Here is a 72089-nt window from a genome sequence, read left to right as displayed (position 1 = left end):
TGGAAACTGTTGTCTGCCTGTCACTCCTGCATCGCATCACCGTTATACCTGTTCCCCTCCACTAGCCACTTTGCCACACGTGGTGTCAGAACACGGGACTATGGACCGCAACGCGCTGGCGGAGTTGCTGCAGGCACTGGAGACCAGACGGGATGCAGAGGAGAGACGGAGGGAGGAGCGCTATACGGCGCTCATTGAACGGGTAGGGCTGATCGTTGCTGCAGGAGCGACCCCTACCGGAACATCATTGATGTCGGCCCCGAAGGCACGGGCCATGAAAATGACGGCGGAGGATGATCCGGAGGCATTTTTGGTGGCGTTCGAGCGGCTGGCAACCGCGGCGGGATGGCCTCGGGAGTTCTGGGCAAGCCAGCTAGGACCTTGCCTGATCGGGGAAGCGCAGGCAGCTTACCAAGCCCTGAGCGACCAGTACGCCACTGACTATGACCTAGTCAAGCAGGCTATCCTCCGTCGTCTCAACATCACCGCGGAGACCCACCGGACGCGGTTCCGCGAGTACCGGAGAGCCCCGGAGACACGCCCCAGGGTGGTGGCACAGCGGTTGTGCGACCACATGGTCCATTGGCTGACCCCAGAGAAGAAGACCGCTCAACAAATGGGGGAAGCCATTGTGGTGGAACAATTCTGCCATGTGGTCGGCGCCGAAACTCAGGCGTGGGTACGGCGCCACAACCCTGACACCCTGGAGGAGGCGGTCAAATTGGCCGAAGATTTTGAGGACTCTTTGACGTCAGCCCGGGTCGGGATCCTGTCAGCCCCTGCCCTGCTCAGGAACCAACCTCTCCCTCCCTCTCCTCCAACACCACCACCATCACCCTCGGTCCCGGCACCCAGACCTCCCAGACCGCCGACCCCGTTGGGCCCCCTTGCCTCCCCCCCATGGAGACCGAGGATGGCCCCCAGCTGGGGTAGAGGTGTTGCCCCTGCCCCGTTGCCCTACCAGCAGCGGGACAGATATTTAACCTATGCCCCCTCTGTCCCTCCACTCTGTTTTAGGTGTAACCAGCCAGGACATAGGGCCAGGTCATGCCCCGCTGCTATGGAGTGTGACGTGGCTGCATGCAACTGGACACCTGGAACGGGTAAGCAGGGGGAAAACGGTTGGGAGGGGCCCTGTCTGATTGACGTGGTTTTAGGGAATGTGAAAACCCACGCGTTAGTGGACACAGGGTGTGAGCAAACCTTGATCAGGACAGCTCTCTTGGGCGGTATGTCGTGGCGGCCACAAGGTCAGGTGGCCATCTCCTGTATCCATGGAGACACGGCGGCATACCCCACCCTAAAAGTATATTTATCGGTAGGACCGATAAAACGTCACCTTGTAGTCGGGGTGGCGGAAAGGTTGCCGCACCCAGTTATTCTGGGCCGAGACTGGCCAAAATTCAAAGAATTGGTGCAAATAATGGCAGTCTCAGCCACACACGTAAACGTGGCAGAAAAAAGGGAAAAAGGAACGGATTGGTGATGTGTTTCCTTTTCATCCTGAAATGTTTTCCCCTCTGTTCCGTCCTAGAAAAACAAATAAGGAGAGACGGACCGCGAAATGGGAGGGAGCGTCTTTGAGACAAGGCTGGGGTCTGGTGGGAGAGTGCTGTAATGGTAACAAACGCCAGTCGAAGGGAGTGGGAACGCAGTGCGACCGAGAGAGCGAGGTTACTGGGCCGACTAGGGCAGAGGTTATTCCAGCCCCTCTCAATATACCGGACCCGTGGTACTCAAGCGCGGACCTAGTGTGGGGCCAAAAGAACGACCCGTCACTGGTGCACGCTTGGGGGCAGGTCCGGTCCATTGAAGGTAAGGATGTTGATGGCGCTGGGCCGCTAGTATATCCACATTTCAGTATAAAGGGGCAATTACTATATAGGGTAAACCTAGCCGCGGGCACAGGACAGCCTGTAACACAATTATTGGTTCCCCCGTCTTGTCGGACCGAGGTCATGAGGCTGGCGCATGATATCCCTTTTGCGGGGCACCTCGGAGCCGAGAAGACGAGGGAGCGAATATTGGCTCGATTCTATTGGCTCGGTCTTCATACTGATGTGTCGAAATATGTAGCCACATGCCCAGACTGCCAGCGAGTAGCGCCAGGTCGAGTGCGCCCCGCTCCTTTGGTCCCACTGCCGATTATTTCCACTCCGTTCGAGCGCATTGCAATGGACATAATGGGCCCGTTGCTACCTTCTGACTCTGGGTATACGCATATATTAGTAGTGGTGGATTATGCAACGCGATACCCAGAGGCAGTTCCATTGAGGTCCACTAGTGCAGCTGCAATAGCCACCGAGTTAGCGCAGATTATGGCTAGAGTAGGGATCCCCAAGGAGATTTTGACTGATCACGGAACCAATTTTTTGTCCAATACGTTACAGCAGGTGTACAAAATATTAAAAATACGTCCCATCAGGACGTCCGTTTATCATCCACAATCGGACGGTTTGGTTGAACGTTTTAATCAGACCTTAAAGTCGATGCTGAGGCGATTTGTAACACAGGAGCAGAAACATTGGGCATCGCTTCTTCCCTACCTCCTTTTTGCGGTGAGAGAAGTGCCGCAGAGTTCAACGGGGTTCTCCCCCTTTGAGCTCCTGTACGGCCGGCAGCCTCGCGGCATTCTCGACCTGCTGAGGGAGGGGTGGGAGGAGCACAAAGGCTCGTCTAAAAATGTAGTGAAGTATGTGCTCCTACTACGAGATCGCCTGGATTTGGTCGGTCGTTTGGCCCAAGACAACCTCAGATCGGCTCAGCACCGACAACAGCAGCATTACAACAAAAATGCACGGATTCGAACCTTTCGACCAGGGGACAAGGTAATGCTGCTACTTCCCTCATCAGAATCGAAACTGTGTGCTAAATGGCAGGGGCCGTATGAGGTGATTCGGGCTATAGGGAAAGTAAATTATGAAATTAGACAGCCCGATCGCCGAAATGAACGTGAAATTTATCATGTCAATTTATTAAAGCCCTGGCAGGCAAGGGAGGTCTTATTTATAGCCCCAGGCAATATGGAGGATGATTTAGGTCCCTGTCCAGAGACCCCGAGCACAAGAGCGATTTCTATGGGGGAACAATTGGTTCCGGATCAGCAAAGAGAGCTGCGTAAGCTTATTGAGGAGTTCAGCGATGTTTTTTCTGACGTGCCCGGCAGGACAAACTTAGTTGAATATGACATTATCTCTCCACCAGGTGTCACAGTGCGAGAGAGACCGTACCGGATCCCGGAAAGTCGACGAAGTGGCGTTCGCAAAGAGGTATGGGATATGCTCGAGCTTGGGGTGATTGAGCCTTCCAGGAGCGAGTGGTGCAGTCCGATCGTCATAGTGGCTAAGAAAGACGGCACCAACCGCTTCTGTGTGGATTTCAGAAAGGTGAACGCTATTGCTAAGTTCGATGCATATCCCATGCCTCGGGTCGACGAACTTTTAGACAGACTGGGAAAAGCGAGGTTTATTTCCACTCTGGACCTGACGAAGGGATACTGGCAAATCCCTTTAACCCGCAGCTCCAGAGAGAAAACCGCATTTTCAACACCAGAAGGGCTGTTCCACTTTAAAACCATGCCGTTTGGGCTACATGGTGCGCCCGCTGCCTTTCAGAGACTGATGGACCAGGTTTTACGCCCACATCATGAATATGCAGCAGCGTATATTGATGATGTGGTGATTTACAGCTCCACCTGGCGAGAGCATTTGGCTAGGGTTGCAGCCGTTCTTCAGTCTCTAAGGGCAGCCCGGCTGACAGCTAACTTGAGGAAATGTGCGTTTGCCAAAACAGAGACTCAATATTTGGGATTTTTAATGGGGAATGGAAGGGTGAGACCTGTAGTCACCAAAATCCAGGCTTTGGTTGATGCAGCGATCCCCAAAACCAAGACTCAGGTGAGGTCACTACTGGGCTTAGCCGGTTATTACCGCCGCTTCATCCCCGAGTACGCCACAGTGGTTAACCCGTTAGTCGACCTCACCAAAAAGAGTGCTCCAAATTTAATTAAATGGTCAGCTGAGTGTCAGGGAGCGTTTGATACTATTAAGCGTACACTTTGCCAGGCCCCCACTCTTATTACTCCAGATTTCACCAAGAGATTCATCCTCCACACCGACGCATCGAATGTAGGTTTGGGTGCAGTCTTGTCCCAAAAAGTAGCTGGAGTAGAGCACCCGATATTATACCTCAGTAAAAAAATGTTACCTCGGGAACGCAACTACTCCGTAGTCGAAAAAGAGTGTTTGGCCATTAAATGGGCTACTCACTCTTTACGATACTACCTGCTGGGACACTCATTCGATCTGGTCACAGACCACGCCCCACTCAAGTGGTTAAGCACAATGAAGGACAGCAATGCCCGGATAACTCGGTGGTATCTGGCATTGCAGCCCTTCATGTACCACATGGTACACCGTGCGGGGAAAGACCACCAAAATGCGGATTATTTTTCCCGGGAGGGGGGAGTAATGGGGAAGGTAGATTTAGCCGAGTGTTCCTTCGGCTCCACTCTGAGCGGTGGGATATGTGACGGAAAGATGAGTTCTGGTGATGAATCTTCCTCCCAACCTGTGAGGGCGCTAAAGAACGGGAGGAGAAGCATCTGGAAGGGCTGGCCTGACAGTTCGTTTCCGGGTCAGGGAAGTGGGTCAGCCTGGAGGGAAGCGCGACTCTGTTGTAAGACCGTATTGATTTGAGAGATAAACGAGAGGCAGCTGCAAGTAATAAGGCAGCTGCAACCGTTTATCTTGATATCATGCGGGATTACATATAGGGGCCAGGGTAACGCTGGTCTTTTCCTTCGTTTGGGTTAACGCTTGGAGAGAGAAGGAGCGAGAGAGGAGCTCTCGTTGTAAAGAGAACTGCGTGTTGTGTTTTGTTGTGTTTGTTTGTAATTGTCTGCGTTTTGCACCACCAGACAGTTAACTCACCGGTCCGAAGCTGTCGACCAGGGTCAGCACAATCCGGATCACCACTGCACGGAACCGTCACGAAATACAGTGTCTTCACCCACCACAAGCACGTCTGCACTCACCCAGGACTGGTGACCGTGTGTTCGTTTTGTTCGGGACTGTGTCTGTATTATTGCTATCCCCGTGCTTTACACATTGTTGTGTATAGCCGGGGATTTATTATTTAACGGTCACCAGACCTGGATTATAAATAAAAGCACCTTGTCACTGGAAACTGTTGTCTGCCTGTCACTCCTGCATCGCATCACCGTTATACCTGTTCCCCTCCACTAGCCACTTTGCCACACACGATTACCTCGAAAGTTAGCAGCGACACAAGGATATTCTGCAATTACTCCCTGAGCAATAGCATTGACAGTGAGAATCTGTTCTGGTACAAGCAGACTCCAGGGCAGCTCTCCTCGATATCTGCGTCATCGCCTGAAAGGTTCCACTGAAGAACTCCGATCAGATGAAACTGAGGCCAGGTTTTCCAGTCAGTTGGACACATCGCAGAAGATGACTAGTTTAACAATCGTGAACACGCAGCTGTGTGATTCTGCAGTGTACCTGTGTGCACTGAGTACCACGGTGCTGTATTTACATTATTGCCTTCTACAATAACACAGCCTATTCAGAGCGCACTAATTAACCCCTTCACTGGAAAAACACACAAACAACATCACAAGTCTGCTTTATTTGTGCTGCTGCGGGTTAAACATCTCAGTTACAATGTGTATGTGCAGTATGTTATTATTATGGTATATAAGAGAGCAAGAAGCTTTAAAAAAAAAAAAAAAAAAAACATCCGATTACTGTGAATATTTGATTAAAAAAAAAAAAAAAAACTACATTTGAATAAAAATATCTTATTTCGTAAGTTAAATGTAACGTTTTATTATTATTATATTATTATTATTATTATTATTATTATTATTATTATTATTATTATTATTATTATTATTATGTTATTTGTATGTATTTATTTAGCTTATTGCTATAGCATTGTTGATGTTGTTGTTGTTGTTGCAGTGTAGAAGTTCACTGTGTGTTTTGTCAAACAGCACTGCTTGGAATCTTGTGCCAGATTGAGAGCTTTGATCAACATTACAAGCCACATTACAATGTGCTGCTGGTCCTGTCATAAGAACATAAGAAAGTTTACAATCGAGAGGAGGCCATTCGGCCCATCTTGCTCGTTTGGTTGTTAGTAGCTTATTGATCCCAGAATCTCATCCCAGGATCCCAGGGTGTCAGCTTCAACCACATTACTGGGGAGTTGATTCCAGACCCTCACAATTCTCTGTGTAAAAAAGTGCCTCCTATTTTCTGTTCTGAATGCCCCTTTGTCTAATCTCCTTTTGTGTCCCCTGGTCCTTGTTTCTTTTTTCAGGATGAAAAAGTCCCTTGGGTCGACACTGTCAATACCTTTTAGAATTCTGAATGCTTGAATTAGGTCACCACGTAGGCTTCTTTTTCAAGACTGAACAGATTCAATTCTTTTAACCTGTCTGCATATGACATGCCTTTTAAGCCCAGAATAATTCTGGTCGCTCTTCTTTGCACTCTTTCTAGAGCAGCAACATCTTTTTTATAGCGAGGTGACCAGAACTGCACACAATATTCAAGATGAGGTCTTACTAGTGCATTGTACAGTTTTAACATTACTTCCCTTGATTTAAATTCAACACTTTTCACAATGTATCCGAGCATCTTGTTAGCCTTTTTTATAGCATCCCCACATTGTCTAGATGAAGACATTTCTGAATCAACAAAAACTCCTAGGTCTTTTTCCATAGATTCCTTCTCCAATTTCAGTATCTCCCATATGATATTTATAATGTGCATTTTTATTTCCTGCGTGCAGTACACTTTTCTCTATTAAAAGTCATTTGCCATGTGTCTGCCCAGTTCTGAATCTTGTCTAGATCATTTTGAATGACCTTTGCTGCTACAACAGTGTTTGCCACTCCTCCTACTTTTGTGTTGTCTGCAAATTTAACAAGTTTGCTTACTATACCAGAATCTAAATCATTAATGTAGATTAGGAATAGCAGAGAACCTAATACTGATCCCTGTGGTACACCACTGGTTACCACACTCCATTCTGAGGTTTTTCCTCTAATCAGTACTTTCTGTTTTCTACATGTTAACCACTCCCTAATCCATGTACATGTGTTTCCTTGAATCCCAACTGCGTTCAGTTTGAGAATTAATCTTTTGTGCGGGACTTTGTCAAAAGCTTTCTGGAAATCTAAATAAACCATGTCATATGCTTTGCAATTATCCATTATCGATGTTGCATCCTCAAAAAAATCAAGCAAGTTAGTTAGACACGATCTCCCTTTCCTAAAACCATGTTGACTGTCTCCCAGGACCCTGTTACCATATAGGTAATTTTCCATTTTGGATCTTATTATAGTTTCCATAAGTTTGCATATAATAGAAGTCAGGCTTACTGGTCTGTAGTTACCTGGTTCAGTTTTGTTTCCCTTTTTGTGGATCGGTATTACGTTTGCAATTTTCCAGTCTGTCGGTACCACCCCTGTGTCAAGAGACTGCTGCATGATCTTGGTTAGTGGTTTGTAAATTACTTCTTTCATTTCTTTGAGTACTACTGGGAGGATCTCATCCGGCCCAGGGGATTTGTTTATTTTAAGAGCTCCTAGTCCCTTTAACACTTCTGCCTCAGTTATGCTAAAGTTATTTAAAACTGGATAGGAACTGGATGACATGTGGGGCATGTTGTCAGTATCTTCCTTTGTAAAAACTTGTGAAAAGTAATCATTTAATATATTTGCTATTTTTTTTTCTTCATCTACGATTTTGCCATTTGTATCTCTTAAACATTTAATCTCCTCTTTGAATGTTCTCTTGCTGTTGTAATATTGGAAAAACATTTTGGAATTGGTTTTAGCTCCCTTAGCAATGTTCATTTCTATTTCTCTCTTGGCCTTTCTAACTTCCTTTTTGACTTGCGTTTGCAGTTCTGTGTACTCTTTCTGCGTACTTTCTTTTTGGTCCTTTTTTAATGCTCTGTAAAGTGCCTTTTTTCGCTGAATATTTTTTTTAATTGATCTATTAAACCATTTTGGCAATTTAGTTTTACATTTAGATTTTTCTACTTTAGGGATGTAATTATTTTGCGCCTCTAGTACTACATTTTTGAAGAATAACCATCCTTCTTATGTGGGTGTTTTCTCTATTTTACTCCAATCTACTTATGTTAGTCTCTGTTTCATACCTTCATAGTTTGCTTTTCTAAAATTGTAAACCTTAGCTTTAGTCATTACTTTTGGGGTTTTAAAAAACACTTCAAACGAGACCATGTTGTGGTCTGAGTTTGCCAGTGGTTCTCTGACCTCTGTTTTAGTTATTCTGTCTTCGTTATTTGAAAAGACTAAATCAAGGCATGCCTCCCCTCTAGTCGGTGCCTTGACAAATTGTGTTAGGAAGCAGTCATTTGTCATTTCCACCATTTCTATTTCATCCTTCGTGCTACCCACCGGGTTTTCCCATTTTATATGGGGGAAGTTGAAATCCCCCATTAGTATGGTTTCTCCTTTGCTACATGCATTTCTAATGTCATTGTATAACAGATTATTTTGCTCACCGTCTGAATCTGGCGGTGTAATAAAAAAAAAGTGTGTTCTAGAAAGTTCTAGAAATGCGTTCGAGTTCATCTGTGCCCTTGCCATATAATAACCCCATATCTTATATAACTTGCTTTTGTCACGTTTATATAACTTGTTTTTGTTAGAATGTTCTAGGGAAAGGAATGGTTTATTCAGAGGGCCGAGCCTCAAGGGAGTGATCTTGCCAATTACTCTCTCGCATGCAAAAGCCAAACTTGGTAAGTTATAAAGGAAGGGGTTCTCCCCTGCTCTGATGAGAGTCAGCCGTGAGGATTAGCGCGCAGTCCTGCTCGGTAATTTCTTGGAGACAGCTGCTTTCTCTTACCAGGGTCGAAGGGCTCTCCCGATCCGCTTGGAAGGGTAAGAATTAGTTCAGTTGCGTCTCATGGATTGTATTGATCTGTGATTAATATAATCTTTGTATGTAACCTTGTTGGGTTGTGTCCCGTTAGGGATATCGTTATTCACAGTATATCATCTGTGTATGTAACTGCGTGTGTGTGTGTGTGTGTGTGAAATAATAAAGGACCTTTTAAAATTACTCTGTGAAGTAACTGTCTTATTTACTTCCACATCAACTTCCTTTTAAATTTAAAGTAATTAAATTTCACACAACAGGCGGTCTATAGCATGCTCCTATTATTATGCCCTTTGAATTTTTGTCCATTATCCTGACCCATGTTGATTCGGCTTTATTTTCTTTGTCCAGGTTTAACACCTGGGCTTCAAGACTGTTTCTTATGTATAGCGCTACCCCTCCTCCTCTTCTGTCCTGCCTGTCTTTCCTATACAGTGTATACCCACAAATATTATATTTGTCCCCATCACTCTCAGACAACCAAGTTTCTGTAACACCTATCACATCATAGTTACTTGTTAGTGCAGTAGCTTCAAGTTCTAGAATTTTGTTTCTGATACTTCTAGCATTTAGATAAATACATTTAATGGTTGTCTTACCTGAGTTGTTGTTCTTGTTTTGATGCGGTCTCCCTTCTGTTTTTTTGTTAATTTCTCCCCCCTTCCTTTCTAGTTTAAATGCTTCTGAACCTGCTCAAGGATCTTTTCTCCAAGTAGACTGGTTCCCTTGTTATTTAAGTGCAGTCTGTCCCCTCTATACAGATAGTCCTCGTTGTAGAATGTGGTCCAGTGATCAAGATAGGTGAAGCCTTCCCGTGTGCACCACGTCTTCAGCCATGCGTTTTGATTAATTATTTCCAGCTGTCCATATGGTCCTTTGCAAGGTGCCCGTAGTATACCAGAAAATACCACAGTTTTGATTTTCTCTTTTAAGTTCCTTCCTAGCTCTCTGAATTTGTTTTGCAGGGATTTTGGTCTGTCTCTTCCAATGTTGTTTGTACCGATGTGGACGACTACTACCGGGTCGTCTCCTGTTCGTTCTAGGAGCCTGTCCACGTTCTCAGTGATGTGCTTGACCTAGGCTCCCGGAAGGCAGCACACTGTTGTAGTAAGGGGGTCCAAACTGCGAATTGAACTTGCTGTGCTTCTCAATATGGAGTCCCCAACAATCATGACCTCCCTTCTTTTTGCTGTCTGGTCACCACTGTCAATAGGGTCCTGGATGTTGTTCCTTTCATTCTCTTGTTGTTGGTTCTGCTCATCAAAATTCTGAAGTGACTCAGATTTGTTGGTTGTTTTGATTTCTGGTGGTTGTGTTTGACGAAGTTTCTTTTTTTCCCTGCTTCTGCCTACCTGAACCCAGCTGTTCTGACCTATCTCCCTGGTGGCTTTCAGTCTGTTAGGGGTGATGCAGACTTCCATGAATTGTGGGTGTGCCAGTTCCTCAAGATCCTGTTGCTGTCGCACTTCTTCCAGCTCCATTTCTAGCATACTTACTAGTTTATGCAAGTCCTGGATCGCGCGGCACTTTAGGCACACTTGGTTTAGCTCATCTGGGTTTTCTCGGATTTCCCACATCAAGCAGGTGTCACAGATAGTGATAGAAGTTTAGTTTCTTCTGCAGCTGTCAGCCTGCTTTCAGCTATCAACTGCTTCTAAACTGCTCTGTACTTTTCCACGCCTGTACTTCTCCCACTCGCTGTCGCTGGGAAGCGAGCACTGCTATGTTATAAGCAACACACAAATAAACAAATACATCTTTACTGAATAAACATTGTTTGGGCATTTTATTTTTAAATATAGCATATATGTATTTACTGTGCTCTCTAATAAAGGCCTTGTCACAAACACACATCTAAACTACAATGATAAATATTAGATTATACTGGAAACTGAACATGTACAACATCTAGTGAACAACCAAACAATGCGCACATACCTGCGCTTCAATATGAAGTCGGACAAGGACGTGCTTGTATCAATATAAAGGGAATCGATTCACGTTTAATCACAGGTACGGATATCCCGGATTCAAAGAGGTTTGCCTTGTGTTCATTTTATACACGCTGGCGTGCGTTTGCATGTGTTTTATACTAGGCTCATTAAAATATTTTAAATATCTGTTCAGGATGATTACTTAAAGTGCAGGATATTTTCATAAACTATTTACCTCCGTGTTTATTTCCAATTCTAAAGTGCAAGTGGTTTGACATTGTCCTTCTTTACGATCTTTTTTTAAAATAAATGTACAAATCATTCAATAATCACTGTCATGCTTAACCCTCAGCCCTCGATAAGAGACGCAGCGCTGAACTACACTGGTAAAGTTATAATACAGTCCGGTACTCTCTGCAATACACCTCAGCCCTCGATAAGACACACAGCGCTGAACTACACTGGTAAAGTTACAATACAGTCCGGTACTCCCTGTCCTGCCCCTCAGCCCTCGATAAGAGACGCAGCGCTGAACTACACTGGTAAAGTTAAAATACAGTGCGGTACTTCCTGTCCTGCGCCTCAGCCCTAGATAATAGATGCAGCGCTGAACTACACTGGTAAAGTTACACTGCAGTCGGGTACATACATGTCTTGCGAGAGCCATCACAGGTAATAGAAAACTGGGATGCTGTGCGAGCTGCAGGTTTGTGTAAGGGACTGGTCGACTCTTTCTCTTCTACAGATGCATTCTTCACATTGTTTTCAGATGCAAATGTAACCAAAGGGTGGAGCGAGGTTTGAGGTTAAAATCGACGAATACAATAAAGAAAAGCGGAGTGAATATTGTTTTGTGGGTATAATTACTACAAAGATCTCCTATAACAGCCAGGAGATTGTGTTCCTCTGAATCTGCTGTTTATTTCTTGTTTTTCAATACAAATGTTCCAAGCAGATATAATAACTCGGTATTAAAAAAAAAAAAAAAAAAAAAAAAAAAAGCTTAATAAATCTCTATACACTGTCGTGTATTGGGCTTAGAAACTACCCGCATTAAACAACAAACATTGTTTTGTAAACTGGTTGATAAACTCAGTCAATACTGCTTGACAACAAATAAGCAATGGATACATTCAACTGAGAGACACTTTTCATTTGCGTTTCGTATCTGACACATTCAGAACCGCGGACAAGGTCAACTTTATCCGCATTGAATTTGATCAAGTATCGACAATACAAACCTTTATTTTCCCATATCGTAGAGATTACATGGATAAAATGGCTGAATGGAAAATATTGCATGTAGCAGGTACCTTGATTGAGCAGGACCCTGCTCACTGCACCTCTCACACAGGTCAGTACCGTGAGCTCTATTCATCAATCTGTCACTCCCAGCATCCCTTATTAAGGAGGTCATACAGATTTTCCTCAAAGGGCTTACATCTAAGCTTTCTTTTCTTTTTTTGACTGCAGTATTGAGTGTTTTGAGAAGAAATACCGAAGGTTTTCAAAACTCCAAACAATTGCAAAAAAAAAAAAAAAGCATTTTCCAAGTTTACATATCATTAACTCTGTCAATTAGTATAGCTGTGATTCATCATTGTTGAGTACATTTTAATTGAAACTTTTCCATTACATATTTGTATAGGAGTTTTCATAAACCCTTCCCAGAGACAATTGATTGACGAGAAAATGACTTTCTGCATCTCAATTTTTGAAAAGTACAGATTATGAATCGCTTGCACTGTTCGAAAAAGAAACCTACACATTGATGAATGCAGCCCATTGTCACGTGAACACGTCCTGAGCAGAATATACGAGGTACTTCTGAACACTGATGCGCTCAGCAATTCATTCAGGGCTCTATTCTCACTTGGTTTAAGAGATTCTTCCAGCGCGTAAATAACATAAGAATAGGTCCCTTAAAGATCAGCCTGCACAAGATCTGAACTGCAAGGTGCAGCTCAACACCACCCGAATGCAGATGAACTGAAGAACCACCAGGTGGCAATGGAGGACGGCAACTACACTGTGTAGGGGAGGGGCACTGGTTTCCATGACATCACCTCTATAGAAACACAGGGCTCACAGTTCCAGCTTCAGATTGCGCCAGACAGTAGAGGGAGGTTTGTCGTGTTGAGAATGGAACAGGAACGTACTTGGGTTACTGTGCTGCTGTTCTGTTTAAGCATAAGTAGGTCCATGTATACATACTGGTTATGCAATTTGTCAAACACGTGTGTCAGTCTATTCTATCATATAGTGCAATATAAAAATTTAATGGATTTTAAAGTCGTACAGTTTAGTAATAAATTGCAAACAGAAATAGTGGTTTATCTTATACAGTAAACAGTGCAATTGGTATAAATTAATGACTGGAAAATGCGAAGTGAGTTCAAACCATTGACACACATATAGAAGGGAGTTCACATTATCTATAGGTGGATGCTATAATGTCGTGTGTTACATGTTTGTAAGTATGTTTTAGTATAATCTTATTCATTCTGTTTTTTGTCTTTTCTTTTAGAAATGACCCGAGCCGACTCAGTGACTCAACCTTCACATCCAATTGTCCTTAAACAGAGTGAGAGCACCATTATTCGGTGCAAGTATGAAACAGCAGCCACTGCTCCCGGTCTTTCTGGTACATTCAGGACCCAAATCAAGCCCCACGGGTCATATTGAATGTATATTCTCAGTCAGAGGACATTCCTCCAAGGTTTCAAAATCGTGCCTCTGCATCTCCTGACAAGACAGAGAAGACCTTTCATCTGAATATCACTGCAGCTGTGCTGTCTGACTCTGCCACGTACTTCTGTGCTCTGAAGCCCACACTGTGAGAGTCTCTATATCACTTCATACAAAAACCTCCTGCTGCCTGCCGAGTGAGTCTCGCTGGTGAAGATGGCAGTGCCTTCTGGTAACTATCCCCCTGCACTGTGCTTGAGAAAACAGCACATATGAATCTGTACCTGCAGGTAACTATCCCCCTGCACTCTACTAGAGAAAACAGCACACATGAATCTGTACCTGCTGGTAACTATCCCCCTGCACTCTACTAGAGAAAACAGCACACATGAATCTGTACCTGCTGGCAACTATCCCCCTGCACTCTACTAGATAAAAGATACTCAACTCCACCGATTTTCATTGCAGACTACTGTCTCACTGTGCGCAAAGCATTGTGGTATATGGAGAGTTAGGCAAAAAAAAAAAAAAAAAAAAAAATGCCGGTAGTTTGTGTACTGTACTATATTGCTGTGTCTTGATAATATTTTATGTTGTAATGTTATGTATTTCTAAAGTAACCGGTGTTACCGGACTGTTAAATGATTTAATCAATATGCTTCTTTAGAGCGTTGTTTCTGCGCATGCGCTAACAAACAGCATAGCGCTCAGAAAATAGCATTTTTCATAATAACTACGTATTGTCATCATTTGCTATTGTTGCCGTTTTCTTCAAAAGGCCTTGGGTAAATGTGAAATCTACTTCAAAAGTTTTATGCATTTTTTTTCCCCCTTTTTTTTTTAACATGGTGAAAACCAACATTTCGTACACCTGCATCGACTCTCTTTAGAATATTTTTGCCTAACTCTATATAGCACAATGCTTTGCACGCAGTGAGGCGGAAGGCTCCATTGAATATCAACGGAGTCGAGTATCTTGTTAAATAGAATATCTTTTGAAACGCCCTTCTAAATATTATTGGCTGAAGCAGTTTTAGGTGAGCCTGAATTTTCATGCAAGATAATATTAGTGTGTGCTCCCATTGGCTAGAAAGGTTACTGTGTTTTCGGCACAGTGCGAGATTGACAGTTGGAAGTTCGTTTGGTTGTTGGGAAATTTGCAGATCCATGCAGTCTTTCGTATTAATGAATTGACAAATTAAAATTAATTATTAGATTAATTAAGAAATACGTTTATGAATTACTGTATGAATTGACAAATTTATCGACGAATTGCTGGACAAATTGACCAATTGACGAATTGACAAACACATTGACAAATTCACAAATTAAGAAACGAATTGACAAACAAATTGACAAACTAACGGCAGGATAGTTTTGGCACAAATGGCGCTCCATAGTTTTCAAATTCTGCGTCAAGTTTGATTGATTGTTTTTTGTATCTTATTTCACACGACTGCTAATTTCTAGGATTCGTTGACTATTATGTCATTACCTACGAATTCAAATGATTTCCCACTAGGGGGCAGTGTAGGACAGTGAATTATCAGTGTTTGACGCTCAATATTCACAATCAGCCAATGCTTCCCTCATTAAACAACAAGGCACATAACAGGCGATAAGGAGATGACAATACATTAATAGCACAGAATGTGAAATACATTCAGAGATACATCCCTCAAGCCCTTTAGCCCATTACAGTTCCATGTCAGACCAGCTGAGTCCCATGAACAGCGACTAGCGCAGCTCCCTGCTGAAAGCACTCAATGTGACTCTATTGAACCCTCCTAGTATGTTCAGAATGAAGGTACAGCTGGTATGTTTCTGGTCCTATTGACCCATTGCAATTTCAAATCAACAAGTGCACATTAGATAGCTTTTACTCTTTAATGTAAAATATTTTAAATGTATGTAAACTCTTATAATAAATTAAAATACGTATTCATTGCATCATAACATTATATAACCATGTTTATTACACAGAAAGCAAAAGTGTATCGAAGCTTAATATCTGGAGAAATGAATGAAAGAAGCTTGAGCTTAATGCAGAATTTCAAGAATTTAACAACAATCAACACCTTTTCAAGATGTACTAATTATAGCTATGGTATATTATTTATCAATAACATTTCTTTATGAATTTCTAAAAACATGTGGGTATACACAAACATAAAGGGTCTGATGTAAGGATACATGCAAAGTGATGTGCGGCTGCAAAACACCCATATTGCAGACAAAATAATATTGAAATGTATTCAAATGAAGAAAAGAGTATGGAACTGGACAGGGATCTGGAATACTAAGTGGGCGCAAACAATATAATGAGATGTAAGCATCTTGCAAACCATGCAGAAGCGAGTAATTAAGAGCTATATAAAAGCATACACCTGCAGAGACCTGTCACTGGCCAGGACGGCTGCTGTTTGCACTTCCTGATGTGGTGACGCTTGGCTCTTGTTGAGGACAGGCAGGAAAATCTTCAGAGAAGAGCAAGACAGAGATGACCCGCATATTCAAACCAAGGTCACTTTGTTTGGTATGCTGGAGAATGCAGTGGCGTTATCATCTCTACAGGTCATCCTAGACCTAATAGCTGAATTTCAACTTTTCATCACCTGGTTGACTGTCCTCCTGGTAACACCGACAGCATTGACTCTCTCTACTATAGAGGACCATATGATCTCTTTGTTAGCATAATTGTTGATGGCTAAGGCTTTTCTAGATAACTCAGTTTCATGCTGTGACCTCAGCCATAAGGACTCTCAGCTGCTCCTCAGAAAACTTGTCTTTCCTTTTCCGTGCGCCATGAGGACTTTGCTGCCTTTCCTTTGACACTTTGATTTTTGTTTGTTTTGATTTTTTTGCTCCAAAAATCTCACAGAGTGCTTACTGCTGTCTGTACTCTGAACTCGCCTCACCTATGGGCTATGAGTGCAGCTGCCAAACAGCCCGATGCACAGGCAACGCTCACTGCGACCCTCATTATTATGATTGCAGATCAGTATTTGTGTGTGGTGAATAATTTGCATTGCTCTTAAGCTTACATAGGCTGCAGTGCAAAATAATTCCATGGCCACTTGTCAATTTGGGTTTTGCAGCCGCAATTGTTTGCACTACGCCTATCCTTACATCAGCCCCAATGTACAGAAAATGAAAAAAAGCTTGCTTGTGCTTGCTTTCTTTCTTTCTTCAATGCCTTATTCTGACGTGACATTGTGCAGGGCTCCATCCACAGCTCAGACTGTCTGTCTGTCAGAAGCCTTTCTACTTGTGGATGGAACAATTCGGGAATGAAGAACACACGTGGAACTTTTCTTCTGCTTTGCTTTTGTCTTGGTGAGTGATATTCACAAACACACTTGAGAATAAACAGGTTTTCAATTTCATTATCATTCATAAACAAAGTAATAATTATATAATCTTGTTTTCAACAGGCCAGGTTTGCCAGTCAGTTAGCTCATTCTGGAATGCTGCTGCACTGCCCAATAATACATTCTCTGCAACTCAATTACAACAAATAAACAACATTACAAAGACAAATATGAGTGTATTATTTATTTATTAGGATTCTCATTAGACAGCTCAGCAGTATTAGCTATTGCAAGCATTACAATTGTAACTTTTCAATTCAAACAATCTCTTTCCAAAATACAGTCATATACTAGTTTACAATGGTCCGTCTCCAAAACGTATATATCAGCAAACTAGTGGAAATGAAACTGCTAAAAGACTGAAAATACGAGGCTCCCAAGTGGCACATCCAGCAAAAACACTCCATATGGAGTGCAGGATGTTCCTTATAGCCTGGGGATTGCAGGTTCAAGTCCAGGCTATGTCACAGCCAACTGTGACCAGGAGTTCCTAGGGGGTTGCACCAAATTGTCCAAGCACTGCCCAGAGAGGGAGGGCTTAGGTCAGCAGGGGAATTCACAACTCCCCATGCATCTGGCCAATAGGGAGCCTGCAGTTCTACAGCAGAGCGACCAGGTGCTATGGGTCTGGTGTCACTGGAGTTCACTTTTTTCCATGAAACCAAGAAGCTTCCATTTGCAAATGTGAAGAACTCAAAAGTTTGGACAGCGACTGGATTGCCATAGTCTGCACTATTAGCTCCTACTCACTTACATTCCAATAGGAGATATTACTCAAGAATGAAAAAGGGATCTTTAATACCACTCAGAATGATTACACGTCATACAATGGAAAAAGAAAGGGTCCATAGAAATACATTTTAATCTACTTATTAATTACTACAATAAAATAATCCATCTCAACCTTACCGCTCTGTCACTTGCTCTCTCTGAGTTTAAAAATCAGCTTCTGTGTTGCTGTGTGTCTGTCTCTGATCACATGACCTTGTGGTAATTGAGGGTGAAAGAACTGTGATGATTGGTGTGAGAGTTACCACATGAAGTATACTGTGCTATACAAACAAGAGCATTTCATGGCAAGCATTTAGAAAGCCCAACACTTCACAAACTATCTAATTATATATTGTTTTCCATGCGTTACAATGTTTCATTGCCTAATTATGTCAGGTACGTACAAGGTTACAGCAATATATTGAATTCATTATTAATGTATTTAATTCACAAGTTTCTCTTTCATTTCAGGTGTGCACAGTGAAGACCAGGTGACTCAAAGCCCTGATTCACAGCAAGTTTCAGAAAGAGAATCAGTTCAGATATACTGTCGATATCATAGAGGCAGCTTTTTTGCAATGCACTGGTATAAACAAGATCTCAACCAGGGTTTAAAATACATCAACCAAGCCTGGGGCTCAGGAACACATGGAGACAATTCAGGGAAATATAAATCAGCAGTAGATACCTCATCTAAAACGGGCTCCCTGACAATACAGCCTTCAGTGTCTGATTCTGCCATCTTCTACTGTGCACTAGAACCAGCACAGTGATACAAAGCAGCGCCCGACCCATAAAAAAACCCTGGAGTGTAGAGAGGCTGGTGATTACAATGCTGATGGCATTTCCAGTGACAGCTCTTCTGTGTAGAAGGGTAACCACAGTGCACATTATAATGTGGTGTGTGCTGGATTTCCTGAGTTCTGGGAAGGTTCATTGGAAAGTGAATAGGGTGACTGCAGTTAGTCAATGAAGAACTGAAACCTCTTTGATACACATCCAGTTAACTGCTAATGAAGGCGTTGATAAAACAAGATGGTAACCACAACTATGAACCGCAGAGTTACATGATTACATCACATTTACATCACATGTTTCTGTTTCTCTTTGCTAATTGGTTACAGACATTTGACATTCCAACCTTCTAAGCAGAGCAGCATTGTGAAGAGAAAAGCACCAGAATCAACACGGAGACAGAACCTTTCTATTCCGTTCCTTAAGAAATCAGCACTGAGCTAAAATGGATACATTAATCATGTGTATGTTTATTATCCTGCCAGGTAATTTCAACACAACAAGAACGATTATTATTATTATTATTATTATTATTATTATTATTATTATTATTATTATTATTATTATATTATTACTGTCTTGTATTTTCATTTTTCTCCTCAATGTTCAGTCACGACAAATGGGAATTCGATCCGTCCTCAGCAGACAGCTGAGTCCTGTACAGAAGGAGAGTCAGTAACGCTCAGCTGCTCTTATACTGCAAGTAGCAACAATGTTCATCTCTACTGGTATCGGCAGCACTCAGACCGAGCTCTGGAATACATACTGTACAGAGGGGCCAAGGGGAACAGAGGGGCCAATCATAATGCTGCATTTGCCATACACCGATTTTCTTCAGAAGCAGACAGTGATAAAACACAGCTCACCATTGCAGAACTAGCTCTGAGTGACACAGCAATCTATCACTGTGCTCTGTGGATAGCACAGTGTGAAAACTCATTGGGACACTGTACAAAAACTCTGTCAGCACTAACTGGCACAGACCCATCACCTGGTAAAAGATGAAAGAAAGTTATGTTGAACTGCTTCCACACACTATCATTGGCATGAGTCCGTTATGAAGGAAGTGGTTTCAGTGCAGGCAAACTGTTTGCATTTTGATTCACTTTTTTCTCACAATGAACAATATAATATAATAAACACATGTTTGATATAGGACCATTAACATATCAAAGTGTTGTGATGGCACCAGATGTGTAGACTCCACTGAACACACCCCTGAGCTGAACACTCTGCAAACGCTCCACCTCAATCGTTCCCTGACTTGTGATCTTAGTTCTGAGAATAACAAGAGCAAGAAACCATGTATCATGGCTTACCACATCACAAGGGATCCACACCAATAGAATGTGCTGTACCAGTAAATAAAGAGAACAAACACTGCAATCTTATTGCAACACTGATGATTGTTTCTTCAGTTATTTTTCTGTCGTAGTGGAGGGGTTGTTTTTGTTGAAGTTATTTTGTCAAGCTATTTTTTCTTCTCTCTTCATTCAACCAATCATCATGCAATAACGTCTCTGACAGTCCACTTTGAAGACAATCCTGACCCCTACAGGCACGACAGTGAAACTACTGCTATTGTTTCTTGTGCACCTTCATTTGAGATAATATATACAGGGAGCCATGGCGTTTTGCAATGCAGTGTTGAAAACATTGACAGAAGAGCAGACAAGCTGTATCATTACAACAATAATGCATTGATCCTTTCATTCAATGTTGTGAGGCTGGACCCTCACTCGGACTGCAGCCCGCTAACTTGTCTGTGTGATGAGCTGTTGTCCGGTCACTTGAATATTTACCTGTCCTTGAAAACAAAGATGTAAAGAACTAAAAATAAATATTATACTTCCCTATATCACAATGTTCTGCAGCCAGGAATTGCTGTTAAATCATCAAGTGATGAGAGAAAAGAAAAAAAGACAATTATTGTTAACTTTTCAAATCTTATTATTTGTGTTGTTTAATATGTTAACTGACATTTGTTTAGTAAATATATATATATATATATATATATATATATATATATATATATATATATATATATATATATATATATATATATATATATATATATATATATATATTAAAGCGTGCCGTCACTCAGAGTGGATGAGATTGCTGTCAAAATTAGTACCTTATGGAGTTGGACTCGCACAATCAACACAATGGCATTCTATTATCATTCTACTAATTATAAATAGTGCTTTTATTTGGTAAAGTAATCCTGCTTCACACTGCAGCTGCTTCAAGTGCACATCACTCGTGTCTTTTCATATCATCATGTTTCCAGTGAACACTCCAGTGTGGAATAGTTCTCACCTGCATCATCGGTCACGTGTGCAGCTTCTGTCTCATCTTCCAGCTCTCCTCATTCTGCACTCACACAGGCACTGAGCATGGGGCAAGGAAATCAGCTGTGCAGTGTTCTCATTACAGCTCTTCTGCTCATTCTGATAGTTGTGTATGCAGGGCTTGGTCTCAATTCAAATACTCGCATTATTCACATAGGAGCACATGGATATTCTATATCTTTAACATGGATTTATTGAACTGTATTTCAGAGAAAAGTCTTGCAGATTCAGTGGCACATTCTCCAGCTGAGATATTGACACCTGAAGGGAATGAGCCAATATTAACCTGTCAATATAATACAACAGACAGCAGCCCTTATCCGTACTGGTATAAACAAAGCCCTGGGGAATCTCTTGAATATATACTGAACACCAACCAGCATCTGAATGATCCCTCAAGTGAGTTTCCAGCCCATTTCTCAGCTGAGCTGAACCCCAGCAGCCAAACAGTGCCTTTGAGAATACAGCAGTGTGAGCTCAGTGACTCTGCAGTGTATTACTGTGCTCTGAGGCCCACAGTCACAGGAACTCTACACCTCGCCCTGCAACAACCATCTGCTGCTCTTTGCACTTCAGCATTGCATTGGAAATGTGAATGCTTTAAACTGTGGCAAGCAGCTGTGATGTTTAATGTGTCATTTTTTTAAATGAACCTTTCTCAGATTGCATGGTAAAACTGACATTGTCTGAACCTCACTGCAGCATTGTTGATTCTGTAGATACCAATAGAAACAAGAACAGTGTTTAAACCAACAAATTGAAGAATAAGATATTTATTACATTCTTCAGACATGATTCTTCAGTTTGTCTCTTGAATTCGATGCATTTTGACCCATGGGAGGATGTTACTCATACCAGTCACTTGCTCACCCACACCAGGTGTTCCACTCTTGAAACTTACATTTCCAAAATCTAGAACACTATAGTACAATGATGGTGGAATGACATCTACATTCTAGAAAATGAATGTTCCATTCTGGGGTCAAACGTCAGCCATTGTAACAAGTATTCCACTGGGGTTATGTTTAAAAAGCCTATTGGCAGCAGGGTTTCATTCTGGAATAATTTTAAAAACATTCTTTGACATACAGAAACATAGCTAATAATAATAATAATAATAATAATAATAATAATAATAATAATAATAATAATAATAATAATAATAATAATAATAATAATACATGTACTCAGTTCTCCTCTACAAACAGAACTACGCTATGCACTATGCATCTCTTAAATTTGACCCTGCAGTTTTATTGAAAATATATTTTATTTTAATGCTAGAAACCCTTTTGTTCTGAATGTACCAAAGTGCAGTCCAGTAACATTAGATAAGACAGTAGACTGTTGTATTGATGAGACAAAGCCACGAATTGCAATGAATGGACAAGCTTTCCAGGTGCACCCAGCACTTCATACCCTCAGTATCTGCAAAGATAGTAGAAGTTCTTTCTTCTACCTTGCACTTGAAATTGATATCTAACATTATTATCAGGATTATTAAAAACATTACAATGTGCTTCTAAACAACCTGGTGTGTTTTACTTCTGCATTTTAGCATTGCAGAGGATGATGTTAAAACTACCCATATCACTGTAGAACGTTCTCTAAACTATAAACTATATATTGTTATAGATGGAGCAACACATAAATCCCCTTCCTCTAAAATCTGTCCTTGAATAAAGGATGAACTGAAGTCTTTTCACGAAGAGACACAACACTAGATCTGTGTCCCTGATAGCTACACTTCTCAAACACCAGGCATTTCATAAAAGGTCATCCCATAAGTGAAGTCCCTCCTCAAAACGTCATGCATTTCCTAGGAATACAGGTTGAATAGAGTTTAGATACTTACAGCTAGGAGTCTACCTAAATCGCGATTTCGCAGAAATCGTGAAATTGTTGGGTCACCGCGAAATTTACCTGTTTTAGGGGACAATGTATTCCGGACAAGTACGGAGAGAAAAAAAAAAAAAAAAAAACTTGTTTAAATGAACTATTGCACAACGCAAGCCACGCAAACTACGTATCTTCCTTCTGTACATGGGCTTTTGTTTCAATCCTTTCGCCGTCCTGTGTGTAGTGCACTTTGGCAAAAAAAAAAAAAAACTCCTTAAAAAAAAAACATTTCCAAAAAAATTCTCCAGTTAACGTTCTTGTTTACTGTTGAAAAGACAACGATGTTTTAATCAGCTTATCAGTGAGTCTGTACTGGCTTTTCTGTAATTAGGGGGTGGGACGTGCTGCATTGTTTTGAATTAGGTTGCTAAAATCTAGTTTTCAGCATTGGAGGTAAAATAGCAGAAATGGACGACAAAGCAAAAAAACGCAAAGTATATTTTGGTGATTGATCGTGTCAAGATATTTCCCAAAGAAACTGTACATGCAGATGGGGGTAGTTGTTTTGCACATCTTGCAATGTGACTTAAAGAAAATACGTGTGATCTCTATTTAGCTTTAGAATCACACATTAAACAAAAGGCTATTACAGAGGTTGCTGAACAGAAAGTAAAATAATCAGCTTTCTGAAAACAAACTGGAAAGTCAGCGCGGACAAAAAGTATTGCTGCCTGTTGTAGCCAAGTTAAATCAGGTCCAGTCACCTCGCTCCAAACAACCTGCTGTTTACTTTTTAAACGCAGTTACAATATTAAACCCGAATAGGCATGTTTTCTTTGCTTTGAATCGGTTCCGATAAAATAAATTATTGGATGGGACAAACAAAACGACAACGAACCCGCTACATATATTGCCTTTATTAAAGTATGCTAGACGTCCTAGGGTAAACGAGTTTTGGGGCTGTTTCTAATTGATTTCCACATCTGTATAACTTCCAACCAATTAAGTGGATGCAGAACGTGCAGTCTCAATGCATGGGCAAGTCAACCACAGGGGGCTGCAGCATGCTTGACTTTAACAAATGACAGCACTCTGTTTTAATAAGAAAGCAAGCACCACTATTTTTAGGCTTTATAGTGTTCTGAAATACTGTCTATTTAGGATTATATACTGTTTAAACAGGTACGTGAAATGTCCGCGAAATCCTAATTTTATTCCGCAACCAACTCGTAAAAAATACGTACATTACCGCGATTTAAGTAGACCTGAACTTATAGCCCATTAACTCCACTCAGACACCTTGTTAATTAAATATCTTGGTTTCCATGAATAGATAACCATGCCCTAGTAACAGCAAGTCATCTCACAAGTGCATTTAATTTGGGGGTCTCCTATTAATCTAGTCTAGTACTTGGCAGTCACAACTGCTGAAACAATTTTTATTTATTTATTTATTTATTTATTTATTTATTTATTTATTCTTACTTAGAGATGCTTAACGAAAGGCAAACACAGTGACACTGAAGAGAATGCAGAGGTGCCTGTGCAGTATGTGATATTGAGAGTAGATATGTGGAGGCACAATACACCAAGTTTAATTTCATGTGTAGTGGTTCTTATACATTGCAACATACACAGTGTTTTCTTACTGGCTCTGTATCTGTGCTGTTTCATTGTTGGTTGACAGGAGTCACAGAATGAAATTATGGTTACTTTAAGAGTGAACTGTTTGACAAATGTCTATACTGCCCTCTTGTGGACACGACTATGTTGGCAGCCTCATAATTCTAAATAATGTACAATATATTATTGGGTAAGAGCAAACATAGCCATTGCAACATGTAATGTTAGGCTTAAGGTATAGCTGAATAATACAATACCAGACCAAAACTTAATGAAACAGGTGAATAAATAAACCTGGTCATTACTAACTGCTCAGAGTTCAGAATTTTGTGGAGCAGAATTACTGAGTTGGCATTGTTATTATTATTATTATTATTATTATTATTATTATTATTATTATTATTATTATTATTATTATTATTATAATAATAATAATAATAATAATAATAATAATAATAATAATAATAATAATAATAATAATAATAATAATAATAATAAATGCCATGTATATTACCTTTTCTGTTTTTCGATGTACTAACATGGATTATCTTATTGTACACAGCACATATTATTAAAATATATGGAACAGGATTTATATAGAAATAACCCACGACAGGAGGGTGTGCAGTAAATGGCGTACTTACCGCACACAACCCTGGGTTTTTGCGGGTGATTTGCAGATCCTAGGAACCTTGGAAGTCTGGAGTTGGCTATTTAAAAAAAAAAATAATTTTAACAAATGTAGCTTTTTTCGAAAAAATTATTTTTTTTAATACTTATCCTTCCACTGAGAAAAAAAAAAATTTCTTTGAGACATCTTCATCTTTAAACATATAAATTTTGAATTTATATATATATATATATATATATATATATATATATATATATATATATATATATATATATATATATATATATATATATATATATTATTTTCCATAAACATTACATTGAACACTGCCATTTATAGTAAAATTTTGTTGTTTTGTTACACAATTTTGTGTTGTGTATGGAATTGGTGAGCACAGCTTTAATTGTGTCCAGTTGTAATATGCAAACAGAATGCTGCAGCTCCCATGTGCAATGTTAGTGAAATCCTGATCTGACAGCATGTAACACACACAGCTCTTATGATTACATGAAAGCAGAACACACAGAAATACTGTAATTAGGACGCGTGCTGTTAAGATAAAAACTAAATCTGCTGATGTTAATACAGTACTTCACTGCGCTTCCAAGCATTTGCATTCGATCAAATTGTTACTGTCCTTTTTGCACTGCAGTTTATATAAAAAAAAAAATAAAATCCTATCACATGTTTTAATATACACACCAACTTCATGTTGCATTCATGAATATTGAAACATGCGTTTAAAGGAAGAGGCAGCATTTGTCGCTTTTGTAACCATGTGGAGTCTGGAGCCCTGCATCATCATCTCTCATTTATCTGTAATTCAGTGGTACAAACACATTGATAAATTACCATAGTGAGACTGAGGGAGTGTTGTGGCTGAGGAATCGCATCGTCATAAAGAGCTGTCGGTGTGTAGCAGCTGCAAGCCTGTTAAAAGGTTTCATTAACACTGGAAAAAGCCTGTCTGGTGGGTATCATTGCTGATAACAAAAACAAACAGAGTTAGAAAATGCGATGTTTGAACCGTTTTAAACAACAAAAATAGCACAGCCTTATAATTCTAGTTGAACTATGCAGTGTCAGAATGCAGTGCTCCTCTTACTCTCCTGCACCGCCCACTCACTGCCATTTGCCGCACACAAAGTAAATAATGATAAGTTTAAACCTGAGTTCCCTTTCAATTAGAAAATAACCATCAAGGATGGGATATCGCCCCCAGGCGGTAGGATTTACCAGAGCTTATGTCAATGCTGCCGATAGGCTGGTGCATGCACTGACGTCTAAGCCCTCCCCCCTGTCGACTTAGAATATCCAATGCAGCATCACGTTCTCCTTTGCTTTCCGCCAGGTAGGTATAAGCAGGTAGGTATTTTTCTCTCTGAGAATCACTTATACCCTTGTATTACACTGTTGTACTCATTTTAGCTTTAAGCTTGGGAAGCTGGCTACTGCCCCTTCCCTCCCCTTCAGTGTTAGCTTGCCCGAGCGATTAAAACTATATTATTTTCACTTTTCAATGCTTGCTCTTTTAATGTTTCTATCCAAAGTGTTCGCCTTCGGCCGGCCGTCTTTTTTACATATTAATATTTTATTAATATTGTATATATTTTGGTTGTTGTCGTGTTTTTTGATCTATTCAAAAAAAAAAAAAAAAAAAATAGATCTTAGCAGGGGCATGCTGTGCGTCCTATCAACTAGGCTAAGCATTGCAGCCTTAATCTTGACAAAGGATCCCGCATACCCTGACTGGCAATGCAGGACTACAGAGGTGCACCTGAAGAAGGGCTATCTGGCAGCAACAGAGGCAGTCAGGCTATCTAATGTGGCCAGCCTGTTAACTGTGTATCAGCCGGCAATTATTAAGGACCTCCCAGAAAGAACCTCAGTGTTCCTTCGAACTGAGTTGGGTTTAGTTGCCCAATTATTGGTCAAACTGGCCCAGGTGAATGCTAGGGAGCAGGGACGGAGCATAGCTTCGTTGGTGGTGGCTAGAAGGCAGCTCTGGCTATCGCAAGCAAGAGTTCAAGAGCCTGACAAGGTTCCCCTGTTAGATGCCCCTATTACACCGGGGCACACATTTGGCCCAGTGGTGGAGGACATGCTCCAACGATCTCCTAAGGCCTGGGAGGCTTCTAAGCAGATGGCGCAAATGTGGCCGCATTGGGGTTTTCAGCCAAAACGCCCACAACAATAGCAGCAGTGGCGTAGGTCACCACCACACCAGCCTGATAATACTGCAACTCGCAGTCAGCCTGTTTTCACCAGACCAAGGTTGGCGTACTAGAGGAGGTGGTAGACCACGTCATCATGGCCCCGTGCAGACCTCTCAGGACCGGCCACAGGTCAAAAAGCCCTGAGACATCTAGGCAGCCTCCAATCCACCCCTACACCCCTCCACAGCTCCAATTCTGACAAGTATGTACTGACGACATCTGGGTACACAAAACCTTAGCTATCGGTTACTATCGTATCTTCTGGGAGTAGTGGTGACCACAGTGAAGGACTACAACCAGTCTTCAGCCCTGGGCATGGAAATTCAAGCCTTGCTGAGCAGGCACGCTATCCTGCCAGTAGACCCTGCTTCAATCGAGCAAGGGTTTTACTCAAAGTACTTCCTGGTGCCCAAGAAGGATGTCAGGTTCCGCCATATCTTGGATCTGAGGCTACTGAACAAGTACCTTCGGGTGTTATCACTTAGAATGCTCATGCACCGACACATCATCCAGTCTGTCCGGTACAGCGACTGGTTTGCCACCGTGGACTTGAAGGATGCATACTTTCATGTTCCCATCTGTCCCAGTCACAGGAAGTACCTGCGTTTCACCTTTCGGGGCAAGGTATACGAGTTTCCTGTCCTTCCATTTGGCCAGCCACTTGCTCCTCCAACCTTTTCGAAGTCTATGGACGCCATTCTGGCCCCTCTGCAGGTGCAGGGTGTCCGACTGCTGAATTATCTGGACAACTGGCTCATCTGTGCGCAGTCAAGGGAGCAGTTGGTGGAGCACACAGTGTGGGTCACAGACCACATCCAGCGACTGGGTCTGAAGGTGAACTCAGACAAGAGTCGTCTTGTGCCGAACCAACAGACCGAGTTTCTGGGTCTGCATCTGGACTCGTTGTCCATGGAAGCACCTTTATCATCGTAGAGAGTTGGCTCAGTAGAGCAGTGTCTCTCCCTTTTCAGGTTGAGAAGAACAGTGAGTATGACGTTATGCCAGCGCATGCTAGGGTTGATGGCTGCTGCCTCTCAAGCACTCCCATTGGGCTTATTAAACCAGAGACCTCCTATGGCCTGGTTCAGTGCCTTCCAGCTGCATTAGCAGCGAGACAAACACTGTCAGCAACAGGTTTCCCAAACTTGCTGAAGAGCCCTGAGTTGGTGGAAGGTTCCATCCAATATTCGCCAGGGAGTACTCTTGGGTCCCATCTTCCGCATTGAGATGATCACCACAGACGCCTCCAACGGAGGTTGGGGAGCGGTCTGGAATGGAGAGTGACCCGTGGAGTGTGGTTAGTCCCTTGGAGGTCAGCTCACATCAGTGCTCTGGAGCTCAGAGCGGTGGACCTTGCCCTGTGGCATTTCTTGCCGGTGCTTCGAGGGAAGCACGTGTTAGTGCGGTCGGCAACACCACTGTTGTGGCATATATCAACTGCCAGGGCGGGTTGCGGTCTCAGTGGCTTCACCAGATGGTAGCACAGTTATTGCTGTGGGCACAACCTCATCTAACCTCCCTCTGGGCAGTCTATTTGCTGGGCCAGGCCAATCACTCAGCGGATCTCCTCTCCAGAGGAGGTCCCCTTGCGGGCGAAAGGCGCCTTCACCCTCAAGTGATAGTGCGCATTTGGGAATGGTTCGGCAGTGCGCAGGTGGATCTATTTGCGTCGCAAGCATCCACGCACTGCCTGCTGTGGTTCTTGGTAAATGACCTCGACAGCCCTCTAGAGTCGACGCACTTGCCCACGAGTTGCCGACAGGGCTCCTGTATGCCTTTCACCCGATACTGATGCTCCCCGCCTTCTTGGAGAAGATCAGTGTAGAGAGAGTGATTCTGATCGCCCCTTGATGAACTTGGAGAATATGGTTTTCGAACCTGGTGCAGCTCTTGCATGGTGGCCCGAGGGAAGTCCCTCTGCAAGCGGACCTCTTATCCCAAGCCCACGGGGGGCTGTGGCATCTGAGCCCTGAGCTGATGCAGCTATGGGTTAGGCCCCTGAACGGGAATGCCTGTCCACCTTAGGACTGTCAACAGCGGTTATTTCGACCATTCAGAGTGCGAGAGCGCCCTCTAGTAGGTCCCAGTATTCGTTTCAAGATTGGTGTCTGGCGTGGGACTATGACCCAATATCGTGCCCTATGGCAGTAATACTACAATACTAATAATACTTCCTTCAGAAGCTTTTAGATGAAGGAAAATCTCCCTCTACACTGAAGGTGTATTTAGCCGCCATATCGGCTTGCCATGTACGTATTGATTGGTTGTCACCAGGATGCCCTTTTTTGGCATCTCAGTTCCTAAGGGGTGCAAGGCATTTGCGACCTCTGAAAAGGACCAGTTTTCCATAGTGGTTTCCTTGATGTGGTGCTGGAAGCCCTTACCAAGACCCCATTTGAGCCTGTTCACAATGTGGAGTTGAAGCTCCCATCTATAAAAACTGTGTTTGTACTAGCTGTGGTTTCAGCTAAGAGGGGGAGTGAGCTACATGCACTATCAGCGCATCCCTCTTGTACTCGCTTTGCAGGAGACGGGTCTAAGGTCTCCATGCGTCCTAATCCGGTTTTCTTGCCAAAAGTTATATCCCCGGCCCATGTGAACCAGTCGGTGGAGTTGATGGCGTTCCATCCTCCCATTTCTCTTCCCTAGAGGAAGAACGGTTACACACGCTCTGCCCAGTGCGGGCATTATGGTTTTATATTGATCGTACACGAGGAGTGAGGCAGAAACAACGTCTTTCCCATTGGATAGTGGATGCTATTAAGTTAGCATATGAAACTGCAGACCTTCTGCCGCCAGGGCAGTTGAAGGCGCATTCCACTAGGGGAATGACGACTTCCTGGGCCCTCTTGTATGCAGTTGGGCTACACTGCATACATTTACGAGGTTCTACAGATTGAATGTGCTTGGTTCCTCTGCTCAATCATTTGGAGCATCTATGTTAGACTCTGTCATGCCAGACAACACGAACACGTAGAGAGACTAGTATTTTTGGTAGTGACAATTCTACCTTTCGGACAGGTGTCATTTCGAGCATAGACGCTGAGGCGCTGCTCCGCACATGCGCAGATGGACGCCTATGCAGTTGCGTTATGACGTAAGGCTGTTCTGCTGCCGCGCCTTCTCCCTCGCGACGACATGGGTACACTGTTCCCATTTTCGAATTGAAAGGGAACGATAGGTTGTGGATGCAACCCCGGTTCCCTGAAAGAGAAAATAACCATCAACCCGCTAGGTCGCTCCAGAAGCCTTCACAGCCTGAAGCAAAGGAGAATGTGATGCTGCGTGCACTGGGTATTATAAGCTGACGGTGTGGGGGGGGGGGTGCTTAGACCTCAGTGATGATATCCCATCATTGATGGTTATTTTCTCTTTCAGGGAACCGGGGTTGCATCTGCAACCTATCGTTCTGTACGACAGTTCAAGGCAATCCCACCAGGGGGCAGTGTAGGACAATCATGTGTTCAATGCTCATTCACAGTCAGCTCCCACTCGCCATATCTCCTGGTGCAGCTGCTTTCCAACACTACCTGTATGAAAACAGTATGAGAATGACACCCCTGCACACAGCATGAAGAAATGATGTCAGATAAGCGGTGTTACATTGTGTTCTTCCGTCTCAGTAACAGCAAGGTCCCCAGTCAATCTGTGTGAATGCAGCCCATGTATTGAGGTACAGGCAGGCAATGTATGTTGATAATGAATACACTGTACACAGGATTAAACACATTAACCATATTTTTTCAAGGTGTTTACGCCATTATTTAATTCATTCATGTTAATGTAAAAGAAAATAGAAAAACTGAACACAGTGAGAGTTCCATGAGATTGTCCTATTCTACACAGTACATGTTATTAAAAATACATTGTGGTGCTGAGCAGATTCATCTGTAGCCTTGTTCATATGACCAGAGTAGAACCTGAGATATTGAGATATCAATAAATAGGCGACTCAAACTTCTAACCAAATGCTCTGGAATAGAACTTATTAGCACATGTAGTCTCATCGATATCCATCACTGCACTAATTCAATACTGCAGAGTACCTGCAGACATGGACCTGCTTCTTCTTCTGTGCACACTTCTTGGAATTATAGGTACAATATCTTGCTGTACTGCTACATTGTAGGCCTCTTTATAATAACAATTTACAAAATGATAATTCTGACCACACGTTGTTGTGTTGTAGCCTAAAATCACCTCTTATTCCCGTTCCACAGGTTCCAGTTTTGAAGATCGAGACTCTGTTACACATTGGCCTGCTGCCTTGCATGCACAAGAAGACCAGTCTGCTACAATGCACTGCAATTTTACCCATTCAGCCTCCAGCAGCATATACCTGCAGTGATACCGTCAGGACCCGGGAGAGCGAGTCAAATACATTCTGCAGCTGTGACCACCAGGTGGCACTGTAGTACAGCACTGTGTGTGAATAACAATTCATAGGTATATTCCTTTCAGCACATTCTCATGTAATTCTGCACCAGTCAATGCATGCATGGCTAACTAGGTCATGCACTTCTGAACAATAGCTTCATACATAGCTGAAATAACCAGATTGCTTTATCCTGTGCTGTGCAAAGATGGGTTATACAAGTGTCTCTATTTTAATTGCATGAACACTTGTTAACTGACAGCTGGATATGAAGCCTGGGTAAAAGCCATTGAAATCAAATGCAAATTGTCTCTTAAAGTGTTTATCAGCGGATGAGAGCAGAGCAACAGAAGGAGGAGGTGCCTGCATTTGTTCAGACATCGCAGTCATGCAACTCTCATGTGTTGAGATAGACTTGTACACAGCGAGACTCAAAATTGTCAGACCGATGCAACCACTCCCGTCCTGCACGCAGAAGGAAGATGAAAATTTACTATCTGCTCTTGTTTTGCTTTTTAGCTTTTTAACATGTGCAGATATTGTATTGTATATATATATATATATATATATATATATATATATATATATATATATATATATATATATATATATATATATATATATATATATGAACTTAATTTAGAGTTTTATTTAACATTACATAATCAAAGAAACTACAAAATGTTATCACAAAAGTCTACCAGAAGCCATATTAGTAGTTCAGAATTTCTTGTTAGATTTCCAAATGCCACATTTTTCAATTTGTCAGTTTTTTGTTAAGTAGGCTATATGGAAAACTACAAAGTGGTATGTCATTCAACATGTTAAAGTAAAATTACAGAGAAGATTTCATTCGACTTTCTGAAGTAAAATATGTTAATTCCAAACTTTCTTTTTTTTTGTGCTAAGCTGTAATCTTATTTTTTTTTTTACCGTTGCTTAAAAAAACTTTTAAAATCCAGCGACCAATTTTAAACAGATACAAAGCAATCAATTCAATGTTTACGGTTAGTACATGTCTCGCCACATTTCAGCACCACAGCTGGCTCGCGACTGACTTCTCGCATTGCTCATCTCAGACTTAAAGTTCGCTCAGTGTTAGGCATAAGCTTATGAAACAGTTAAGATACAACATATATCTGTATGGCAAAGGCAGGCAAACCGTACAAACTACACAAGGTAGGCACATTATGTTTGCATGGTTAACTCTAAATAGTTTAAGCAATAGGTTAACTGCTGATAGGCTAACTTGGAAAGGGGTGTGTCTTTCAGCACGGTACAGTCCAGGTTTATAAACAAGCTCTTTCATTCGCAACCGTTATCTAGAGAGGGGTTCATGAGACACGAGTGGAGCATGGAGAATGCAATGATGCACCAAGTTCTATACACAGCCCTTCTTCTCTGTGTCTCAACGGGTATTATGATTGATTCAGATACATTATTTACTGCTTGAGGAACACATATTTGTATTATTAATTGTACTGTTTTTTGTGTTTTAATTTAGAAACATCTCAGGGACAGTCAGTGAAACAGTCTTCAGTTCTAATAGTAAAAGAAGAAGGAAATACCACTTTACCCTGTTCTTATAAAGACGTTACGTAGCCATCTCTATTCTGGTACATTCAAAATCACAACCTAGCTCCCCAAATCTACAAGTGTTCCAGCAAGCTTCAGAAATCGAATTTCAGCGAAGCACGATAAGAACAAGAAGACATTCAATCTGCAGATAACCAGAGTGCTGTTTTCAGACAAAAAAAACAAGGAAAAACATCCTGCTAACTTAACATAGCCTGCTGTCATGTTTCCTCAGTGCACCTTCAATAGAAAAGATGATGAAAAACCTTATAGAACAAATGAATAGTAATTACTTGATTTGAAAATGTTCTTTAAAGCAATTCCAGTTATATAGAAAAGGGGAGATAAATTAAAAAAAGATGAAACCCTAAAATATCTACTTCTTTTTGCAAAACAAACAAGGACTGGATCAGGACTGTAACTTACAAACAGACCAGTTTAATCACTTTAAATAATACTTCATGGGGCATGAGCTGGGGGGTAGGGATAGGGCAGAAGAAGCAAAAAGGAGCAGTACGTAGGACAGAGAGCCGGCTAGAAAGGACCGGACCTAGGATAGAAGAGCAGGCGAGGCCCACTCTAGTAGCAGACCAGCAAAGCTGGACATGGAAGCTAGGATAGAAGGATGGTCACTGACTGAGGGCCGTGATGCCGACATGAGCCCACGGACGAAGGAGCCAGCAGCCAAAAACACAGGGTTATGACTCGGGGATCCGCCCCTCAGAGGAAGACAGTCCCGGAAAACCTCTAGTGGAGACAGACAGGTAGCCCCCACTCCGGGCATGCTAGCATTTTTAGAAGGAGCAGCAACTATATCAGGGAAGGATGAATGAATGTAGGAATCCACTGCAGAGGAGAACCAGCTCCCCCACATTCGTGATCAGGCTGGGGGGGAGGGGAGGGGGGGGGGGGGTTTGAGAGTCGAGGAGGGAGGCCTGCTCTGGAGGCGAGGGTGGAGAGGATGGAGGCCTGGGAGGAGGCGAGGGTGGAGAGGAGGCCTGCTCTGGAGGCTTTTCTGAAGAGTGGAAATTAGCAAATGGAAAATATATGTTGATATAGACAGACAGGAAGGTGAGGCAGGGGGAAAGCTCTTAAGAATCCCACAGAGGGTCAGGCAGAATGCTGCTATGGATAGACTGGAGGGAGTTGGAGAGAATCCCTAGCACGGACCATGAGAGCCAGGTTTTGATTGAAGGGCTATGATTATTCGAATCTGGGCGCAGAGGATTGAAGACACTGAGCAAGCTGTAGAATACGAGCTCTTGAACAAGGTGGAGGGCTGCAGACATGTAATGCTGAGCAGATTGAAGGAGGTTACTGAGAGTAGTATTCAGTCAAATAGCATCTGGAGAAGCTGAGGATTCTGGATGGGGGTTGTGGAAGCAAATGGGCCCAACTGACTGAACTTGGATACTGAAAGTAGATGCAGAAGGAGAGCTGGAACTGAGGGCTGAGGTGGCAGCTGGACTGAACGAACATGAATCGGCTACTGGGGAAGCACGACGCCTTTGCGCCCCATATTCTAGAAATGAGGGCAGAGATGAGATGCCGCCTATCTATGTGTTAGTTAATACAGGATCGATCCGCGGTTTGCTACTATCATGTCTGCTTGACTTTTGCAGCTGCAGTAGTGAGCTGATCTGAAGAGGGAGTGGAGATCTGCTGTAGTAAGGATCGACTAACAGTAGAGGGCGGGATCTGCTGAACAGAGCAGAGTTCTGAGGAAGAAAACAATGGAGTGGTGTCGGTAGTGTGCAGAGGCCCAGCTGTGAGAGCAGAGATCTGCAATAGAGAACGGAGGACTACCATCGGTAGAGTGCAGTGGTCTGCTGCAGAGAGTAAGGATCTGCTGAATGCAGTAGATATTGGTCTTTCAGTGTTAATGCAGATTTAGATGGAGCCAGAGATGGGGCTGCTTTTGGGCAGAGATGAAGATTGCAGAGATCTGAGACTGCTGCAGAACCAGAGAGGATGAAGAATGTGTTGCTCCGAGGCATCTGCAAAACCTACTGATTGGATGGGAGCAGTTTATTGTCTATTGGGGGTAGGAGGACATTGACTGGAACGTTGATAAATCATAGGACATGGTTACATGACTGACTAGCGGCTCGCGTTGATGAAATGATGACTTTGATGAAGCTGATAGAATTGGAGGAGCAGAGTCAGATGAGGAAACACAAGGTTGCTTCATGACCAGGTCCTTGAAGAGGGGAAGAGTTGAAATTGGAGAACGACGGTTGCTACAAAAGGTTGAGGAGGAGGGGGACTCCTGCGAATCCCTCGGCGTGACAACAAACTGCAGGAATGTATAGAAAAGCTGGAGTGTGCGAGCTTCACAGTGATAGCAAACCAGCTTACAGACTGTATAAAATTTGTGGTGTTATACTGTCATCTAGCGGTTATGATTAGAATGAACCATTGGCTTGAGTGAAGCTGTGCAGAATATATTTGGTTATTGTGATTAAAATCCTTGTCGGTGTAGAACAACAATTGCGTATTCTTTTAGATTTGAATAAATGTGTTTTGAATGTGTTTTAGGTCAGTTAGTGGTGTATATAAATACATACAGTATTTAGATGTCACACTTCGGCGAGTTGAACGAGCCCTCGCAGATTGTAAAAGTGCAGCAGCAGCAAGCCAGAAGATTGCAGTACTGAGGCATGGAGCTCACAGTGCAGATGAAGCTGCCTGGTCACCATGGCGACTTACCACTCCCCGCAGTCATGCAATGAGGGTGTTGCCGTGGTAGCCATGGACTGCGAGGTGCCGGAACAGAAGAACAGTTGAAAAAGTTGCAGAACAGCAGTGTTGCTGAAGTATGTTGTGACCAGTCAAAAGCACAAGCCGCCACACGTTGAAATGGAGTATGAAATTGACTGGATTGGTCTTTAAAACATTGAACGTAGCTAATAGAAATCCAGGGCAGGATCTTATGAAGGAACGGTAATTTGTGCTGGCTCTGGGAGCAGAGGAGGGTCACTTGATTGCAAGCGAAGAGTAAAGAAATGTTTAGCTGACAGATCTTTGTGGTGGGTCAAAAAGAGGAATTATGGCAAGGCAAACGCTGACGACAGGAATGTCGATGTCTTGTTGAAGGAGCTTTAGAGGTTTTAGAGGAGGACCAGTCTGTCTAATAAAGATGCGGACAAGTTGAGAAATGAAACTGTGGTTTGGACGGTGCTGTTGCTGGGCTGGAAGCTGGAAAGAGCAAAAAAGACTAAGGCTGGAGCCCTGCAGCTGAATGGAGAAGTTGAATGATGAGAAGCAGCACCGGAGCAGGTAGGAAAATATTTGACAATATCTTGAGAGCGCTGCATAGAGAATTGACCTCCAGTGAAAGGCAACGAAGTGTAGATTAGTGGTGACGCATGAAAAGACGGTGTATGAGCGTTTGCTACAAAAACGAAACACTAGACAGTGAAGGTGCAAGTGATCAGGGCTTAAATAGAAAATAGGTACTAATTGACAGGAAATTTTGGAAGCCCCCTGCTGCATGCCCCCTGAACTACGCTGGCTAACATTACTAGTAAGGTCGTAGCCCGCTATTAGGCACCCGAACACGGGCCTTGGTTAAAATCATATTAATAGTTATTTATTCAGGCTCTTTTACACGTTGCTTATCGCAAGCAAAAGCACATTTCACCCCTCATTGTGTGCGCACATTAATTCTCAAGTCCCATTGATATCTCTGGGCTCTTCAAAATCTTTACTGTCATTGCAGACCACAGCAACACCGACTCTATTTTTTATTAACAACTGAAACGAGTCGATTAACTTCTATCTTCTATCTACTCCAGGGAATAACATTAACGTGAAGACTGAAGGCGGTGGAATAAAATTACTCTGTATTTTAAGCAGTGCTCTGATAACACTATGTAACACAATTTTTGTTCCTAGGTAGTAAGTGTTATTTCCTAATTTCTTATGCCTCAAAAGTATAGAAAATGGCTATTATTCCCCACAAACTTTGCTTTTGTGACCAGGACAGGTAAATTTCAAAATATCACTTTCCAATGAGAAAACGAACGAATTTGTGTCTTTTCGTTCACATAAAGTCAGAAAAAACAACATATGAATCCAAATTAACATGTATTTATACTAAAGTAATACAAAAATGACTACAAAAGATTTAGGTGAGTAGTTTTTCGAGATTTACGATTATACTGTAAATTTACAGTGTAATAAAAAAACAAATAAAATAAAATCACATCAGCATCTGCTGGTATTAATCCGCATGCTTTTGCTTCTTTCTCTCCCAGACATCACTGCACACACTGTACTGGTATGACCTCAAACTGTTTGACACACCTTCAATGTGACATCATACACATCTGAGAGCACCATTTTACTTTTACCACCTTTTGCCACCTGACAGCACCACCTCCTTTTACTCTCCTGCCCCGCCCACTCACTGCCATTTCCCTCAAACGAAGTAGAAATGATCAGTTTAACCCTGAGTTCTGTTCGACAATTTGAGGGAATCCCACTAGGGGGCAGTGTAGGACAATCATTTGTTTAATGCTCATTTACTGTCAGCTCCCACTCGCCATGTCTCCTGGTGCAGCTGCTTTCCAACAGTACCTGTATGAAAACAGTATGAGAATGACACCACCGCTCACAGCATGAAGAAATGATGTCAGATAAGTGGTGTTACATTGTGTTCTTCCGTCTCAGTAACAACAAGGATCTCGGCCAATCTGTGTGAATGTAACCTGTCTACAGGCAGACAATATATGTAACTAGTGAATATATTGTACGTAGGATTAAATACATTAACCATATTTATTTCAAGGTGTTTACACCATTATTTAATTCATTCATGTTAATGTAAAAGAAAAAAGAAAAACGAGTCTTTAAGATGTGAGTCTTTAAGAACTGAACTTTATATACAAGTTTATATATATATATATATATATATATATATATATATATATATATATATATATATATATATATATATATATATATATATATATATATTGTAATAGATCCCGCCACTCACACAGTTCGTTGCCCCTTTAAAAGTAGACCCAGGACACGGAAATTGATTTTTTTTTTGCGCTTGCGCGCACTTTTAATAAACACAAAAAATAAACTAACAGAAACAAAGACCTAACTCCGTTTTGGACCTCTGACTGTACACCACCAGGATCCTGACTAACCCACAGGACGGCTAAGCCGTTTACCAGACACACACACTAAAACTTACACAGGTTTCACACAATACCTTTCTTTGAAACGACTGGATACACACGCAGTCGGGCTCTTCACTCAGCCTTGAGCAGACTGGCTACCTCTCTTAAATACCCTGCACCTGGCTCTAATTTACAATTACCACCAGGTGCAGGGGATAACTAAACAATAAAACAATTAAAACCCTTAACCCATTCACCAAAACGTGCATTCTCACATGTTTTTAGCAGGGAGGAATTTTAACCCCCTCCCTGCTATCTTACACATCCTCCCCCTTGTCTTTTCAAGACATCGGCCATTTAACGGCCACCTCCCTCCACCTTTAAACGACAACCCACCCTCAAGTCCCCAGTCTTTGGTTTTCGTCCCTCTTCCACGGGCGGGCTTGAGGGTGGGTCGGTCCTTCCTCTGGCGCACTTAGGGAGGGACCACGCCCCGGCAAGAAGGGACCAGGACGGCTTGTCCTGGGCGACCGGAACACAGGCCTTTGACCGGAAGCGAGCAGTGCCAGGCAGAAGTGGGTTGCTCGGGACCGGCGCAGCAACGTCTGGGACCTTGAGGAGAACAAAGTAGAAGGAAGGGGGAGCACATGCAACATCTGACGCCCATGGTGTAACGTCTCAGGTTCCAGGAGGAGCGGAGCTAGGGACTGTGCACACAATTGTGCATGGCACTGCAGTAACCTAGGCATAAGGTCCAGTGTAGGGAGGTTTGGACATTCCGGACTGATGTCCACACAGCCGGGGTACAGGACCGCACTAAACAGCGCCAGAGTACCACCCGCGGGCTGTTGCTGAAGCTGTGTTGGAGGTGGATTGCTCACCTCCTCCCCTTTGACTTCAGCCGGTGGCTCCGGTGACAAGAACGGCTCCTCCTCTGGTTCTGGAGACAGCTGGGTTGCTCTCTCTGGGATTGCAGACCCTGGGGCTTTTCTCGTCTGCTCCCACTACTCCAGCTCTGTTGGGTCCCATTCTTTTATTTGTAAGGGGGCCAACCCTAGTTCCCGTCTTTGCCTCTCAATCTGTTTCTAAGTTCGAAGGTTGCTTTCCATTTGTTCTGCCATATTTTTGTTGATCCTTGCAATCAACTCTTTTAAATCGATGTCCATTTCTGGGTTTGCTGCCACCATATGTAATAGATCCCGCCACTCACACAGTTCGTTGCCCCTTTAAAAGTAGACCCAGGACATGGAAAATGATTTTTTTTTTGTGCTTGTGCGCACTTTTAATAAACACAAAATCAAAATAAACAAACAGAAACAAAAACCTAACTCCGTTTTGGACCTCTGACTTTACACCACCAGGTCCCTGACTAACCCACAGGATGGCTAAGCCGTTTACCTGACACACACGACAAAACTTACACAGGTTTCACACAATACCTTTCTTTGAAACGACTGGATACACACGCAGTCGGGGTCTTCACTCAGCCTTGAGCAGACTGGCTGCCTCTCTTAAATACCCTGCACCTGGCTCTAATTACAATTACCACCAGGTGCAGGGGATAACTAAACAATAAAACAATTAAAACCCTTAACCCATTCACCAAAACGTGCATTCTCAAATGTTTTTAGCAGGGAGGAATTTTAACCCCCTCCCTGCTATCTTACTATATATATATATATATATATATATATATATATATATATATATATATATATATATATATATATATATATACACACACACACACACACACACACACACACACACACACACACACACACACACACACACACACACACACACACACACACACACACACACACTACCAGTCAAAAGTTTGAGTACACTTGCTGGAAACTAGGTTTTTTTCATAATTGACAATGTTTTACGTCGTGTACGCTTCTGTAAATACTTGAAAATGAAAACACATGTTACAATATACAAAACAAAACATAAGGCGTATCAAAGCAATGTTCAAGAAAATTGGAAATTGTCTCTAAATCTTGGATTCCTCAAAATAGACACCCTTTGCCTTAATAACAGCCTCATAAACATGAGGCATTCGGTTAACAAGTTTCAGCAGGAAATCACCCGACATGTCTTCCCAGCTCTTCTGCAGCAATTCCCAGAGATGTAGGGCACTTGTGGGTAGCTTTGCTTTGACTCTTCTGTCCAGTTAATCCCATCCAAATTCTATGGGATTGAGGTCTGGAGACTGGGCAGGCCAGGTCATTAGACTGAGTTGTCCTTCACTTTCCTTCTTCGCCAGATAATTCTTGCACAACTTTGAGGTGTGTTTCGGGTCTTTATCTTACTGAAGAATGAAGGACTGACCAACTAGCCGTAATCCTGATGGAATGGCATGCCTCTGAAGTATGCTATGATGGCCATGCTGGTTGAGCTTGCCATGGACTTGGTAAAGATCACCAACTCTGTCACCAGCAAAGCAACCCCAGACCATGACACTGCCTCCTCCATGCTTGACAGTGGGAACCACACATGCAGAACTCATGCGCTCACCCTCTCTGCGTCTTACAAATACTTGGTGGTTGGACCCAAATATTTCAAATTTTGACTCATCGAAACATGCTAGGTAACATGCTAGTTAACTCAGAGAACATCTAACAAAGACACTTTTATACTTAGGCCAGTGTTCTAACACCGTGTTATACACATTTCAGACTTTTAACTAACTTGGTCTTCAGACTGAAAACCCCTTGCTTTGGGTGACCATTTCATTGAAATTGATAAGGTTTACATTTTCATTTAAAAATTAAATTTTTGAATGCAATTCACATATGATTATCAGCTTATATAAGTACTCGTATCATATAATGAAATATTAAGTGTTTATAGACAAGTTTACACAGTTAAAAGCATAGATAATCATGAAAAACCTGGTTTCAAGTGGTGTCCTCAAGCTTTTGACTGGTACTGTATATAATGAGGTGTTTTCCTTATTAAAAAAAAAAAATAGAGGGTTAATTAAAGACGGGAGTCAACGATTTGAAAATATGGTCTTTGTTTCCCCAGTGTAGTTTATTTTTAGACCATTCCCAGCGCTCTGCAGAATCCACTGTGTTACTGTGTTACTGTGTAACCCTAATGCGCTCCCTGCTTGGATCTGTCTGAAGGAACCAAACAGGATAACAGGATCAATCAACAATCATTGGGTGCGGTTTTGCAATGTTTAGTGAGGAATTTGTGAAAGGTGGGGGGAAGGGCAGAATGTTCCAGTACACTGTTAGGTTGGGTCAGATGTCCGGGGCCAGGAGGAGGGTAGAAGGAGAAGTGAAAAGTGTGCTCAACCATGAAATGCTTGCTAGATCATAAAATCTAGTCTGAGATGAGCATAACAAACACAACAGAGGGGGCAATCAAGCCCTACAGTTCCTATCCATTGGTTAAACTGAGAGAGGGGACAGGTTTAGGGAGTAAGGACAAAGAATTGTGTGCTGCGTGCCAAATCCTGATAGGAGCAAGGAATTTTGTGTGAAACATATATAACCCATGTACGTGCTTTACCCCGGCAGAATACACTGGTTACTGATAAAGTGACCGTTATTCTCCGGAGCGCTCTGTTGTTTGATGACCACTGCAATAAACCTTTGACGCAACAATCGGTGTGATTGATTGTCTCTGAAACATCTCTGCACTTTATTTTGCGACCCTACATGGCTGTCTGTGTAAACAGTATTGGAACACAACTCATGACACGAAAGAACAGCGTTCTGGTGCTTCACTGCGTAATGAAGAAGACAGAGCGCAGCGCGGGTTCATGGGTTCTGATTGGACATCAGAGAAACATCCCGACACATGGAGGAAACGCCCACTGATCCGCTCGGAGGTGCGGCTGCAGACTGGCATTCAGTACTGAACAGAAACCAACAGAACAGAGACAGAGAACTCATTCAAACTGAACGAACAGCGATTACCATGCTGTATGCAGGTCTCCTTACTGCAGTCTTCTATTTAACCTTTGGTAAAGATGGATTTTATTGCAAAACAATTGCATGGATTCAGCTCTTTTTTATTTTATTTTTTAAAATTTTTTTACAGACTGCAATTGTGGAGATGAAATTAATCAACTCATTGACACGATTACCTCGAAAGTTAGCAGCGACGCAAGGGTATTCTGTATTTACTCCCTGAGCAATAGCGCTGAATCTGAATATCTGTTCTGATACAAGCAGACTCCAGGCAGCTCTCCTCGATATCTGTTTCATCGCATGAAAGGTTCCACTGAAGAATTCCGATCAGATGAAACTGAGGCCAGGTTTTCCAGTCAGTTGGACACATCGCAAAAGATGACTAGTTTAACAATCGTGAACACGCAGCTGTGTGATTCTGCAGTGTACCTGTGTGCATTGAGTACCACGGTGCTGTCTTTACATTACTGCCTTCTACAATATTTGGTTTATTATTATTTATGTTATTTGTATATATTGTATGTATTGTTTCGCTTGTTGCTATAGTGTTGTTGCAGTGTAGAAGTTCACTGTGTGTTTTATCAAACAGCACTGCTTGGAATCTTGTTCCAGATTTGAGAGCTTTGATCAACATTACAAGCCACATTGCAATGTACTGCTGGGCCTGTCATATCAAACAGCACTGCTAGGTTATAAGCAATACACAAATAAACAAACACATTTTTATTGAATAAACGTTGTTTTAGCGGGGTTTTTTTTTTAAAAAAAGTATGTATTTACTGAGATCTCTAATAAAGGCCTTATCACAAACACACATCTAAACTACAATAATAAATATCACGTTGTACAGGAAACTCAACATGTACCACATCTAGTGAACAACCAAACAATGCGCACATACCTGCGCTTCAATATGAAGGCGGACAAGGACGTGCTTGTATCAATATAAAGGGAAGTATGGGATATTTTCATAAAGCATTTACCGCCGTGTTTTTTTTTTTTTTTTTTTAGTTTAATTTATTTTATGTTTTTTTATCAGGAGTGCGGTTGGTTTGACACTGTCCTTCTTAATTATCTTTTAAAAATAAATGAACAAATAAATACATAATCACCGTCCTGCTTAACACTCAGCCCTCGATAAGAGACGCAACGCTGAACTACACTGGTAAATTTACAATACAGTCCGATACTCCCTGCCCTGCCCCTCAGCCCCCGATAAGAGACACAGGGCTGAACTACATTGGTAAAGTTGCGAACACAATAAAGAAAAGCTGAGTGAATATTGTGTTGTGGATATAATTACTACAAGGATCTCCTATAGCAGCCAAAAGATTGTGTTCCTCTGAATCTGCTGTTTGTTTCTTGTGTTTCATTAGAAATGTCCCATGCAGATATAATAACTCGGTCTTAAAAGAAAATGATGCTTAATAAATACCTGTACACTGTCCTGAATTGTGTTTAGAAACTACCCACATTAAACAGCGTACATTGTTCTGTAAACTGGTTGATAAACTCAGTTAGTATACAATGTCAACAAATAAGCAATGGATACATACAACTCAGAGACACACTTAATTTGCGTTTCGTATCTGACACATTCAGAACTGCGGACAGCATCAACCTTATCCGCATTTAATTTATTCAATTGTCGACAATACAAACATTTACTTAACCATATCGTAGAGATCACATGGAGCAAATGTCTGAATGGAAAAGCATTGCATGTAGCAGGTACCTTGATTGAGCAGGACCCTGCTCACTGCACCTCTCACACAGGTCAGCACAGTGAACTCTATTCATCAATATGCCCCACACAACATCCCTTACTAATGAAGTTTTACAGATTTCCCTCGAAGGTTTATGAGACATCAAAGCCGTCTTTACCTTTTTTTTGACTGCAGTATGGAGTCTTTTGAAAAGAAATACCGAAGGTTTTGAAAACTCCAAAGAATTGCCTAAATACAAATCCCGCATTTTTCCTACTTTACACATCATTAACTCTGCCAATTAGTATAGCCGTGAGTCATCATCGTTTAGTACATTTTATTGGAAACTTTTCCATGACATATTTTCAAAGAAGTTTTCCTAAACACTTCCCAGAGATAACTGATTGACGAGAAAATGACTTTCTGCATCTCGGTTTCTGAAAAAGGGAAAAATTATGAATCGCTTGCACTGCTCGAAAATGAAATACACATTGATGAATGCAGCCCATTGTCACGTGAACACGCCATGTGCAGAATATGCGAGGTACTACTGAACAATAATGCGCTCAGTAATTCATTCAGGGCTCTACTCTCACCTGGTTTAAGCGCTTCTTCCAGCGAATAAATAACATAAGAATAGGTCCCTTAAAGATCAGTCTGCACAAGATCTGAACTGCAACGTGCAGCTCAACACCATCCCAATGCAAATTAACTGAAAAACCAGAAGGTGGCAATGGAGGAGAGCATCGACATCCTGTAGGGGAGGGGCACTGGTTTTCATGACATCGCCTCTATAGAAACACATGGTTCACAATTTTAGCTTCAGATTGTACCAGGCAGTAGAGGGAGGTTTGCCGTGTTGAGAATGGAAGAGGAACGTACTTGGGTTACTGTGCTGCTGTTCTGTTTAAGCATAAGTAGGTCCATGTATACATACTGGTTATGCAATTTATCAAACACGTGTGTCAGTCTATTCTATCATATCTTCCAATATAAAAATTAAATGGATTTTAAAGTCGTACAGTTTAGTAATGCATTGCAAACAGAAATAGTGATTTATCTTATACAGTAAACAGTGCAATTGGTATAAATTAATTATTGGAAAATGCGAAGTGAGTTCACATTATCTATAGGATTATGCTATCATGTCATGTGTTATATGTTTGTAAGTATGCTTTCGTATAATCTTATTCATTCTGTTTTTTGTCTTTTCTTTTAGAAATGACCCAAGCCGACTCAGTGACTCAACCTTCACATCCAATTGTCTTTAAAGAGAGAGAGAGCACCATTATTCAGTGCACGTATGAAACAGCAGGCACGGCTAATAATCTCTTCTGGTACATTCAGGACCCAAATCAAGCCCCACAGCTCATACTGAATGCATATTCTCAGGCAGAGGACATTCCGCCAAGGTTTCAAAATCGTTTTTTTGCATTTCATGACAAGACAAAGAAGACCTTTCATCTGAATATCACTGTGGCTGTGCTGCCTGACTCTGCTACATACTTCTGTGCTCTGAGTCCCACACTGTGAGAGTCTCTATATCACTTCATAGAAAAACCTTCCGCTGCCTGCGAGTGAGTCTCACTGGTGAAGATTGCAGTGCAGTCTGTGTCTGTGTCTGTGTAGAAGCTACTCTACTTAACTATATTCTTCTTAATTACCCCCCTGCACACTCTTACGGTCTGGTAGTATAATACTAATACATATTACAACATGTCATTTCTATGATGTTTGCTATTAATACAAAATGAACTTTCATAGAATTAACTTACAAAGAAAAAACTGTTTACTAGATGTTTACATGTATTTAATGCGTCAATCCATGTGCACACAACACGTGCAACTCACCATTAACAACCTTCACATTATTTTTTGGAAATACCTGCCTTGCTACCTCAGTGTTTTCAGATACTGCGTCAAGACTGATTAATTGTTTTTTGTATCTTATTTCACACAACTACTAATTTCTAAGCTTCGTTGACTATTGTATAATCTCTCTGTTACCGTGCAATTTAAAAAAAAAAAATACACTAGGTGGCAGTGTAGAATAATGAATTGTCATTGTTTGAAGCTCAATATTCACCATCAGACAATGCTTCCCTCATTAAACAACAAGGCACATACCAGGCAATAAGGAGATGACAATATATTAATAGCACAGAATGTGAAATACATTCAGAGATACATCCCTCAAGCCCTTTAGCTCAATGCAGTTCCATGTCAGACCAGTTGAGTCCCATGAACAGCAACCAGTGCAGCTCCCTGCTGAAAGCACTCAATGTGAATCTATTGAACTCTCCTAGTATGTTCAGAATGTAGGTACAGCTGGTATGTTTCAGGTCATATTGACCCATTGCAATGTCAAATCAACTCGTGTTCATTAGATAGCTTTTACTCTTTAATGTAAAATATTTTAAATGAATATAAACTCTTATAATAAATTCAAATAAATACACATTGCAGCATAACATTATATAACCATGTTTATTATACAGAAACCAAAATTGCATTGAAGCTTATAATATTTAGAAGTGAATGAAGGAAGCTTAATGCAGAATTTCAAGAATTTAACAAAAAAAAAAACACCTTTCTGTGATGTGCTAATTATAACAATGGTACAGTAATTGTCAATAACATTTCTTAATGAATTTCCAAAAAAATGTGGGTGTATACAAACATAGGACATAAAGGGTCTGATGTAAGGATACATGCAAAGTGATGTGCGGCTGCAAAACACCCATATTGCAGACAAAATGATATTGAAATGCATTCAAATGAAAAAAAAAGTATGGATTTGTAACACTAAGCAGGTGCAAATATTATAATGAGATATAAGCATTTTGTAAATGTTATAGTGCTATTATTTGGTAAAGTATTCCTGCTTCACACTGCAGCTGCTTCAAGTCCACATCACTCATGTAGTTTCATATCATCATGTCGCCAGTGAACACTTCAGTGTGGAATAGTTCTCACCTGCATCATCGGTCACGTGTGCAGCTTCTGTCTCATCTTCCAACACTGCAGTTCTTGAGCTCTCCTCATTGTGCACTCACACAGGCACCGAGCATGGGGTGAGGAAATCAGCAGCCCAGTGTTCTCACTACAGCTCTTCTGCTCATTCTGATAGGTGTGTCTAGACAGACTTGTACACAGCGAGACTCACAGCTATCAGACCGATGCAACAGCTCCCGTCCTGCACGCACAGTGAAGATGAAAATTTACTATCTGCTCTTGTTTTGCTTTTGAGCTTTTTAACATGTGCAGAGATTGTAGATCCTGTTTTATATTAACAAATCTTAATACAGAATGTCATTTCTTGGTTTATTTAGACAAACGTTTTGTGGAACTCAAATGTAATGCAATTAATACAATTAATTAAAAACTATTAATTATTATCAATATTAATAATTATTACAAATTATCATCACTGCTTTTCATTTAAGATCATTAATAATAATTGGTAAGTAACTGTATTAATTGTGTTCAATTTGAGCTCAACATTACAACTATGGCCAAAAGTTTTGCATCATCTAGAATTTGAGCATTGACACATACTTTAAATATATATATATATATATATATATATATATATATATATATATATATATATATAATATATATATATATATATATATATATATATATATATATATACATACATACATACATACACACACACACACACACACACACACACACACAGTACTGTGCAAAAGTTTTAGGCAGGTGTGAAAAAATGCTGTAAAGTAAGAATGCTTTAAAAATAGACATGTTAATAGATTAAATTTATCAATTAACTAGATGCAAAGTGAGTGATAAAGAAAAATCTAAATCAAATCCATATTTGGTGTGACCACCCTTTGCCTTCAAAACAGCAACAGTTCTTCTAGGTACACTTGCACAAAGTCAGGGATTTTGTAGGCATATAGTCAGGTTTATAATTAAACAATTATACCAAACAGGTGCTAATGATCATCAATTCAATATGTAGGTTGAAACACAATCATTAACTGAAACAGAATTAGCTGTGTAGGAGGAATAAAACTGGGTGAGGAACAGCCAAACTCAGCTAACAAGGTGAGGTTGCTGAAGACAGTTTACTGTCAAAAGTCATACACCATGGCAAGACTGAGCACAGCTACAAGATACAAGGTAGTTAGACTGCATCAGCAAGGTCTCTCCCAGGCAGAAATTTCAAGGCATACAGGGGTTTCCAGATGTGCTGTCCAGGCTCTTTTGAAAAAGCACAAAGAAACGTGCAACGTTGAGGACCATAGACGCAGTGGTTGGCCAAGGAAACTTTCTGCAGCAGATGAAAGACACATCATGCTTACTTCCCTTTGCAATCGGAAGATGTCCAGCAGTGCCGTCAGCTCAGAATTGGCAGAAAACAGTGGGACCCTGGTACACCTATCTACTGTCCGGAGAACTCTGGTCAGAAGTGACCTACATTGAAGACTTGCGGCCAAAAAGCCATACCTCCGACGTGGAAACAAGGCCAATCGACTCAACTATGCATGAAAACACAAGAACTGGAGTGCAGAAAAATATCAGCAGTTGCTCTGGACTGATGAGTCATAATTTGAAAAATTTGGCTGTAGCAGAAGGCAGTTTGTTCACCGAAGGGCTGGAGAGCAGTACATGAATGAATGTCTGCAGGCAACAGTGAAGCATGGTGCAGGTTTCTTGCAAGTTTGGGGCTGCATTTCTGCAAATGGATTTGGGGATTTGGTCAGAATTAATGGTCTCCTCAATGCTGAAGTACAGGCAGATATTTATCCATCATGCAATACCATCAGGTAGGCATCTGATTGGCCCCAAATTTATTCTGCAGCTTGACAACGACGCCAAACATACAGCGAAAGTCATTAAGAACTATCTTCAGCATAAAGAAGAACAATGAATCCTGGAAGTGATGGTATGGCCCCCACAGAGCCCTGATCTGAACATCATCAAGTCTGTCTGGGATTACATGAAGAGAGAGAAGCAACTGAGGCTGCATAAATCCACAGAAGAACTGTGGTTAGTTCTCCAAGATGTTTGGGCCAACCTACCTGCCGAGTTCCTTCAAAAATTGTGTGCAAGTGTACCTAGAAGAATTGCTGATGTTTTGAAGGCAAAGGGTGGTCACACCAAATATTGATTTGCTGTAGATTTTTCTTCTGTTCATTCACTTTGCATTTTGTTAATTGATAAATATATACTATTAACATGTCTATTCTTGAAAGTATTCTTACTTTACAGCATTTTTCACACTTGCCTAAAACTTTTGCACAGTACTGTATATATATATATATATATATATATATATATATATATATATATATATATATATATATATATATACTATATTTAGAGTTTTATTTAACATTACGTAATCAAAGAAACTACAAAATGACATCATAAAAGTCTTCCAGAAGCCATAATAGTAGCTCAGAATTTCATGCTAGATTTCCAAATGTCACATTTTTCAATTTGTGAGTTTTTTGTTAAGTAGGCTCTATGGAAAACTACAAAGTGGTATGTCATTCAACATGTTAAAGTAAAACCACAGACATTTCTGAAACAAAATGTGTTAATTCCAAACTTTCTTTTTTTTTGTCCTTAGCTGTAGTCTTATATTTTTTCCCGTTGCTTAAAAACCTTTTAAAATCCAGCGACTAATTTTAAACACATACAAAGCATTTGAAATGAACAGCGGCTAACTTAATTTTAATCTCACTCTTCAGCTGAGTGTCGTTCTCAGGTTTTATATTGTTCTGGTTATACCAATCCAATGTTTACGGTTAGTACATGTCTCGCCACATTTCAGCACCACAGCTGGCTCGCGACTGACTTCCCGCATTGCTCATCTCAGACTTAAAGTTCGCTCAGTGATAGGCACAAGGTTATGAAACAGTTATTTAAGATAAAACATAAATCTGTATGCCAAAGGCGGGCATACCGTACAAACTACACAAGGTAGGCACATTATGTTTGCATGCTCAACTCTAAATAGTTTAAGCAACATGTTAACTGCTGATATGCTAACTTGGAAAGGGGTGTGTCTTTCAGCACGGTACAGCTCAGGTTTATAAACGAGCTCTTTCATTCGTAACCGTTATCTAGAGAGGGGTTCATGAGGCACCAGTGGAGCATGGAAAATGCAATGATGCGCCGAGTTCTATACACAGCCCTGCTTCTCTGTGTCTCAACGGGTATTATGATTGATTCACATACATTATTTACTGCTTGATGAACACATTTTGCATTATTAATTGTACCCTGTTTTTTGTGTTTTAATTTAGAAACATCTCAGGGACAGTCTGTGAACCAGTCTTCAGTTCTAACAGTAAAAGAAGAAGGAAATACCACTATACCCTGTTCTTATAAAGACGCTATGCGGCCATTTCTATTTTGGTACATTCAAAATCACAACCTAGCTCCCCAAATAATATATTATGAAAACATGGATGCTACAAGTGTTCCAGCACGCTTCAGAAATCGAATTTCAGCGAAGCATGATAACAACAAGAAGACATTCGATCTGCAGATAACCCGAGTGCTGCTTTCAGACTCTTCGGTGTTCCTCTGTGCGCTGAACCCCACAATGTGAGAATCTACATACAGCTTCATACAAAAACATCCTGCCAACTCCACATAGCCTGCTGTCATGTTTCCAAAGTGCGCCTTCAATAGAAAAGATGAGGAAAAACCCTATAGAACAAATAAGTAGTAATTACCCGATTTGAAAATGTTCTTTAAAGCAAATCCAGTTATACAGAAAAGGGGAGATAAATTAAAAACGGGTGAAACCCTAAAATCTCTACTTCTTTTTCTAAAACAAACAGACACAAAATTCCCTGCATGTATCAGGACTATAACTTACAAACAGACCAATTTAATCACTTTAAATAATATTACTAGTAAGGTCGTAGCCAGCTATTAGGCACCCTGGCACGAGTCTCTGTTAAAATCATACTAATAGTTATATTCGTTCAGGCTCTTTTACACGTTGCTTATCACAAGCAAAAGTACATTTCACCCCTCATTGTGTGCTCACATTAATTCTCAAGTCCCGCTGATATCTCGGGGCTCTTCAAAATCTTTACTGTCATTGCAGACTACAGCAACACCGACTCTATTGTTATTAAAAACTGAAACGAGACGATTAACTTCTATCTTCTATCTACTCCAGGGAATAACATTAACGTGAAGGCTGAAGGCGTTTGAATAAAATGAATTGCTCTATATTTTAAGCAGTGCTCTGATAATGCAAACACATAATTAATCATCGCAATTATTATTAATGCTATTTATAGGGCTGCGGTTTGCAATGATTTTTCCTGGCTGGCTACAGCCTTGTTAATACTGAAGCAGACATATCGGCTCGTGCTTTAATCAGTAACAATAGGCAAAAGACCTTTTTATAGGTGACCCATTCATAATAATAGTTGCTGTGGCTACTAGAGCTCTCTATATAAATTACTTTAATTACTATAAACCCTATAATTACTATAACTTATTTTGATTACTATAAACGGGTGTAAGACGCATTTTATAGAGTTCGTGTTTTTTAACAAAAATACTGTCGTCCTTCTTTCAACATCAATTGTTTTATGGATTGTTTGAGATTTAGTTTCTTTTTTTTTTCTTGTTTGCATTGTTATCGGCACTGTCGTTAGCAAACAAACCAGACATACACAGATAGACAGGTATACAGATAACACGGTGAAGAAATCGTTTTTGTATCACCGTGTGCATTCTGGTATGCAGCTCCCTTTAACTGACTCTCTTTCTGATGCACTTGTTTTTCAAAAGTAATTCACAACTGTGTAATAATAAAATAAAAATTAAACCACATCAGCAGCTGCTGGTATTAATCCGCGTGCTTTTGCTTCTGTCTCTCCCAGACATCTCTGCACACTCTCTTCTGGTGTGACCTCAAACTGTTTGACACGCCTTCAATGTGACATCATACACAGCTGAGAGCACCATCCAGAGTGCTTCCTAACCTTGCGCATGGGGAGGGCTGTCACAGATTCCCTGGTATTGTCACGGGTGAGAATGGCGCTCATCACTTTACTGCTCTGTACACTTCTATTAGGTAAGTCTGATGACCAAGATAGACAATGAGACATTAAATTATGGTACTTTAAAATTTCTTATATCAATTGTGTGACGTACATTTTACAACACTAATGGACTTTACACTGTAAACGAGCGCCAGAATAACTTGTTAAAAAGTGTCGACGTCTTGTCTTAAAAAAGAGGTACATTTATTTAATAACAAGATGAATCTGTAGATCTGTAGTGTTGACATGCGCCTACATTGAATATTATAATTTAGACGTTTTTCTTTATTTTATTTTATATCTGCAGAAGGAGGTTTTGGAAACACAATTACTCCACTATCCAGTGTGGAAAATGTTAAACAAGGAGATAATGTGACCCTCCAGTGCAGCTACACGGGTGATGTACAGAATTTGCAATGGTATCGCCAGTATCCCGGACAGGCTTTGGAGTACCTGCTGATGAGCTTTGAAACGGGGGCTGTATCTAAAGCTAACGAGGAAGATCACCGAGTCTCAGCAGAGGTTGATAAAGACAAAAAACACATGTTTCTGAAACTGATAGACACTGAAGTGACAGACTCAGCCATGTACTACTGTGCCCTGAGTCCCACAGTGACAGAAACCCATCCAGCACTGTACAAAAACCACCTGACACTCAAACACAAGCAGCTGCTCACAAATTTATATATTTTACCAGGAGGTGGCGCTGTTGTGCCATGAAACAAACTTATTCATAAAGTCAAGGTTGTGTGTTCTGAATCTCCCATGCCTTCCATCTTCTCCAATAGAAACCAAAAGACCTGGTCACACGGGCGACTTGTTGACGGCAACAAGAGGACCACATTTACTGGCTGCCTGTTTCCTTGCAGTTTGCAGTAGACACACGAGAGGCAAGCATGCGGTCGACAAGCTGGCAACACACTAGCAACAACGTGGTGCAACCCAATCATAATGCACGTTTGAGTCACGAGACCTAAACATGCTGCGAATGTAATAACTATATTAACAAACCTGTAGCTCCTTCTTAATTAAATAAAAAGGCGCACCTCAGTTGAGTTATTTAGTTCGTAGGTTTACATATTTAATATGCCAAACATAAGAAGGCAGAGCTGAGATTTTTAAACATGTTTTCACTTCGTTTCCTGTTAAAATGAAATATGTTATGACTGGGGGTTCATGTTCAGCCATACTGCATACACGGCAAATAATGTAATATTTTAAATAAATCATATTTTTTTTTAAAAAAATACGATACTTGTATATTTTCTTATTGTAAGAATTGTAGTCATGAACATTTGCTTATCTACATACATACTGTATTGCATATCTATAACCTACATGTAATTAATTGGATGAAAGGCAGGAATCGGCATGTAATATATATATATATATATATATATATATATATATATATATATATATATATATATATACACACACACACACACACACACACACACACACACACACACACACACACACACACACATATATATATATATATATATATATATATAGATATGATATATATATATATAGATATTCTATATATATTAGGAATAATAGCTCCTTCTTATCCGACTTATCGAGTGATATGATTGGCTGGTATTGACAATGTTGCCCCTCGTGGGAGACTCGTTGCTGGGGTGTTGCTGGGGTGGTCATGTTGTACGGAAATAACACAAATATATTCTAATCTAAAATATCAGAGAAGGCAGAACGACTACGCCAGTTCAGTGCGATGTAGTGGCGGACGAAAAGGAAGGTGGGCCACGGTTCAGGACATCATTGTGCCCCCTCCTTCCCAAATGTTAATTTAACCCTTATTTATAAACATCAAACAAACCCAATCAAGTGTTCAATATTGATCTATATTTAATTGTCTGAATGTTAGCATGTATGAAAGAGTACGTAATAAGAAGGTTTTCTACTCACCTTCTTTATTTCACTTTGGGTACATCTTTACATCCAACACTACACTGTGTTTTAATGATAAACGAACAGGTTTAGTAACTAAACCTACCATGATTCCCCAATTCTGCAATCACGATTACAGAATTCACAATTCTGCACAGATATTTGCAGAAATTGTCTCACTTGGGAAACCGTTTATTTATATTATTATTATTATTATTATTATTATTATTATTATTATTATTATTATTATTATTATTATTATTATTAAATCAGAAATGCAGGCATGTTGATTTGCTGTAGTTTATTTTGGTGCCCGCAGCAGCACCCAACAGCTTCCGTCTAAACGATGAATCGTGCACGCAGAATACAACTGCAAATGTATGTGCTGAACAGTACTTCAAAACCTTCCATGAAGACATGACTTGTACCAGCCCCTGGGGGAAACGTTAGGATAATTAAGACAATAGCGATACCTGTTGAAATGAGGGAGGATACAATCTGAATTACTGGCACCGCACAACGGCGACTACAGTGATACAAATGTGTGACATGTGGAAATATAAATGTGAAGGATATATAATCATTGTTAAAAACAAATAAATAAATAAAAACATAAATACATAAATAAAAACTTTGGAACCCCTCCAGGACCCTCTGAGTGCGCAGGTCCATGTGCAGCTGCACCAGCTGCACCTCTATTGCTCTGCCACTGGTGCGATGAGGCACTGTAAATCACACAAATCAATGCAGTGCAAGTTTGTTTATTGTAAAAATCTGATAATAGCAACACAAGGTTTAAAAGGGACTTGTTTAAGACAATCAAATAGGTTGCGATACTTTGAACGGGTAACAGCAATGTTCATATTCAGTGGGATCATGTATTCAGCAAAGTGCAATAACCCAGCGAATAGAGGGGATATACATGTTCATAATACAGTAAAAAACAGTAATAAAAACTAAATACTGTGGTCTAAAAATCTAAGACAGAGAGAGAGAGAGAGAGAGAGAGAGAGAGAGAGAGAGAGACTTGACTTTTAAGATCCTTTATTTAAATATTCCAAATAAAATCCATTAAAATTCAAATAAAGGTAAAACACAACAAAAGTTAAGATTCCTACTGCCTGAGCAAAATTAAAAAAATCCTAAAATACATCGTGTTCTCCTTAAAAACAGATTTTAAACAAAATAAAAGGATCATTAAAAAATCAATATTAAACAGTGTTTTTTTCTTTGTTGAAAACAGATAAAAGCCAAAATAAAACACTGTAAAACAAAAATTAAATAAAATTTGAACAAAAACTGGCGCTCCCCCTCCTCACTCACAGCACACAAGGCGTCTCCCACACATCACCTCTCCTGAAAGTCCTCCAGGTTACTGACCAGTTTAAAATACTCAAACTCTACTCTGATCTGGCTGACCACGAGTACCCTGAACTGAACCACTAAACTGGTCAGTCCAGAACCAGAGAGTTGATTTTTCCTTGTCTTTAAAATAGCCAATTTTGCCTGTCCAATTAAAAAATTAATAAGAACACACCTGTTTTTCATTTTAAACCTATATAGAACCCCCAAAATAAAAAGCTCCTTACTAAAAACGACCCCTAAATTATTCAGGATTCCCTGCAGTAAATTAAAAAGTGGCCGCAGCCTCTCACACTCACTGTAGGCATGAAAGAGAGTTTCCTCTGCTGAGCAAAAAGCGCACTGCTCACTGATGCTGGGGTCCACTCTATGGAGAAACCTGCCTGTGGACACAATGCAGTGTAGAATCTTCCACTGCAGGTCCCCCACTCTCTTGGCGAGAGGCGGCTTGTACAGCACCCTCCACACCGGCCTGTGCCCCTCCTCTACAGCCAAGTAAGCTCGCCACTTAGAGTCTACCAGACCCCTTAGCCTACTATACTCTGTGGCTTTAACACACAATTTGTATATATGTTTTCCATTCATTGTGTGAAAGATAATGCTGACTAGCCCCTGCCCCCCCTCATCACTAGGGAGGTAGAGGACTGCCGGCCTCAATCTGCGTCTCCTGCTCCAAAAGAACTCCAGCAACACTCTCTGGATCTCCTTCACCAGGCCCTGGGGTGGGTCCAGGCATACCAGCTTGTGCCACAAGCTAGAGGCCACCAGATTATTAATAACAAGCACCCGGCCCTTGAAGGACAGTTGAGCCAGCAGTCCCTTCCACCTCTGCAGCCGCCCCCTCACCCTGTCCAACAAACCCTCCCAGTTCTTTTTCATGTAGTTTTCTGTTCCGAGGTGCACCCCCAACACTTTAATACCTGTTCTGTTCCATTTCAGCCCCTCAGGCAGGAAAGGAGGGGTGCCCTCATCCCAGCTGCCTGACAGGAAGGTGTCACATTTTGCCCAGTTTACTCTGGCAGAAGATGCTCTCTGGAACTCATTTAGAGTCTGCTGCAGCGCTTGGACATCTGCATCCCCACTCACAAACACAGTCACATCGTCTGCGTAGGCAGACACCTTCACTGTGGCAGAGGAGGGTGTGGAGGGCGAGGAGGGCACTGTCCATCCAGCTAGCCTGACCCTCAGCAGGTGCAGCAGGGGCTCTATAACCAGTGAATACAGCATACCAGACAGGGCACAGCCCTGCCTTATACCCCTGCACACTGGGAAGGGCTGACTCAGCCCATTGTTGATCTTTAAAATACTAAAAATGTTGGAATATAAAAGCCGAATATAAGAAATAAAACCAGGACCGAACCCGAAGGCTTCCAGTGTATGAAAGAGGTAGGTGTGGTCGACTCTGTCGAAAGCCTTCTCTTGATCCAGGGAGACCATTCCTACATTAAAATCACAAATATCACTTACAGTTAAAAAATCTCGAATAAAAAACAAGTTATCAAAAATAGAGCGACCCGGTATACAATATGTTTGATCCATATGTATTACAGTTCCAATAACACTTTTTAATCTATTAGCGATTGTTTTGGATAAAATCTTTAAATCAGAACATAAAATTGACACAGGTCTCCAATTTTTAAGCTGGCAAAGGTCTCCCTTCTTGGGCAGCAGTGTAACCACTGCCCTACGGCAGCTAAGAGGCAGTTCCTTGTGGCTGAGGCTCTCTCTCTCAGAACCTGGAGCAAATCCTCCCCCATTATATCCCAGAAATTATTATAAAATTCTGCTGGCAGTCCATCGATCCCGGGAACCTTTCCGCTGGAGAGCTGCTTGACAGCGGCGGTCATCTCCTGGTGGGTCAGCGGTGCGTCCAGCTGAATCTGCTCCTTCTCACTGAGGCTGGGTAACCCCTGGAGCAGCCGCTCAGTGTCCTCTATGTTGCACAGTTCTTTATTATAAAGTTCCTTGTAAAAACGCACCGCCTCTCTGCTGATTTCCTCCCGGGTGTGCAGTTCTTTCCCACCAGGAGTCCTGATACAACACAGCTGTCTACTGTCCGCTCTCTTCCTCTCCAGGTTGAAGAAGAAACTAGTGGGGGCATCCATGTCTCTCAACTCCATGAATCTGGAACGCACAATCGCCCCCTTCACTCTTTCCTTCAGCAAGCTCCCCAGCGCGATTTTCTGCTCTTTTAGGTTCTCCAGGGTCTGTTCTTTAAATTCTGAATTTAAACTTTCCTCTAGGAGGAGGATTTTGGACTCCAGTTCTCTCACGGCTGTGTTCAGTGACCTGGTTGCATTTATAGTATATTGTTGACAAAAACATTTAATTTGTATTTTGCCAATGTCCCACCACTGTCTTAAATCTTTATATTGTGCTTTTTCTTTTTTCCAAATTATCCAAAAAAGTTTGAATTGTTGCTTAAATTTTACATCTTGTAATAATTTTACATTGAAATGCCAGTAAGATGCTCTGTGGGGTTCTGATTGAATTATTACTGTAATTAATAGACAGTGGTGGTCAGAGAGACTACTGGGGATGATTCTTGCTTTGATAAATTTATTTAAATCGTTTTTAGAAGTATAAAACCGGTCTAGTCTTGCTCTATATACACAGTCTGTGTGATACTGAGACCAGGTGTATTGTCTTGAACTGGGGTGCAGGCATCTCCATATGTCAACCAGGTCACTGGACTCTAACAATGCAGCCAACTCTCTGGAGGACTGAGGGTGTGGTTCATCATTATTTCTATCAATATTAAAATTAACAGTACAATTAAAATCTCCTCCTACTACCACCACATCATTATTATTAATATTAAAAAGAGCTTGCTTTAATTTCTTAAAAAATAAAATTCGTTCCCCCCCTCTATTGGGGGCATAAATATTAATAAAAACATACACTGTACTGCCCAGCCTAGCTCTTACTTTTAAAATCCTCCCTTTCTCGATTTCATCCATATCTAGTAAAACTGCCCCCAGGCTGGGTTTAAAAAGCACGGCTACTCCTGCACTAGTACTAGCGCCGTGACTCATCACGCACAGCCCCTTCCACTCCGCTCGCCACGCCTCCTCATTCTCCTGATCCGAGTGCGTTTCCTGCAGAAACACCACCCCCGCCTGCTTCTGCTCTAAAAACTCGACTAGCTGCGCCCTCTTAAAAGACTGTCTGCAGCCGTTTAGATTAAAAGAAATAAAAATGCACCTTTCCATCATAGCTAAAAAAACTAACACACTAAAACAAGTAATAAAAGAAGTTTCATAAAACACAGCCATTTTTAAACAAGAGATTTTGAACCACTTTTAAGATCCTTTTTAATTTTCTGAACAATTTTTTTTAATCTATAACGTTTTGGCTGATCAAATTCTTCTATTGTGGCTTTCCTTGTTATAACGTGAGCGGAGTGGAGAAATAACCTTAGATCAGGGAAAAAACTCTCTATTTCTACTCCCCTTTTCCCTTTTGTTTCTATCATAAAATCATTTACCTGCTCAAGCGTGTATAACTTTTTCTTACTGACGGGTTGGCTATCAGGGATGTCTGAGATAAGCGAGGAGTCAGAGAGCTCCCCCTCCATCTCATCCGCGCTGTCCTCTCGCTCGCCCCCGAGAATCCGCTCCTCCGCAGCTCCCTCCGACTCCTCGACACCGGTCTCTGCCACAGCCGTCACTATTTCAGGCGGCTGAGATTCAGCTAGCGGAGAGTCTTGCACCGCGCCCGGCTCACCCTGCGCTGTGCTCTCTTCCTCCGCGTTGGGAGGGACTGACGCCCCGCCTGGAGCCCGCAGTCTCCCTGTCTGCACGGGTTCGGAGTTCTGCACTGGCTGCGCTCTGCCATCCGGCAGCTCTGCAGCCTTCCGTTGAAATCGTGTCTTTTTCGCTACTACCTTGAATGATTCTTCACCATTCTCAGTAGTAGCGGTATTATCCTCTGAACCCGTCAGTGACAGGCTGCGGCTGGGTCTCTTTGTGAGAGGCCGTGGTGTTGGTGGTTCTGCTTCGGTTTCCTTCTGGATCGCCCCCTCCTCGGTCAGCACGGGCTCGCTCTGCGGCTGCGGTGCAGGAGCCGACTCTTCCTCCCGCTCACCCCCAACACCCAGACTTCCTCCCCGCCAGCATCGTCCTGATCCTGCCCTGTCTCCGCTCTAGCCTCCTTTCTCGGGCAGGCTTTCCTCTGGTGTCCCTGTTCTCCACAGTAAAAACACCTCATCGTTTCGGAACTGACGAACACCACACAATTCATCCCTTCCACGTTAAAATTCCAGGCAACATTAATGACTTGATTAGGATCATTTAGTAAGACAAACGCCTGCCCTCTAAACGACATGACGTGCCTAACACTGTTATTTTTGCACCCCAGTGGGATTCCCTTAATCGGGGACACCAGTTTACCAAAATGAGCTAAATTCTTTTCTAATTGCTCATTTTTTAAAAACGGAGGCACATTAGAAATAATAACTTTCATAACCGGGGTTACTAGAGGGGAAACCTGAACAAATTCACCTTTCACTGTAAATCCTTCCTCTACCAGCTTGTGTACCAGAGACACCTCCACTAAAAATATTACCAGCGCTTTATTCATTCTTGACGCCGACATAATATTCTCAAACCCCACCACCTTTCCTACTGCCAGCAGGCACTCCTCCACCAAAACCCCGGGGTCAGGAACGGGTGAGAGCCCCCAGCCCTCCTGAACGAGACCCCATAACGGGATCTCCAAACACACACCATCACCCAACAAACAAACAAACAGACACACACACCACTAACCTACGAACAAACAAACACCCAAAAAGAACAACTAAGTAACTATCAAACTAAATAAATAAATAAATAAATAGATAGATAGATAAATAAATAAATACAATTTTAAATTTCCCGGTCCTACCGCACCGGCGTTCCACCTCTCTGCAAGCCCTTCCCACAATCCTCCATGAGAGAGAGAGAGAGAGAGAGAGAGAGAGAGAGAGAGAGAGAGAGAGAGAGAGAGAGAGAGAGAGAGAGAGAGAGAGAGAGAGAGAGAGAGAGAGAGAGAGAGAGACACACATCTGCATTTGGATGTAAAACAAAAACTCCAGATTTTATAAATAGCACCAGCGATCTGGACACAATCATACTCCATGAAAGCTGACCCATGCAGCTATGAATACCCACTGCACTGCGGTCTACAGAGAGCTCATCTCACCCTCCCTCTAAAGAATGCCCAAACCAAACGGGGCATAGACTCAGGGGCATCATTGTTTGGTTCAAAGGGGATCTCAGACTCTGATGACCCCAGAAAACGAGGGGAGATACATTTATGGCTCAACATTGAAAAATAAGTCTTCCAATCACAATCAGACACATATCTGTGTGCAGATTACATGCCACCAACTGACTCCCCCTATCACAGAGAGGGGTGCTTTCAAAACCTTCAATCGGAGATCACCCAATTCCAGACGAGGGGCACTGTACTGCTCTGTGGAGATCTCAATGCCAGCACTGGCAGGGAGATTGACTACATCAGCACAGAGGGTGACAGACATATGACTGGACAGATCCCTTTGTAGCACACACCCATCACTAAACAGAGGAACAGCTATGTGTACTGCATCTCTGTAAAGGTCTGGCTCTGTACATTATTAACAACAGGATAAGGGGGATTCTCTGGGCAGGCATACATACAGCTCAGCCCTGGGAAACAGTGTGGTAGACTACGCCATTGCAGACATGGACCCAAAGTCTATTCATTAATTTATAGTCCGGCAACAGAGCCCACGATCAGACCATTGTCAAAAAATCCTGTATCTAAAAAGAACTGATTAATACAATTCAGTCTGAACCCCCCGGCAAATTATACAACCTCAAACCAGCCTATAAATGGACACAAAGCAGTGCTGAGGAATATAATAAAACAATCTATAGTGCAGAAATAGAAAGTATGCTAAACAGCTTTCTAACCAAAACATTGCAAATCAACAAAGATGGAATAAATTTGGCCATAAATTATATAAATTACATATTTGAAACAACAGCAACAAATTAAAAACTCAGGAAAACAAACAGAAAAAAACACAACTTAAAAAAACAAACCAAATGAAAAATGGTTTGACATGGAGTGTAAAATAACTAGAAAATAGTAAGAGAACTATCCAACCAAAACCACAGATAACCCAACAATACTGCCAAAAACACAGAGAACACAACAATACAACCAAAAACACAGAGAACCCAACAATAGAACCAAAAACACAGAGAACCCAACAATACAACCAAAAACACAGCAAACCCAACAATAGAACCAAAAACACAGAGAACCCAACAATACAACCAACAACACAATGAACCCAACAATGAAAGCAGAATGCACAGAAATATTGTAATAAGGACACATACTGTTGAAATAAAATCTAAATCTGCTGATATTAATACAGTACTTTTCTACGCTTCCAAGCATTTGTATTCTATCAAATTGTTACTGTCCTTCTTGCACTGCAGTTTATTAAAAAACAAATCATATCACATTTTTAATATACACACTGACTTCATGTCACACTGATGAATATTGACACATGTGACATGAACCATGTTGAGTCTGGAGCCCTGCATCATCATCTCTCATTTATCTGTAATTCAGTGGTGTAAACACATTTATAAATGACAATAGTGAGACTGAGGGACTGTTGTGGGTGAGGAATCACATCGTCATAAAGAACTGTCTGTGTGTAGCAGCTGCAAGCCTGTCACGTGCCAATACTGGTGCACGTGCCCCAGGTTGAAAGCCACTGCTTTAGACTATATGAACAGAACAATTAGTGTGTATTTACAACATATTAAACAAAGTGGTTATTGTGTTAAATGAATAAAGCATTGAGTTAAACATCATTCTGAATATGAAAATCAAACAATATACACTGACATTCATTTACATTCCGTCCATTATAACGGCTGGGAAAAAAGAAAAGCACATGTTCCATGATTAAAAGGTTTCATTTAAAACTGGAAAAAGCCTGTATGGTGGGTATCATTGCTGGTACTAAAACAAATACAGTTATAAAATGAGATGTTTCACTCCTCTTACTCTCCTGCCCCATCCACTCACTGCCATTTCCCAGCGCTCCTCTTACTCTCCAAGTAGAGCCACTCACTGCCATTTCCCATACACCAAGTAGAAATGATCAGTTCCTTGTGTAGAATGTGCAGCTACCAGCCCAGGCGGGGGTAAGCCAGCACCATCATATGCAGCTGAGACTGTGTCTGCAATCAAACGCAACATTCGCTGCTTCGAAAGGGGCTGTCCCAGGGTCCGTGTTCCATGGCAGACAAAGAGTTGGTCAGATAGACGCAGCACTCTTGTCCTATCCACATAACATCTCAATGTCCGAACCAGGCAGGGAAGGTTTATCCTATCCTCCTCCGAAGCAAATGGTCTCCAGTTTGACAGAGTGATTCATGTGGAAGGCTGTAACCACCTTAGAGAGAAAAGCAGGATTTGCACGCAGTGACACTCTGCTACCTTCACTCCAAATACGCATGCAGGAGCTAAGCACAGACAATACCTGCTGCTCAATAACCCGCTTTGCAGAGGTGATAGCCAGAAGGAAGGCTGTCTTCGTTGACAGATATTTCAACTCAATGGAGTAAATAGGCTCAAACGAGGCATGCGTGAGCCTCCAGTACAATCTCAAGGCTCCACTCAGGGAGAGTAGTCCTCCCTGGTAGCCAGGAAATGCGTGCCCGGGGACACTGAGTCAATGTGGGCATGGAAAGCAGAAATAGCTGCTAGGTAAACCTTCAGAGTGGAAGGGGATCTACCAGCATCAAGCAGATCTTGCTGAAACTGCAAGATGACAGGTATGGGACAAGAGATTGGATGACTTGGAAATATTTCCACTTACAGGCATACAGCGACCTAGTGGAAAGCATGCTAGCATTTTGCAGTGTACCCACAACCGTAAGGCTGACACATAACTGGAGCCTGTCCAGCTATGGCTGTCAAAGCTTGCCTGTCATCTGGCTGAGGAGATCCCGGTGAAACAGAATCTCCCAGGGCGGGCTTTTCAAGAGCTGGCACAAGTTTGAGAACCAGATTCTCCTGGGTCACCTGGGGGCCACCAAGAGAACTGATGCCTTCTCTGAACGGACCTTTTCGAGAAAGGCCAATAGTAATAGCAGAGGAAGGAACACGTAAAGGAGCACTCTGGGCAATTCCTGAGCTAGGGAGTCGACGCCGAGTGGAATGCCGCAGCGGTGGAGGGAGTACCACAGGGGGCAATGTGTCGCCTCCGCCAAGGCGAAGAGATTGACCTGCACCTTCCCGAATCATTCCCAAACATGCGCCACCACCTGAGATGGAGATGCCACACCGACTGATGCGGACCCTCCCTCGAGAGGAGGTCTGCTGCCCAATTTTCCACACCCGGAACCTGCATCGCCTGAAGGGAGAGCAGGTTCCGCTGTGCCAAAATCTGGAGCCTGAAGGCTAGACGATGTAACCCCAGAGACCAAAGGCCAACCTAGTGGATGACATACACCACCACTGATGTGTTGTCCATGCGGATCAGCACATGCTTGTTCCACACTAAGGGTCGGAAGCGCTGGAGGGCAAGGAACACCACCTGCAACTCCAGCATATTGATATGCAGGGACGTAAAACGGCCCAACCAGGGCCTGCTGACTCCTCTGCCTTCGCAGACTGCACTGTAACCTGAGTTGGAAGCATCCTTCATCACCATCCTGTGGTTTTAGATCACTTCCATTTGGACTCCTTGGCGCAGGTGATAGGGGATCCTCCACCAGCGCAGGCCCGCTGAATATGCAAGACACACTGTCAGCCAACGGTGTCTGTCTTGCTTGGAATGTAAGTGGAACGCATTGAGCCATGCCTGTAGCGGGTGCATGCGCAATAAGCCCAGCTCGATGGCTGATATCGCTGCCGCCAAGAGACCAAGTAACTTCTGGCCCAAAACAAGGGGCACCCTTGATCCCTGTCGAAACAGGCAGAGGTGGTGCTGGAGAGCTGCTACCCTGTTATCTGATAGGTATGCTTGCATCGTAGTGGAGTCCAGCAGGAGCTTCACATACGTTGCGCATTGCACCGGCATCAGCCGACTCTTGGCATCGTTGATGATGAGGCCCAGCCTCACCAGATGCTCCGTCACTAGAGCCATGTGGGCCACCGCACCCTCCCGCTGCCTTGAAAGGCGAAGCCGAGATATTTCCTGTGCTGTGGATGAATAGAGACGTGAAAATACATGTTCCGCAAGTCCACAGTGGTAAACCAGTTTCCCGGCCGGACAGACTGGAGTATGTGACGATGAGTCAGCATTTGGAGCCTCCTCTGTTTCAGAAACTGGTTGAGGAAATGCAGGTCCAGGATGGGGCGAAAGCCACTGTCCTTCTTCGGCACCAGGAAGTATCTCGAGTAGAACCCCTCCTCGGAACAGGTGGGGTCTACGAGCAGAACGGCGCATTGTCCAGCAAGGCTGCCACTTCTATCTGGAGCACGAGGTCTGATGCGGATCCGTCAAACACATAATCATGACACCGCGAAAAGGAGGGGGTATGAAGCGAAACTGAAGTGCGTAACCGTATTATATGGATCCACGCATCGGAGGTGCAAGTGTGCCAGTAGTGCTGCTGTTGTGCCGTGAACTGGGTCTGAGGCCACAACCCTCAGGGGTCCTCCTGGGGTGGCTGAGGCTGAGGTGGGGCTGGCTACGGCAGTTGCCTATGGCGCGTGCCCTGGAACTGCCTTCTAGGGTGCTGCTGGGTGGACTGGCCACGGCTGCGCCTTCCACGTTGCGGGAGAGTCCTGTCCCTCACCTGAGGTGTGGCCTGTAGGCGATGCTTAAGGTCACCTAGCCGGGCTGTGGGAACTGGTACCATCCTGTTGACTCTCTGCGTTGGGGTTGTGTGCAGATGGCTTGACATACCCCGCACTGGAGTGGGAGGAGGGAGCAACGCGGCTACTTGCCTCGACGACTCGCGTTCACGAAGATACTGCTGCAGGATCTCCTTCACTGCTGCACCAAAGGTATGGCTGGAGATATAGGTGCATCCAAAAGCTCAGCCTTATCGGCATCAGGCAGCCGCGCCTGTGACAGCCACAGATGTCTACCATTAGGCTCGTGTGGTGGAAATCTGAAAATCAATTGACACTACCCGAAATATGTTTTAAAAGTTTTATTTACCCCAAGCACTTTCTCGAGAAAGGATCAGACATACAGAATGCAAAGCTGCCTGCAAGAGTCTGATAGCCAGTTGCTGTCAATACACCATTCTTATAAGCCTTAAAAAGTGAAACTTGGTCTCAGCTGCCACAAAGGGTTTTCTTTTTGCTTGTGGTCAGGCTAGAACATTCAGGACTTTCCATCCCTAGCACTTGTGGTCACAGCTGCTAACTTCCCCTTTCCTAGGAATCATATCAGCTCCATAGCTGCCAAGCTCATCTTTACTGAGAATCAAAGGTTACCTGAAGTTCACACAAGCACAAAAACAAGCTCAGTATTATTCCATTAGACATTTCTAACACAATTCCTCCCTTTTTGTCATTTATGACAAACCAGAATAATGATCAATGAGAAAAATACATATCCAACGCATCAGTTCTGTTACGATTCAAGATACATCTTCATAAACTTCTTCATTGAGATTAAGCAAACAGCTGTTTTTGTGGACTTTGGTCCTTACATTTAAGCAAGCTGGAGGATTACGTTGTTATATTATTTACACATTGTCTTCATCTTCTTCACCCCCTTCAAAGGAGGGAGCTGCCCAGTTCGGGACCGGGTAAAGACCGGGGCCGTCCCAGTCATTAGTCTGTTTCAAAGCCTGGTAATGGACCATTTGATGTGAGACAGATTTCTCTATAGCACGTACAGCTAGGCCTCAGACACATGGTATCAAACAGCATCCACCAAGAGATAACACAGTTATGGCCACAAATACACCAGTTACCAATGACAGTAAAATTGCTTTCCACTTCCCAAACATTTGATCCATCCACCCCCACATGCCACTATCATCATAACCAGAATTGCCAGACATTTCTTTTGCTATTGTTTTCATTTTTGATAGTGCCCTTGTGACTGAGCCATCAGGGCTGTGTTGTTAGGTATGAATGTACAACAGTGGTCTCCAAACATCTGACACACACCTCCCCCTTCTACCAAGAGCATATCTAATGCCATTAACAAACAACATAAGCTTTCTCAGCGAATGGGGGGGGAGGTGTGTGACCGGGTGTTTGTCTGTCATTCCTGAATAGGGTATCATAGTGGAACATCGTTTATCTCTTGCAACACTCCATATGGACAAACCTTCTATTATAGCATTACCCTTCTGCAATACACAATCCTGCATGCACATATGACCAGAGTTCCTTGCACAGTTAGATTGATATGGAACTCCTACTGTAAACAGACGTGGATTAGGTGACATACACACATAACATGATGCATTAGTAGTTGTTTTCACTGAGCAATTTGCTGCCCATATCCACAAATTGACCCTCTCATGTCCTGCGTCTCTACGCATTCGGTGGTTGGGTGGCGTACTAGTGGTGGGAGGTTGTGGGGTGGTACTGCTGTTCATGTGGGTATGTTTCTCAATTAATAGGATAGGTGTTACAATCAACAATGCTATGCCTAACAAACACCAGACCGTCCCTCTCACGCCACAGAGGCCTGGTTGTCGAAACGGGTGCCATGGTCGTCGAGCCGCGCCGTCCATCGTTGCTGTGTGGTCTTCCTGTTGCAATCCATGTAGCGGCACTAGGCTCGTCGTGCACGTCGTGACAGTGTCTCGTATCTACTTCTGTTGTGTGGATGTCTCAGGAGTCGAACCCGCTGCCCCTGGCTGGTCTGGAACCTTCTTGCAGTGATTGGCGTGCACCCACGTCACTCGTCCCTCCACCTTCACCGCCGACTGGGTCGTCAACAGCACCTGGAATGGACGCTGCCACCGTGGTTGGTGCCAGCTCTTCCTTCGCAGGTCTTTGATCACCACCCAGTCACCGGGTCGGAGGCTGTGGAGTGGTCCTTCTGCTGGGCTGGGTAGAGCCGCTTTCACCTGCTTGTGAATTTGAGACAAAGCAGAGGACAAGGTGGCACAATACCGGAGCATAACATCTTCACATTGGTCTGTAGACGGCAGCTGCCTTTTAGCAGGGCCTATCCCTGTGTTTAATGGCCATCCAAACAGGACCTTGAAAGGACTAAGTCCATTTTTCATTCTTACCCTCGTCCTCATCTGTAACAAAACAATGGGGAGAGCCTTTGTCCATGGTAGACCTGTGTCCTCACAACATTTAATCAATTAACTTTTTAACGTGCCATTCTCGCTCTCTACAGCGCCTCCGCTGGCTGGATGGTAGACACAATGTTGTTTCAGTTCAATCCCAACGTATTCTCCTATCTGGGCTATGACTGTGTTAACAAAGTGTGACCCATTGTCACTGCTTATCGTACGTGGTATTCCCCATCTGGGAATTAGCTTGGTTATTAATACTTTTGCTACTGCACTTGAGTCTGCTTTGGTTGTAGGAAAAACTTCTACCCATTTTGAGAACATGTCTACAATAACCAAACAATATTTTTTCCTCTCACACGATGTTAGTTCAACAAAATCCATTTGCAAATGATCAAATGGCTGTTCTGGTTGTGGGTGTGCCGCCTGCTGTGTCTGCACACCCCGCCCAATGTTGTTAGTAGCACAAATAATACATTTTTGGCAAATTGTGAGTAATTTGTGAACCCTTTTGTATACCAGTGTTGTGTTATGGCTGCCATCATTCCCCCTTTGACACATGGTCCTTTCCATGTGTCAACTTTGCATAATATGGGAAAAAGTGTTTGGGCAAACATGGTTTGTTATCTGGGCCGTACCATACCCCTTCTTGACATGATCCCCCTGCTTTTCTCCATTGTTGCTTCTCCTTGGCTGATGCCCAGCGTTGCAGTTCCTGTAAGTCTGCTGTGGGAGTACAGGAAGTTAGTGGTGAAGAATCACAAACACAATTAGATTCGTTGTGTGTCAGAGGCAGTATCGCTGCTGCTTTTGCAGCCGCATCGTTTCTCGCATTCCCCTGTGAAACTGAATCAGTATTAGATGTATGAGCTTCAGTAGTGGGAGTAGGACAGCATCAAGCAAGTCTGATACCAGGGCGTGGTGGGCTATGGGCTTGCCAGAGGATGTCAGGAAGTTTCTATGTTTCCAAATAGTGCCAAAATCATGCACTACGCCGAAGGCGTACCTGCTGTCAGTGTATATGTTAACAGTTTTGTCTTTAGCCAATTTTCATGCTTCAATTAAAGCAGTGAGTTCTGCAGCCTGTGCTGAATAATTACTGGGTAAATGACCTGACTTTACCGTGTCATGAGCTGAAACCACTGCATAGCCCACCTCGTTCCTGCCCGTCTCTGGATTGCGTGATGCTGACCCATCCACAACAAACTCTAGGTCAGCATTGTCCAGTGGAGTTTCCTGCAAGTCAATTCTGGGAGAACATACTTCATTAATTGCTGCAACACAGCTATGCTCCTCCCTGTCACCTGGAATTGGGAGAAGAGTAGCTGGGTTAAGGACATTACAATGTTTAACAGTGATGTTTGGCATATCTAACAGACATGTGTTATACCTCAGCCACCTTGCTGCTGACAAATGGCTTGTCTTTTGTTGTAATAATATCATAGAGACAGCATGTGGGACAAGTAACATTAAGTCTGAAAAACCCACAAAGTCACGTGAAGCATGCACTGCTTTTTCTGCTGCAGCTACTGCTCTTAAGCAAGGCCTGCTGCCACTGGGTCAAGCTTGGCAGAAAAGTATGCCACTGGTCTCTGTCGCCCCCCATGTTCCTGAAGCAGTACTGAAGTCATGAATCCTCCCTTTTCGTCCACCGTCTGAGTGAATGGCCGGTGAGGATTGGGGATGCCTAGAGTCGGTGTTGTCTGTAAAGCTAGTTTCAGGTTTACAAAGGCGTCCTCTGCCTCCTGTATCCATGTCACCATGCTATGGGCCCCCAGGCCCTTCCCATGTGCAGTTGCGCTCAATGGGGTTTCCATCACCGCATAATTAGGGATAAAAGTTCTACAATATGATGTCATCCCTAAGAAAGATTGAACTTGTTTAACTGTGATCGGTTTTGGAATATTCTGAATTGCTTCTACACGTTTCTGTGAGAGGGACTTCCCCTCCCCTGTGATGACGTGGCCTAAGAATTTAACTTCCACTTTAGCGAATTGTAACTTGCTCGGGCTTGCTTTGTGGCCATAAGCTTCAAGGTGTTTAAGCAGGAGAATTGTGTCAGTTTCACATTGTTCTCTCGTTGGTGCACAAATCATAATGTCATCTACATATTGTAACAGCACGCTCCCTTCCATGAGGGTCAGGGGCTCAAGACTAGCGCGCAATGCTTCATTATAAATAATGTGTGACTCGCCATACCCCTGACACAGGCGTGTCCATGTGTAATCTTTGCCCTTAAAGGAGAAATTGAACCAGTATTGACTATTTGGGCAAACTGGTATGCTGAAAAAGGCATTGGCTAGATCTATCACTGAGAACCATTTACAGTCTGGTGGTATTTGCGACAGAATGGTATAAGGGTTAGGAACATTTGATGCCCTCTGATGCACCGCCTCATTTATTGCTTTTATGTCATGCACGAATTGCCACTCGGTTGGCTGGCCAGCATTGCGAATTTTCTTTACTGGGAATATTGGTGTGCGCACAGGTGACCGAGAACATGGGACAATTACTCCTGCCTTCAACAGCGAGTCGAACACTGGGGTAATCCCATCGATGGCTTCTTGTTTTAATGGATATTGATGTGCATGGGGTCTGAAATCAGATTTTGGTGTGATCACAACCGGTTTTGCCCCTTTAACTAAGCCCACATCATATTTGTCTTTAGCCCACAGTGTTTTAGGAACATCCTGTAGGGCTGGAATAGATGTGACGTCACAGGCTAAAAACCTGCCAGATCTGGATTTATTAATCCTAGGTTTATTTTCCAATAACACCACTTTTCTGACCACCTGCACTACAGATGTATACACCTGTCTATATGTTTTCAATGAGGGGTTATACTGTGTAGAAGGGTTTTCTGTGTTTTCCCAGAAATTCATTTGTTCACATTTTCTTACCCATGGGCCCAAATCCTGCCACCTTTCCTTCTTGTTTTTGGCAAGAGATATGTGTGGAACCGCATCATGAACATCATATGGAACATCGCAACCTGTATGGCTGAGAGCAGGGTATGGTGAAATATGACCAGGCTGTCTCGGTAATGTTACTGAAACAGCACATCTATTTTCTGTCCAGTACAGTCTCCTCAACGTTAACCTTTCCTTGCTACAACCTTCTCTGAACCATTGTTTCTCATACTTCGATTCTCAGTGTCTGTTGTCATTGGTGCCGATTCCTCCCCCTCCTGTGCCTCCACCTCTTGTCAGTCGCTGGACTGGGATGTTTGGGGCCGTCTGTCTCTTGTCCTTGGACACTCTCGAAACCAGTGTCCTTCTTCTCCACAGCGAAAACATCCAGTCTGGTCATCTTGCTGTCGCCCTTCTCCTTGGCCTCTTTCTCTGCCCCCTCGGCCTCTGCCTCGCCCTCGTCTCTTACCGCAGCCATCTCTGTTTCCAGCATAGCCTTGGAACATCGTGAGAGTCGCTTTGTGGAGATCGGTCTGTCATTTGTCTTCTTTCTTTTTCAGCTTCTCTCTCAATGTCTTTTCAGCATGAACTGCATGTGCCTCGATGAGACTCAGTTTCCCTGAATCCCATGTGATGCAGCCGCTTTTTACCAAGTTGGCGATGTCCGGGTGCAGCCCTTTTATGAAGCTGTTCCTCAGATGTGCCTCCCAGGGTGTCACTGCTGCATCATTGAGGTTTTGGGGGTGCCTGTAGGCCACTGTGGGCTGTATGGACTCCTGTCAGCCTGGCGAGATCCTCGTGGCATGTCTCACCCTCCTGCTGCTTACAAGAAGAGATCTTGTTCATGTCCAGATGAACAGGGTAGGCATTCCTCAGTCGGGCGCACGCGTCGGCGATTGCCAGTCGGTAACCGTTATTCTGGTTGTTGTCCCAGTCTGGGTGTACCATTCTCACATCTGTTTCTGGCCACCCAGGCGATATCCGTGACCACCCGGCCCCCAGTTTGGTCATCAACAGTCATCTTAATTCATGTGTGGTGGGGTGGAATTCTTTGCAAAATATCTCAAGTTCTGTGGCAAATCTCACCCCTCCTGCGTCGTTCGGCGATGGGAGATGAATCCTTGCTTCTTTGATGTCTGCCAATGTCCAGGCTCAATGCACCAGCATAGTTTCACCGTCTTGTCCTGCCACTTCAATCACTGGCATGGTGATGATGTCATTTACTTGTCCTTGACTGTCTGAACTTTGTGTGGTGAACGGGTTGGTGTCGGCGTACTGGCGACCTGTTCTAGTATGGGATGGTGAAGCCCATTCTCCCTCAGGCGGTGGGACACTCGCGCTGGCTTGATGTTGGTCAGTGTATGGTGGAGGTCCCCTCTGGACTGGTGGTGGGGCTGACTCGGCTTCCGCTGCTCCGGCTCCTGTCGTCTTCTTCTTCCTGGTGGGGCACAGTCGAGGTCGGAATCTGGAACCTTAACACACTGAGACACGGGTGAGGGTTTGTCTGTCCCTGCCTGAGACCTCTTTTCCCTTTTCATTGCCTCTTCCATCCATTCTGCATAAGCTTTCCAATCTGCTTTAAACCTCTTTTGCCCTTTCTTTTTCTTTGTTTCTTCTTCTTTTTCTCTCAGCCTTTCTTTCAACTGATTTAACTGTCTAACACTCAATGTTCCCCCTTCGGGAAAACCACAGTCTTTTATCCACACCAATATCTGAGCCACACTGCC

This window comes from Polyodon spathula, chromosome 25 (genome assembly GCF_017654505.1).
Source record: "Polyodon spathula isolate WHYD16114869_AA chromosome 25, ASM1765450v1, whole genome shotgun sequence".
Lineage (NCBI taxonomy): Eukaryota > Metazoa > Chordata > Actinopteri > Acipenseriformes > Polyodontidae > Polyodon > Polyodon spathula.
This window is presented reverse-complemented; position numbering follows the sequence as displayed.